This window comes from Somniosus microcephalus, chromosome 23 (genome assembly GCF_052327205.1).
Source record: "Somniosus microcephalus isolate GS21.2 chromosome 23, FLI_Smic_1.0, whole genome shotgun sequence".
Lineage (NCBI taxonomy): Eukaryota > Metazoa > Chordata > Chondrichthyes > Squaliformes > Somniosidae > Somniosus > Somniosus microcephalus.
In genome coordinates, this window is record NC_141009.1 from 9,762,131 (window position 1) to 9,833,804 (window position 71,674).

The following is a 71,674-nucleotide window of genomic DNA, read 5'->3' on the forward strand; positions in this document are numbered from 1 at the left end:
ACTTTGGCACTGACTAATTTTCAGGTCTGCCTACATGTGGGGAAATAAATCAAATCCTACGGGACTGTGTGTGTGTATATATATTTTTTAGAAGTAATAATGTCTCAGCACAGTTATCCAGAAACAACTGCAGTAAATTAGACTGAAACTGGGTTTTTTTTTTAAAGTGATCGAATGATAAATCAGTGGCGTTCAAAACAATGAAACCCAATTCCCCCTTTCTAATCCAAAATAAAATTGTTGTTTTTTTGTCCAACCCAATAAAATTCAAACGATTACAGTAGTTTGGAAAAGTATTTCTGCTCCTGTCCCTTGCTTGCGCTTTGTTAAGAATGAGGGATGATAGAGGGTTGGCAGGAAGTTACAAGACAGTCATTTAAGCAAATGGATCTGATGGTATCGTACACTGGAAAGCTGCTTTTCGTTTTCTCTTCAGCTGCTCACTCCCGTGGTGCTGATCTCCTGTAGCTGCAAGCCACATTAATGTAAGGCTGCCTGCAGTGACACCACAAGCCCCGGCCAGAATGGAGACGATTGGGTGATTTCCCCCAGTCAATCACGCCTGGAGACCGCACTGCTGTAAATGACTGGGATTGATTTTACGCAATTAATTTGTATTATGTAACTCTCCTCAACTCACTGCAATTTGCTGGAGAAATCACCCTGCTTTTACTGGGAGACGTTGCTGCAGTTTCGGTCATGAGTTCTGTTTGCTGTAGTTCGTAAAGATTCTTTTAAAATCGATTCTGTTTGCTGTCAAATAGATTCTGTTTGCTGTAAAATAGACTCTGTTCGCTGTAAAATAGATTCTGTTTGCTGTAAAATAGACTGTTTATTGTAAAATAGACTCTGTTCACTGTAAAATACTCTGTTTGCTGTAAAATAGATTGTTTGCTGTAAAATAGACTCTGTTTGCTGTAAAATAGACTCTGTTTGTTGTAAAATAGACTCTGTTTGTTGTAAAATAGACTCTATTCACTGTAAAATAGACTCTGTTTGCTGTAAAATAGATTCTGTTTGCTGTAAAATAGACTCTGTTTGTTGTAAAATAGACTCTGTTCACTGTAAAATACTCTGTTTGCTGTAAAATAGATTGTTTGCTGTAAAATAGACTCTGTTTGCTGTAAAATAGACTCTGTGTGCTGTAAAATAGACTCTATTCACTGTAAAATAGACTCTGTTTGCTGTAAGTCCTGCCATAAGTCCCATGCCGGCTCCAACTCATTGGCTGACACAGTGCTGTCAATACTCACTGCGTTAACATAAACCGATAGGATTTTGTTTAGACCCACAGCAAGGAAGACTCATCTTTCTCTGTTGCCAGCCTGCGACTGCAACAGTACATTTCAGTGACATCATCGCACACATACTTCCCAAGTACGCTCCAGGTTTAGTGTCAGTGCAGAGCCAATGCGGTGTGAAGGCCGTGTTAAAACACTTAAGTACCATCGGGTCCCCTCTTTGTACCAGTGACCGTATTTGATTAACATTGCGGATGGTGCGTTTTTTGAAATGGGCACAACCGAGCCAAAGAGATGGAGGAGGAGAGTATGGCAGGAAACTGCTCCCTCACATGGTGGCATCAACACACCTTCTGAAAAAGCTATTATGAAGTCTTCGGAAAACTGGTGGCACCTAGCTACTACCTCCTGGTTTGTCTTGTCTTTGTATCTAGTCTTCAATTTTGGTGGTGCCACGCACTCTGGGCCTGTTTTGATGAACCAGTGAAAGTCAAACAAATTCAAACAAGAATCAGCACAAGCACCCCTTTAGGGGCACAAGTATAAGACAGAAACACATGGTCCAATCCCAGTCCTGCCCAGGTGCAAACCGTCCAGTTTGAACTGGTCCCACCTCCCCCAGAACCGGTTCCAATGTCCCAGGAATTTGAATCCCTCCCTCTTGCACCATTCCTCTAGCCACATATTCATCTGAAATATCCTTCTATTTCTACTCTGACTAGCACGTGGCACTGGTAGCAATCCTGAGATTACTACCTTTGAGGTCCTATTTTTTAATTTACCTCCTAACTCCCTATATTCCGCTTTTAGGACCTCATCCCGGTTTTTACCTATATCGTTGGTACCTATATGCACCACGACAACTGGCTGTTCACCCTCCCCTTCCAAAATGCTCTGTAGCCGCTCCGAGACATCCTTGACCCTTGCACCAGGGAGGCAACACACCATCCTGAAGTCTCGTTTGCGGCCGCAGAAACGCCTATCTATTCCCCTTGCAATAGAATCCCCCTCTTTTTCTTCCCGTCCTGTGCAGCAGAACCAACCAAATAAGTCCCAAGAAGAGGAAAGGGAACCCTCCCAAATAAATCATAATGTTGTTATCCGTGTCTATAAGATACTCTGTGGTCGCGAAAGGCATCAAGCATACCGGCAGACACCTCGGGCTGGATTTTGTCATTGGGGCGGGCTGGGGTCGTGTTATCCGCTTTTCGTGTTATCCTCCCGATTCCAAATTGATGTGGGCGATTGATGCGATTTTCACATAATTGGGCAATTGAGTTCCAGCGTGTGGGAACCCATGGCCCAATTAGTTTTTTCAGTCTGAAACTCGCCTCCGATGACGTCATCATTGCTGCTGCATTTAAGGTCTGCAAGAAGCCTTGCTTCTTCTGCAGACTGACAACCTTTTGGCCTTTGCTGTGAGAGGTACTTGGAGGCGATATGAGCAGCGAGAGACCTAAGTCTGCTCCCAGGTTTGATGACGCCGCCCTGCAAGCTTTGGTGGAGGGAGCAAGAGCTAGTAAGGAGGTGCTCTTCCCTTCTTCAGGGAGGAAGAAGCCTCCCCAGCAGACGAAGGCTGTGTGGATCCAGGTGGCCCAGGAGGTCAACTCGTTGGCGATGATCCGCAGAACCTGGCTTCAGTGCAGGAAGAGGTTTCATGACCTTCTGCGCACTGGAAAAGTGAGTATGACTTTGCCATCACCCTCAATCTGATCCCCATTGCCTCTCCTCACCAGCACTCAGCTTTAGCAATCTCTTCCTCCACATCCCACTTGACACTGACATCCCTGCACCCTTACCCATTCCCTCTCTATGGTCACATTTACCTAACTATTCGACTATGCAGTCCTCACACTCCCTATCGCTGTGATGCTATGAAAACAACTTACAAAACACAGGGAGAGCCCTTGGTCTTGCCAACTCACTCCGTCTTTGTCTCCTTCTAAGCATCTATGCTATGGATTCTCTACACTCACTCCTTCATTCTCACTCAAACTCCACTTGTCTCCCTCATTGCAGGAAAAGAGAGCTCACAATAAGAGGGAAAGAGTGAGGACAGGAGGAGGGCCACCCTCAGTAGCCAACCTGACCCCTTGGGAGGAGGCGGTCCTGGAGATTGTGGGACTCAAGGACGATGTGCAAGTGGGGGACGGACAGACGGGCGCATCACAGCAAGCTGGTGACAGAATAGTTTTTCATCTCTCTCATTGACATTGCATGAGTCGCTGATAATGATTCTGTAGCTCTAACAGATGGACTTATGATCATCTGCAATATGCAATGTGCATGTAACCTTGGCCTCACATCTCTGACTCTTTCCTTTACTCCCCCACAGGACCATCGCAAACACCCGTCCCCACTAGCCAGGAGGAACAGCCTGAGCTTCCAGACTCCTCAGAGGAAGCTGCAACCTCTGAGGGCGCAGCGTCAGCAGAATTCAGCCAACCCAGCACCAGCGCAGACACTCACACCTCGGTGGGACCATCGCGAGATAGAGTAGTGTTGTCACCTGGTGTATCACAGCTCACAAGTGAGCATCAGCAGATTGTGGAGACAGGGACAGCAGTGGAGAGTCCTAGTCGGAGGGCGCAGGACTCTCCCAGCTCGGCTCAGCTGCATGTCGACCCTCTGCCTCTGGGTCCATCCAGAAGAACAGTGGTGCTGGAACTCCAGGAACAGGTGCAGGAGTCTCTGGCAGGTTGTGTCTCCAGGGTCGCTGCGAGTGTGGAGTGAATGGAGGAGTCCATCGCGAACATGAACAGAGCCTTTGTGGAGTCATTGGCGCATGAACGCAGCACCACGGAAAGGATAGCAACTTCCATGGAAAGGATGGCTACACTAGACAAGAGGATGAGTGAGTGTTCAGAATAGACTGACATCTCTGGAGGAGCGATGGTCAGCTATTTAACAGACCAGACCTTCATGGAAGTCCTTCTGAGTAGGACTGCCAGTGCAGATACGGGTCCCCATGGCCCCCCTGATGTGCAGCAAGGTGCTCTCAAGCCACTTGCAAGCGCTGAGGTGGACCTGACCCATGAGAGGGATGTTGGTGGCAGAGAACAAGGAAGTGGGGGCTCCTCTCCAAGCGCTCACACTTCCATGCCACTGCCAAGTCCTCGGTCAGAGCCCCACCAGAGTTCCCACCCAACTGAGATCGGCATCTCAACCCCTGCACAGCCGCAGGAGCAGCAGACTGTTGCCGAGCCCTCACAGGTTCGCAACCCCAGAGGACACCCGCCAAAGGTGTCGAGACAGGAGCAGCAAGAAAGTGAGCAAGGGGCCTCCACATCTGCTGAAGCCACAGTGAAAGCACCACGTAGGAGCACGCATAAGAGAAAGATACTACACTAATAGTCACAAGGGTAGTCACTTGGGTGAAATGTTGTGTTTATTTTTAAAATGCCATCAGTTGGTTATTGTAAATAAAAATACTGATGGCAACTGTTGCAGTTGTGGCGTGTGTCATTTCACAAATGGGACTTCCACATTGAGGGCTTAGGATTACTTGCAATTGTCAGTATGGTGGTCAGAATGCTAGGAATCCGCTGGTTCTTGGACATTGGCGATGCTCTGGTAAGAAGCTGCGAGGCAAAAGTGCTTGATTGGCTAGGCTAATCAAATCTGACCAAGATAAGTGCGTTCCTTGCATCCCGGGCAGCAATGTTCTCGTGTACTGCTGCCGCTGGTTGATGGGCCTCTGCAAGATGTTTGTTTTTGCTCTCCTCCTCCTCATCTGAGGAGGATATGTGAGGAGCCACTTGGTCCTCAGGAATCTGCAAGCCACGATGCTGTGCCATGTTGTGAAGTGCACAGCAAACCACGATGATTCTGGAGACCCTGGCTGCTTAGTACTGCAGGTCTCCACCTGATCTAGCCAGGCATCTGAAGCACATCTTCAGCATGCCGATGGTTTGCTCGATTATGGCGCTGGTGGACATGTGGCTGGAGTTGTAGCTCTCCTCAGCTTCGCTGGATGGGCTCCTCAACGGCGTCATTAGCCACGTCTTCAGGGGATAGCCCTTGTCTCCAAGTAGCCATCCGTTAAGTTGGTCTGGCGGACTGAAGAGCGGAGGCACACTAGACTGGCGCAGTATGAAGGAGTCATGGCAACTGCCAGGGTACTTGGCACAAACATGCAAAATTTCCTTCTTGTGGTCACACACCAGCTGCATGTTGAGGGAGTGGAAGCCGTTGCGGTTGACAAAAATACCTGGATTACGATGGGGTACCTTAAGGGCCACATGTGTGCAGTCAACGACGCCCTGCACCCTTGGAAAGCCTGCCAGATTAGCTAATCCAACCGCACGTGCCGTGACACTTGCTTGATCCTTGGAGAAATGGATGTGATTGTGCGCGATGGCAAAGAGGGCATCGGTTACCTGCGTGATGCAAGTGTATGCGGCTGCCTGGGAGATGCCGCTGATGTCTGCTGCTGATCCCTGGAATGAGCATGAAGCAAAAAAGTTGAGTGCGGTGGTGACTTTGACGGCCACTGGTAAGGGGTGTCCACCTATTCCTCTGGGCTCCAGGTCTTGCTGCACCATTGCGCAGATGTCACCCACTACCTCTCGCGAAAGTCGGAGTTGCCTTTGGCACTGCTGCTCACTCATGTTGAGGTAGCTGATCCTCTGCCTGTAGACCCTGTTTGGGGGGTATCTCCTGCGCCGACAGGCTTCTATGGGCTGGCGCCTTCTGGCCTGTGCAGCTTCAGGTGGGTGTGCTGCAGCTTGGCGCGCCTGTTGTTGCTGCTGCTGTTGCTGCTGCTGTTGTTCATGGTTCTGCTGCTGTCTTCGGAGGAAAGGAAATAAATGGTTCCCATGCTTCTGGTAGATGCCTCAGTTGAGGAAGCGCTCAGTCAAGGTGGCGAGAGGGGTTTCCCAGGAGGTCACACTGGAGATGGGAGTCAGGCTCCAAATTTCCACAGCTATGGTTATGCCTTCTAAAAGTTCCCCCAGACCTAAGACAACAAAGTCCTGCCACCTGCAAATGATGACTGATCAAATCTCCTATTTAATGGTGGAGCTGCAGCTGGTAGTCAGCAATCCAATTGTGCTACCGTCGGGTTTCATCGTCGTGTTTCAGAGGAGACGTGAATCACGTGGGAAATGTGTTAAAATCGGAAAGGTCACTCAAAATGGGATTGTGGAGGCAATTCAGTGGCTGTTAAGGGCCTTAAGGTCCTATCCCGCCTCTTGAAGGCGGGATGGAGACAGGATCAGAAACCATGCATTTGGGGAAATTGCTTGGAGGCGGGATGGAAGCGGGATCGGGCCCGTCCGCCACTTTTTGCAATTTTAACACCCCACACGCCTCCATTCCCGCCTCCTCGGGCCTGGCAAAATCCAGCCCCATATGTTCTCTCTCCAAGGCCACCCGGGCATGGAGAATACCGCGGAAAAGAGGCAGGCAGACCAGCCCCTCCTCCTCACCAGGGTCCGCACCCAACCTGGACCTGTAAATCGCCATCTCCGCCAGGCCCAGGACCTTGGATCTTTGTTTCTCAGTAAGAAAAGTTCTACTTTTCCAAAAACGCTGCTGCCCCGTATCCTAACTCGCACCAAGTCCCGTTCACCCATCACCCCCTGTGCTCACTGACCAACAATGGCTCCCGGTCGGGCAACGCCTCAATGTAAAATTCTGATCCTTCTTTTCAAATCCCTCCACGGCCTCGCCCATCCCTCTCTCTGTCACCTACTCCAGCCCCACAACCCTCCGAGATAGCTGCGCTCCACCAACTCTGGCCTCTTGCACATCCTCTGATTTCCTTTGCCCCACCATTGGCGGCCGTGCCTTCAGCTGCCTTGGGCCCTAAGCTCTGGAATTCCCTCCCTAAACCTCCCTGCCTCTCTCTCTCCTGCTTTAAGACGCTCCTGTCCCAAAAATCTCCTTATGTGGCTCAGTGTCAAATTTTGTTTTATAATCGCTCCCGCGAGGCGCCCTGGGACGTTTTACTACGTTAAAGGCGCTGTACAAATGCAAGTTGTTGCTGTTGTTACATTAAGAATCTGGAATATTAAAGGAGGTAGAAAGTGAGCAGGAGAATGGGAGAAGATTTGGTCGCCAGTGTGGAGTTAAACCTCATTAAATATATTCAAGAAGGAGTTGGATATATTTCTTCAGGCTAAAGGGATCAAGGGATTGGGGAGAAAGCAGGGACAGGGTACTGAATTTGGATGATCAGCCATGATTTCATTGAATGGCGGAGCAGGCTCGAGGGGCCGAATGGCCTACTCCTGCTCCTATCTTCTATGTTTCTATGTAAACAACAGTGAAGATTGGATGGGCCAAAAGGCCCATTCCGGTGGTGCGACATCCGATGCGTGAATCTTCGCCATGAACGCTCTACGCAGGCGTGTTGGCCAAAACATCAGGGCCAGGACTTCAAGCAGGATATTAGGAACATTAGGAACAGCCAGGAGGCCATTCAGCCCCTTGAGCCTGTTCTGCCATTCAATTAGATCATGGCTGATCTGTATCTTAACTCCATCTACCCACCTTTGCTCCATATCCCTTAATGCCCTCACCCAACACAAGTCTTTCAAGGTGAACAAGGTAAAATTGACAAATGGAAATCCTGACGAAAGGTCAGCGACCTGAAACGTTAACTCTGTTTCTCTCACTTTCTGTTTTTATTTCAGATTTCCAGCTTCTGCAGTAGTTTGCTTTTGTACAAATCTATCAATCTCAGATTTATAATTTTCAATTGACCCCCTCCCCCCCAGCCTCAACAGCTTTTTTTGGGGGAGAGAGTTCCACTACCCTTTGTGTGAAGAAGTGCTTCCTGACATCACCCCTGAACGGCCTGGCTCTAATTCTAATGTTATGTCCCCCTTGTTCTGGGCTCTCCCGCCAGAGGAAATAGTTTCTCTCTATCTACCCGATCATATCCTTTAATCATCTTAAACACCGCAATTAGATCACCCCTCCCCTTAATCGCCTTTACTCAAGAGAATACAAGCCCAGCCTAGGCAACATGTCTTCATAATTTAGCCCCGGTATCATTGTGGTGAATCTGCACTTTGTTGGGCGCAATGTTGGGCACCCACAGTGCTGTCCATTTGTGGGATGACCGGCTGGACTTTAAATAGATACGGAAAAGCGGATAAGTTAGCTCGCTCTCCCGAGACTCAGGCTAAAATGCAAAAGCAACAAGAGACAAGCTCTGGGGTACGGTGGTATAGTGGTTATATTACTGGACTAATAATTCAGAGGCCTGGACTAATGATCCAGAGACATAAGTTCAAATCCCACAACAGCTGGGGAATATTAATTAAATCAAAAGCTACCATCAGTAATGGTGACCATTTGAGTACAGGAATAAAGATGTCTCACTCCAATTATATAGGGCCTTGGTGAGACCACACCTGGAGTACTGTGTACAATTTTGGTCTCCTTACCTAAGGAAGGATATACTTGCCATAGAGGGAGTGCAACAAAGGTTCACAAGATTGATTCCTGGGATGGCGGGACTGTCGTATGAGAAGAGATTGAGTAAACTAAGCCTGTATTCTCTTGAATTCAGAAGAATGAGAGGGGATCTCATTGAAGCATACAAAATTATTACAGGGCTTGATAGGGTGGATGCTGGGAGAATGTTTCCCTTGGCTGGGGAGTCTAGAACCAGGGGCCACAGCCTCAAGATAAAGGGTAGGCCATTCAGGACTGAGATGAGAAGAAATTTCTTCACACAGAGGGTGGTGAATCTTTGGAATTCTCTACCCCAGATGGCTGTGGAGGCTCAGTCATTGGGTATATTCAAAACAGAAGTCGATAGATTTCTGACTAGTAAGGGCATCAAGGGATATGGCGATAGGGCCGGTGAATGGAGTTGAGGCAGAAGATCAGCCATGATCTCATTGAATGGCGGATGTAACCGGTTTTTGCGGTGCCAATTTCCTGTGGCTCCTGCCGCAATCGCCAATTATTGTAAGTGGTTTCGCCCCACCCGTAGCGAGCACGCAAACCCCCTTACTACAAGTTCTGGACGATAGGGATTATTGAGGACAGATTTGAACACGGACAGTGTTTTCGGGCTCACCCGTACAGTGTTTATTAAGGTTGACAAAAACCACTCCACTCGCATACAGTGCGAGCGGTGTGAACACAACAGTACAGTTTAAAACAGTACAACCCTGACTTGCCCAACAAGCACCTGCTGTGCTGACTTACCACGGCCTAAAAACACCCTCCCATGAACTAAACTATCACAAGGCCCTTCCAACGCTAAACCCCCTCTGGTTTGGTAGGAACATACAGGCACCCCCTCCCACAGCTAAGTGATCTTGTGGGTGTGTAGGCTTGGCAATGCTCACCTAGATTGCCCTTTTGATCTTGCTTGCAGCTTCCTCCCGTACATCTCGGCTACCTGGTTCCGTACCGGCCTTGCGGCGTGTGAGTCCCAGCCTTAGTCGAAGTCCGCCTCGGTTGGAAGAGCAAGGCTCTGCTCCTCTTGACGTTCCGTTGTGTGGAGGGCAGGAGAGAGAGAGAGAGCTATCCAAACTGCTCTCTAATATACCCCTACAATACACAGACCGCTGTCTGTGGTTTTAATGGACACATGGCCTCAGGGAATGGTCGTCAAGCTTCCTTCTCATTTCGATCTTCCAGCCAATTAACTTAATGAGTTCATCTTGACCAGAACAATGAGTCGTCAGCCTTGTTAATCAAGACTTGGGAGTGGGCCTCTCAGACCATTGTTCCCAAGGACAGTTCGTTTCCATGGGAATGAGTCATCTCCAGCTCCAGCTTGAGTGGTTTTCAACTGCTTCCCACCCCCCCAAGCAGCCTGTCCAGTTTTTAATAAGGGTTCATAATCTAAAAATCCATGGAGTCTGCGCCGACTGCTACACGGAGCTGGCTCGAAGAGTCGAATGGCCTACTCCTGCTCCTATTTCTTATATTCTTATTCTTATACCATGAAACTTCCGGATTGTCGTACAAACCTTTTTGGTTTACTGATGCCCTTTAGGGAAGGAAACCTACCATCCTTACCTGGTCTGGCCTATAGCACGGTGGCATAGTGGTTAGCACTGTTGCCTCACAGCGCCAGGGACCCGGGTTCGAATCCGGCCTCGGGCGACTGTCTGTGTGGAGTTTGCACATTCTCCCTGTGTTTGCGTGGGTTTCCTCCGGGTGCTCCGGTTTCCTCCCACAGTCCAAAGATGTGCGGGTTAGGTTGATTGGCTATCATAAATTGACCCTTAGTGTTAGGGGGATTAAATACGTGGGGTTACGGGGATAGGGTGGGATATGTGTTGGTGTAGGGGTTACGGGGATCGGGTGGGATATGTGTCGGTGCAGGCTCGATGGGCCGAAATGGCCTCTATCTGCACTGTGGTGATTCTGTGATATATGACTCCAGACCCCACAGCAATGTGGTTGACTCTTAACTGCCCTCTGAAATGGCTGAGCGAGCCATTTGGTTGTATTCAAGATGGCGGCTCACCACCACCTTCTCGAGGGCAATTAGGGACGGGCAATAAATGCTGGCCTTGCCAGCGACGCCCACATCCCGTAAATGAATACATTTTTTAAAAAGTCATTTAGAAGAAAAATCTATAAATGTAATTGGTGTCTTAAGTTATTCCTAGGCCAAAATGATTTGTTATTACACAGGTCCATTTAGAAACCAGCACCTTCACTGCCTTTGACATTTTGTTTAATGCAAAATTTGCAATACTTAAGCAGCAAATCACCCTGCAAGTGTAGAAATTAAGGGATATTGCACCTCACTGCACTAAATCTCTTGCCCTTCTCCTTGCAATACAACTGTTATCTTTATAATAATGTGCTGGAACTACAGAAGGTGGACAGCAACGGACTGATGGGGTAAAAGCCTACACTTTCTGTAGCTCCAATGGCCCTAAGTTAAAGGAGCTCAGGGAAGTCTCAGTTCAGGCCCAAGTGAGCATTGGGTGACAGGGGCACGGTGGTAGCCGAGCTAATTGTTGGTACTGGATGACCACACCTTGAGTATTGTGTGCAGTTTTGGTCGCCTTATCTGAGGAAGGATGTTCTTGTCATGGAGAGAGTGCAGCGAAGATTCACCAGACTGATACCTGGGATGGCAGGAATGACGTATGAGGAGAGATTGGGTCGATTAGGCTTATATTCGTATTCGAGTTTAGAAGAATGAGAGGGGATCTCATTGAAACTTATAAAATTCTAACAGGACTAGACAGACTAGATGCAGGAAGGATGTTCCCAATGGCGGGGGAGTCCAGAACCAGGGGTCACAGTCTAAGGATAAGGGGTAAGCCATTTAGAACTGAGATGAGGAGGAATTTCTTCACCCAGAGAGTGGTGAACCTGTGGAATTCTCTGCCACACAGGGCAGTTGAGGCCAATTCATTAAATATATTCAAGAAGGAGTTGGATATATTTCTTGAGGCTAAAGGGATCAAGGGATATGGAGAGAAGGCAGGGACAGGGTACTGAGTTTGGATGATCAGCCATGATCTCATTAAATGGCGGAGCAGGCTCGAGGGGCCGAATGGCCTACTCCTGCTCCTATCTTCTATGTTTCTATCCAGAGATCGGGAGTTCAAATCCCAACCACAGCAAGTTGGGAAATTGATATTTGGTAAATCTGTGGGCTGGTGCCAGATAAAATGACCATGAGAAGCTCCTTTAACTTAGGGCTCTTATAGCTACAGAAAGTAAAATCCCAACTGATTCACTGCTGTCCTTCAGGTGGAAGGGAGCCTGCCTACTGGGCCTGGCCCACCCTGCTGACTCCAGTACCACATCACATGGCAGACTCATGATGCCCACAGGGCAGCTAGGGATAAGCAATAAATGTGGCCTCGCCACATCCTGAGAACAAATATATTTTTAGAAACTGCCTCTAATCCACTCAAAGAAATCAGGTTGGTAGTTGCCGGGGGAAAAGGTAATGACAAATTGGCAAAGTAGGAAAGATTGATTTCAAGGTTGGAATTAATGCTCCTTGTTGGGATAACGTAGCGGGAGTATTATTCTGCATCTTGGCCATGGTATATCAGGCCCAGAGAAGCTCAATACTGTATGAAAAGGAGATGTAAAAATATTCCGTCACTCACCTTCACCAAAATATCCCACCCTTCCCTGTCAGGAAGAAGCATATTTTTCACTGTGATGTGTTCATGGAACAGGTGAAAGAATTGAGAGGACTGCAATTTGGTGGAAGTGAATTTTTTCCCCTTTTCAGTCGGAAGTGAAAGCATTAAGATTTTTGTTTCAACCTCCAAGTTCCCCTCCAAGTCACACGCCATCCTGACTTGGAAGTATATCGGCCGTTCCTTCATCGTCGCTGGGTCAAAATCCTGGAACTCGCTCCCTAACAGCACTGCGGGAGCATCTTCACCACATGGGCTGCAGCGGTTCAAGGCGGCGGCTCACCACCACCTTCTCAAGGGGCAATTAGGAATGGGCAATAAATGCCGGCCTTGCCGTCGACGTCCACATCCCAGGAAGGAATAAAAAAAAGAGCGTGTAGAATCTGAAGTTATATGGCAACAGACATCTGATACTATAGTTAATAGTTGTACCTTCTAGCAGAATCAATGTACTTACACACACATATATACACGGCATGGACAGGTGAAAATCTGCAGCAGCGAGTAAAGCAAATCAGAGGTTGGGATGTATTAAAAGGCCAATATTGAGCCAAAATAGTGAGGTAACCCCACCACTTGTAAATCATTTGGAATACTGTGCACAGTTCTGGCAGCAACAGTACAAAAAGGATATTGAGCTATTGAAAGGATACAGAAGAGAGCAACCAGAATGATGGAGGAATAATGAGCGATTTCTCAAATTGGGCATGTTCTCACTGGAAAAGAGAAAGTTGAGAGGTGATCTGATTGCTGTTTTTAGGATTCTAAAGGGACTTGGTAATGTCGACCATGACGAGGTGTTTCACCGTGTTCAGAAGAGTAGAACCAGAGGACACAGCCTGCGTTGAAGGGGTTAAATTCAAAACTAATCTGTGGAAACAATATTTCGGTGAGCGAGTGGTCAATCTACGGAACAGGCTCCCTAGGGAGACGGCGGAAGCAGTTAGTATTGATTCATTCAGATGCAGGTTAGATAGGTTTCTTTCAGAAAATAACATTTTGGGATATAGTGAATGAGTAATCTGAGACATGAGGTGTGGTGAGTATCGCGTGCTCGGGAGGAACAGGTGACTTTGGACCTGTGGTTCACAAAGCTCTCCACCACTGGGGGTTCTCACCTCATGTCTTGGTCTGTTGTAGACCCATTGATAGAGATTGATCGCTGTGATTAGTCAACAACTCCATTATCATTGTGACATGCGACTACCAGGATGGTAGAAGGCGAACTAGACGTGCCCTGGTCTTTTTTCATTTAACTACTCCTATAATCCTAATGTGCAAAGCAATTTAGCGTGGAATCAACTGGTACCCAACAACAACACCCAGGATATTTAATGGCAGCGCCTGTTCAAAAGGTCATTGTTGTACAAAACGAACCAAAGGGTAAGACAGAACTAGTATTTTTTTTAAAAAGGAAGTGTGGTTCAGCTTAAAATTACAATGAGGGAGGGTTTAAATGGAATGGAGCTTCATGTTGGTCATTCAGAAAGCAAGATTTAAAAGAATCCGTGATGCTAACTCGGACAGTGAGTTTCAAGTCTCTGCGGTGCCATCAGAAGGAAGCGCCAAGCAGAAACAAAATGGCCACATCATGTCCCAAATATAGCCCACACACACCTCATCGGAGGTTGAAACAACATCTTAATGCTTTCACTTCTGACTGAAAAAGGGAAAAAAGTTCACTTGCACCAAATTCAAAGCCCCAAAAAAATAAAATCCAACAAACAACTTTTTTCCCCGGCTGCCATTTTAAAAGCGATTCTCCGGCACCGACTCTAAGCTCTCGTGCGAACAAAATGTTAAGCCTGGCGCTTTTTTTTGCGGCGTCCTCGAGGGCGCCATTTGGAGGATCTCGGGCTGCCAGGGGAACCGGCCACGTCGCGTCGTAAATCACAATTTTGAGGTTAACAAGTATGGATTGAAAACGATTAATTTAACCTTGACTGAACGAAGCTCGCTAAATCTGCAGTCCTAATTAATCAAAGCTGCTGCACATACAGAAATACTTTGGCCGACTGTCCGTTCAGGAGCAGTTTCTTAGGCTCCGAGGATGCTGGCTCGAATGCCTGGAATGGGTCCATCAACAACAATATACATAAACAATCACCTGCGTTTACTCATTCAATCTCTTACAATTCAACCACATATCTAGCCATAGAATAACACTGGATTTAAGAAAGGCTTCTCTCACTCGTTATGGTAATATTTTCTCAAACACATTCCCCAACCGACAGCCTTCCCCTTTGCCAGCAAATTGCCCAGCTCAGAACTTAGCAGATATTGTTAGTCGAAATATCAATAAAATAAACCTAACTAACTGCTTGCCGTTTTATTGAATGTATCTACTGTAATCGCATTTCCAGGGCTTCAGCCCAAGTTATTTTTACAGGTAGAAAGGGTTCTTTAATGCCTGAGAGCCGCAATTCAAGCAGGGAAGCAATTGGAAGGGGGGACGGGGGGACGGGGGGACGGGTAGATTATGGAGAGAGTCTCTGGAAAAAAGGAAGAGTTTGAGAGAAATCAAATGGAACAAAGTTGCTTGATTGCATGTTAGTCCCAGAGGAGGGGGAAAAAAAACATCATCTTTTTTTTTCAGTCGCAGAGATTTAACTTTTCACATGTTTTTTTCAGCCAAGTCTTGTTTCCCTGGTCAGTTGTGTCTTGTTGACTTAAGCCATCAGGCTTGTCAGCGTTAATTCTCTCTTCCCGTGAAGAATTCGGTGGGGAAAGTGATGTCGCTACAGACTCAAGGGCTTCTGCTTGAAAACCTGATTCCACCCCCACCCACCCAACCAACATTATGATTTTTTTTTTAACAACTTCAATACGAGAAGTGATGCTGACTGGGATTCTGTACAGGAAGTAGGAGTCCCTCATTACATAAGTTAACTAGCCTTCTTACAGGCAAAACCAAGTCAAACCGCCTAAATAAATTAGCACCGAGCACAGTGCAACAAGAAACAGCTGAGAAACATTCACAGGAGGGAAGACTGAGTAATATAATGACTTCACCACTGGGATTTCACTCCGAAACTGTAGGAAGAGTTTCACACAAGCAAGATATGTGATGAATACAAATATGAGTCTGTTTGAATTTTTTTTTTTAATGTGGAACTCTTTCAGGTCTTCCGATTGTCCTACTTTCTACTGGTTTTTATGAATACTATCTTGATTTATCTTGTCTTTTATATTCTTTTTACACCTTGCCCAATGGACTTTGGGCCTAAACGCATGTCAGGAGGTCATGGGTTGCAGTCCCACTCCACTGACTTGAGCACACAATCCAGGACGACACTCCCAGTGCCAGTGCTGAGGGAGTGCTGCACTGTCGGAGGCGCCGTCTTTTGGATGAGACGTTAAACCGAGGGCCCAGTCTGCCCTCGCAGGTGGACGCGAGAGATCCCACGGCCACGATTTTGAAGAAGAGCCGGAGGAGTTATTTATCCCTCAGCCAGCATCACTGAAACAGATGATCTGGTCATTATCTCATCGCTGCCTGCGGGAGCTTGCTGTGCGCAAATTGGCTTCCTCCATTACAACAGTGACCGCACTTCAAAAAAAAAGTGCTTCGTTGGCTGTAAAGCGCATTGGGAAAGTCTTGAGGTCGTGAAAGGCGCTGTAGAAATGCATTGAGGTTTCAAAGCCCTCCTTGAAAAAGCCTCCTTGACCCTCAAAGCCTCCTTGAAAAAGTGTAACATCCCCATCGACACCTGGGAATCCCTGGCCCAAGACCGCACAAAGTGGAGGAGAAGCATCCGGGAAGGCGCCGAACACCTCGAGTCTCTTCGCCGGGTGCAAGCGGAAGCCAAGTGCAAGGAGCGCACGTGAACCCAAGCACCCCACCCACCCGCCCCTTCAACCACCGTCTGCCCCACCTGTGACAGAGACTCTAGGTCCCGCATTGGACTCATCAGTCACCTGCGAACTCATTTTTAATGTGGAAGCAAGTCATCCTCGTTCCGAGGGACTGCCTAAGAAGAAGAAGGGAAATGCAAGGTTTTCTTTCTAGTCACTGTCGAATTAGGAACAGTTTTATGCTGTGGATCTGCAGGTGACAAGGCCTCTTTCATTTACTTATATTCAAGCTAAGATTCCACACATCAGGTGACCCGATTCAGCAAAGAGGACAAGGGAGTGAATTGAAAGGTTTCTGCTCCTACTGCACTAGCTGGGTGTAGTATTCAGTCGCTCTTGGTCTTGCTGCATGCTTCGCTTTTACTTCAAGCCTCCTGTCTCTTGGACTTGTTGCTGCAATGCATTCGGAGCCGCTCCACAGTTCTGTATTATGATAGTAATTTGGGAGACCAAGAGATTATCACTCAGCTATAACGAAATAACGTACTTCCCTTTCTGCATCTCAAGAATATAAGAGCATCGCTGTAAAAGGATTCGCCTAGAAAGCAAAGTGGCCAGTGTGTGTTATAGTGCCCTCAGTGTGTAATGCCAGGAGCAATATTTTCACACCTAGCGTTGGAAAATTACACCCATTTTGTTACTGCATCCTCTGTCTCTTTTTAGCTACTAGGACTTGAACACAGGGTTACTTACACTCAGCCTAGTGAATGTTTACATTAATTCCATCCCGTTATGGTGACTCGGGAGTTTTCTTTTTATTTGTTCACGGGATGTGGGCATCGCTGGCAAGGCCGGCATTTATTGCCCATCCCTAATTGCCCTTGAGAAGGTGGTGGTGAGCTGCCTTCTTGAACCGCTGCAGTCCGTGTGGTGAAGGTGCTCCCACAGTGCTGTTAGGGAGGGAGTTCCAGGATTTTGACCCAGCGACGATGAAGGAACGGCGATATACTTCCAGGACAGGATGGTGTGCGAACTGGAGGGGAATTGGAGGTGGTGGTGTTCCCATGCGTCTGCTGCCCTTGTCCTTCTAGGCGGTAGAGGATGCAGGTTCAGTCACATGCTATAGCTGCTGACACAGCACAGGCCCAGGCTTACAGCTGCTGCACCACAGGGCCCTTGGAGCTCCTGCACCACAGGGCCCTTGGAGCTCCTGCACCACAGGCCCAGGCTTACAGCTCCTGCACCACAGGGCCCTTGTAGCTCCAGCACCACAGGACCCTTGGAGCTGCTGCACCACAGGGCCCTTGGAGCTCCTGCACCACAGGGCCCTTGGAGCTCCTGCACCACAGGGCCCATAGAGCTGCTGCACCACAGTTTGTACCTGCTGCTGTAATGGATGGCTCCAACTTAAAAAAAAATGAAAATAAAGTAAATTACTTTTTTTTTAATATACTATCTATTGTAGTTGGCTCCGTATGCATCCTGCGGTTGCACTTGATGTGCCCAACATCTGTAATAGGTAATTGCATAGAATTAGAATCTAGATCACAATTCTCCATCCATTAGTGTAAACATTTTGTAATAATTAGAAGTTAACTTCCTTAAAGGGGAAGGAATGTCCATGATTAAAGTGCTCATGTCTTTTATAAAAGCAAATCACGTACTTACGAAAAACATTCTTTAATGGTTAAAAAGTCAGTTTTACAACATACACGAAGACCATTGAGTTGGGTCAGCCAGTGGCTCAGTGGGCAGCACCCTCGCCTCTGAGTCAGAAGGTTGTGGGTTTGAATCCCAGTCCAGAGACTTCAGCACAAAAATCCAGGCTGACACTCCCAGTGCAGTGCTGAGGGAGCGCTGCACTGTCGGAGGTGCTGTCTTTCAGATGAGACGTTAAGCCAAGGCCCCTTCTGCCCTCTCAGGTGGACTTAAAAGATCCCACGGCACTATTTCAAAGAAGAGCAGGGGATTTATCCCCGGTGTCCTGGGCCAATATTTATCCCTCAATCAACATAACTGAAACAGATGATCTGGTCATTAACACATTACTGTTTGTGGGAGCTTGCTGTGCGCAAATTGGCTGCCGTGTTTCCTACATTACAACAGTGACTACACTTCAAAAGTACATCATTGGCTGTAAAGCGTTTTGGGATGTCCTGAGGTCGTGAAAGGTGCTGTAGAAATGCAAGTCTTTCTTTTTTCTTTACAGAGCTCCCTCCCTTGCTATGACACTCTGTGACATCATCAACAGGGTGCTCCCCGCCTTCTGAGAGCAGCGTCAGTGAAAACGCCAGGACTGCGGCTTCGGAGACTCCGGACCCCAGGAAACCCCTCAACGTAGCTTATCCTCTATTTTATTTAATTTAATAAGTTTCACCTGCTTGACAAATAAATTTTACTTCAGATTGAAAGAAAGACTTGCATTTATATAGCGCCTTTCACGACTTTGGGACATGCCAAAGCACTTTACGGCCAATGAAGTACTTTTGAACTGTAGTCACTGTTGTAATGTAGGAAACACGGCACAGTAGGAAATTTGCGCACAGCAAGGTCCCACAAGCAGTAACATGATAATGATCAAATAATCTGTTTTAGTGATATTGATTGAGGGATAAATATTGGCCAGGACTCTGGGGATACCTCCCCTGCTCCTCTTCGAAATAATGTCATAGGGCCTTTTATATCCACTTGAGAAAGCAGATGTTTAACATTTCATCAGAAAGACGGCACCTCTGGCAGTGCAGCACTCCCTCAGTACTGCACCAGAGTGCCAACCCATATTTTTGTGCTCAAGTCTCTGGCGTGGGAATTGAAACCCACAAGCTTCTGCCTTCTGAAGGTGAGAGTGCTACCCACTGAGCCACGGCTGACGCCGATTGCTACAGCTCTTGCTTTTTGTACACACGTGGCCGGCTTCCACACTTTAGGAAGGCGGTCAAGGCCTTGGAGAGGATGCAGAGAAGATTTACTAGACTGGTGCCAGGGTTGAAAGACTTCAGTTATTTGGAGAGATTGGGGTTGTTCTCTTTAGAGCAGAGAAGGTTAAAGGGAGATTTGATAGAAGTGGTCAAAATCTTGAATGGTTTTGATAGAGTAAACAAGGAGAAACTGCTTCCAGTGCCAGAAGGGTCGGTAACCAGAGGACACAGATTTAAGGTAATTGGCAAAAGAACCAGAGGCGACATGAGGGAAACAAATTTTATGCAGCAAATTGTTATGATTTGGAATGCACTGCCTGAAGGGCTGGTGGAAGCAGATTCGATAATAACTTTCAAAAGGGAATTGGATATCTACTTGAAGGAGAGAAATTTGCAGGGCTATGGGAAAAGAGCAGGAGGGAGTGGGACTAATTGGATAGCTCTTTCAAAGAGGCAGCACAGGCTCTCCAATTTTCACACACTCTCAAACCCTTTTCTCAATCCTCCCTCTCTCCCACTCCCTCAGTCTCCCTTCCTATCTGTTTCCCTCAAAGAAGCTTTGTTTGCTTTCAAAATGTAACTTAAAAAAAAATCAAATTAGAATGAGGAAAGAATCTATCTGCCTCTATTTGTATCTTTCGGTCTGACTCTCTCCCTCCATCTCATTAGTGTTAAAAATTAGAACCTGTATTTCACATATGTGAAGCGCCTTGGGTCGTTTTACTACGTTAAAGGAGCTATATAAATGCAAGTTGTTGTATGTAAGCCATGAGCGTTGACCTTTTCTAAGCGTCAACAAAAGCAGGTTGCAATGATCAGCTAGCTTCAAAATTCAATTGGGGTTTTCTTTTAAACTGAACATTAGTATGAACAAATACACTCTCTTGGCCTCTCTCTCTCCCCTCTCACTCCATTCTCTCTCTCCCCTCTCTCACTTCCTCTCTCTCTACCCTCTCTCTCTCCCCTCTCACTCCATTCTCTCTCTCCCTCTCTCTCCTCACTTCCTCTCTCTCTACCCTCTCTCCCCTGTCACTCCATTCTCTCTCTCCCGCTCTCTCTCCCTCTCTCCTCTCTCACTTCCTCTCGCTCTATCCTCTCTCTCCCCTCTCACTCCATTCTCTCTCCCTCTCTCTCCCCTCTCTCACTTCCTCTCTCTCGACCCTCTCTACCCTTTCACTCCACTCTCCCTCTCCTCCTCTCTCTTTCCCCCTCATTCCATTTGCTCTCACCCCCTCTCTCTCTCTCCCCCCATTCTCTCTCCTCTCTCTCTCCCCTCTCTCCCCCTCCGCCGGTGTGTAATTAATACACTGTGCTTTTCTCACTCTCACACACGCATGCCTTGACGCAACTCCTGTGAAAAAAATCCACTCAATTTAAATCTCACCTCAAATCAAAACTTGTAAAATCTTCCCGTTTAAAAAAAAAGTATTTGAAGATGAGCTGCTGTTGAAGAAGCTGAAGAATGATATTGGAACAGTACAGCTAACTGCACGGTATTGATGCAGCCCAGGAGATCGATATCCCACTCCTGCTCAGAGTGAACAATCCAACAACTCACCGAGTCACGTTTCGGGCCAAAGATATCCAACCCCAGCCCAAGCTATTGGGAGAGGCTGAAGCCTTTAAGTGAAAAAATTATTGGGGTGGAAATTGGTCTTGGACGGTGGCACAAAACGGGCGGTGTCAGATCGGCCGCCCGCTGTACACAGCGCCCGCCCGATATTCCATTGCTTTGACCGCCATGGAACGGAATATCAGGCGGTGCTTGGAACAGGCGGCCGATCCGACACAGCCCGTTTTGCGTGACGGCCCGAGACCAATTTCTAGCCCAAAGATGCGTCAATAGATAAATGTAATCATGTTTCTGTGAAATATATCATTTTAGATTTTTTTTTAAAACTGTTTAAACTCTTTATTTTGGACATTAGCCTCTGGCGGTGGGGGTGGGGAGGGAGAAAGGGGTCTAATAAAAAAGTTTTCAGGAAGCATTTCGAGAGAACTGGGGGCAGATTACACAGGCAGAGCGGTGAGTTTATTTACATAGACATTTTCCATCACAGATGCGGACTTTGAAATTTATAGCGGGAAAAAAAAACTGAGGCAAAAATAGTGAGAAAATCCTGACAAGGAGATGTGAAGTGTCACAGGCTGAAAGTGCTCAGAGTTTCAGAGAGGGATAGTTTCACAGAAGCATCTGCCAATGCATAGAAGATAGGCGCAGGAGTAGGCCATTCGGCCCCTCGAGCCTGCTCCGCCATTCAATGAGATCATGGCTGATCATCCAAATTCTATTATATTTTCATATTTTTTATCCACACTTGGTTTGTGCCTTTTCCTTTTCTCTCTCTCTCCCACAAGGCAGCTGTCTCTCACTCTGCCAGCGCATTTCACACTTCATCTAGAGCCATTGTTTGTTTCTTTACCTGTCCGATTACCATCTCGTCTCACCTTGAATATCTCTTAATGTCTCTTCTTTCATCCCCGCCCCCATTTCCCAGCCCCCAAACTGCCTTTTAATCTGTTTCATTTCCTACCTTTTTTTCTCAGGTTTCGACCTGAAACGTTGACTCTATTTCTCTCTCCACGGATGTTGCCTGGCCTGCTGAGTTTTTCCAGCGTCTTCTGTTGTTATTTCGGGTTTCCAGCATCCGCAGTATTTTGCTATCGTATCCAAATTCAGTACCCTGTCCCTGCTTTCTCCCCATATCCCTTGATCCCTTTAGCCTTAAGAAATATATCTAACTCCTTCTTGAATATATTTAATGAATTGGCCTCAACTGCCTTCTGTGGTAGAACAGTAACAGTGCCAGGCACTAAGAGCTTTGCTCCGACCTACCTCATTCCCCCCCACCGCCCGCCCCCCCCCCCACCCCCCCTCTCCCCAACCGCACCACTCAGTACAGATGAAAAATAGCAGGTCCTCGGGGCTTTACAAAACCAGCTGTGTTTCCCAGAGCGGATCAGCAACAATTCCAGGTACTTAGAGCTTTACCAGATCAGCGTTATCCCTTTAGTTAAGATTAGCAACAATGCCAAGCATTTTCAGCTCTGTCAGACCAGCCTAATCCCCCAGCCTGCAGAGCCACAATGTTATCAGCTATTTCATGATTTACTGGATCAGCCTCGTTCCCCAGAGCAGGTTAAAAGGGACCCCAGGTCCCCAGACCTTTATCAAACCAGTCTTATTTTCCAGTGCATGTTAGAATCAATACCAAACACTTACTCCTTTACTGGCAACTACAGCCTTGTTATCATGCCATTTATTACATATTGTGCATTTATTTTAGTGCTTTTTTTTTTAGCCTTGATGTGTGTATTAGTGCTGGAACCTTTCCAAATTAAAACTTTCAGATGAGACGTTAAACCGAGGCCTCGTCTGCTCTCTCAGGTGGACGTAAAAGATCCCTCGGCCACTATTTCAAAGAAAAGCAGGAGACTTATCCCACGGTGTCTGAGCAACATTTGTCCCTCAACCAACATCACTTAAAACAGATTATCTGGACATTATCTCATTATTGTTTGTGAGAGCTTGCTGTGCACAAATTGGCTGCCGTGTTTCCTACATTACAACAGTGATGAGGGAAAAAAAGTATTTTGTTGGCTGTGGAGTACTGAGGGAGTGCTGCACTATCGGAGGTGCCGTCTTTCGGATGAGACGTTAAACTGAGGCCCCGTCTGCTCTCTCAGGTGGACGTAAAAGATCCCACAGCCACTATTTCGAAGAAGAGCAGGGGAGTTCTCCCCGGTGTCCTGGGCCAATATTTATCCCTCAATCAACATAACAAAAAAACAGATTATCTGGTCATTATCACATTGCTGTTTGTGGGAGCTTGCTGTGCGCAAATTGTCTGTCGCGTTTCCTACATTACAACAGTGACTACACTTCAAAAAGTACTTCACTGGCTGTGAAGCGCTTTGGGATGTCCGGTGGTCATGAAAGGCGCTATAGAAATGCAAGTGTTTCTTTCTAAAGCGCTTTGGGACATCCTGAGGTTATATAAATGCAAGTCTTACGAGTTTACTGGACCTTTTATGACTTCATGTTATTATTTATACAGTATGAGGACAGCAATGTGCAAAACGCTTACCTCTCTAGGACCACGTTATCGGACAAAGTGTAGATTCAAAACTATAATACTGTGGCAATAATATTATGAGAAATTTATAGGGTCACTGAGGAAATACAAATCAGTGGTACAAATACAAAGCCTACATTTCGTTGTACTGCACTTGTGCACTAACAAGGACAATAAAGTTGATTATGATTATGATTATGATTTAAAGTAAAGGGTCTGAGGCCCTCTAGTGACACTACATGAGAAAGCAACCAGTGCCTGCAAAACGACTTTCGCTTCAAAGGGGCTGCGTAGAAATGTGGAACTCAGTAAGAAAGGGCGTCAGTAAATCTTTTCACCAGCAAACCCACTCAGGGTTACGGAAAGCCTTGATGACGGTGCCACTTTCACATTTCCATTCCCGCACAAGAGCAAATTGTCTACCCTCTGTGTCTGCAAGGGGCATCATGACAGATGGCAGGGTCGCTAATCTCATTTGTCAAAAGGACTTCATTGTCTTGATAACAGAACAGAATGCGCCAGCGCTCCTTAACTGCTTCAATCCTCTGCGTTTCCAGACCGCTCCAAGTTATTACCTCATAATGCTCTGTTTAATGAAACAAGAGGAAAAAGTACCCCCACTTTTTCTTCCAAGTAGGTCCTTTTGCCAGGAACTCAATAGCAAACAATGCAGACCTATTGAACTGTTCCTCTTTTGTGGCTTCTATTGAAGGACTGACAATGAAAAACTACAGAAAACCGGTGTCTTAAAGAGCAATGATTTCAGGGCAGATTGTGCCTATTCTCTCTCTCTGGCTGTCACTCCCTGTCACACTCGGGTCTTCAGAAGCATGAATGAGAGGGCTGCGTGGATAAGGAGAGGGCTGCACTGCTTCCTGCAGTGGAGTCTGGAAAAATCTAAGGTAAGACCCTCGAAGAATCGTTTTCTTCTCCCAGTTTCAGGGGGAGAAAATAACGTTTTCCTGCCCCGTAAAATCAGTGACTGAGTGAGAAGTAGGAACATTACATAGGATTACATAGGATATACCCGAGTGAATCCTTTTAACATTTTAAATACTCGATCAGATCACCCCTCGACCTTCCACACTGAAGGGAATACAAGCCAAGTTTATGTAAAGTGTCCTCAGAATTTTAACCCTCTAAACTCCAGTATCGTTCTGGTACTTTTGGTCACCTGTCCTTATGCGGCTCGGTGTCAAATTTTGTCTGAAAACGCTCTTGTGAAGCGCCTGGAAACATTTTTTTACTACGTTAAAGTCACTATATAAATGCAAGTTGTTGTTGTTGTAGTAAAGAGGTAAAGAACATAAGAAATAGGAGCAGGAATAAGCCACTAGGCCCCTCGAGCCGGCTCCGCCATTCAATAAGATCATGACTGATCTTGGGCTCAAAGCCACTTCCCCACCCACTCCCCATAACCCTTCACTCCCTTATCTTGCAAAAATCTGTCTATCTCCACCTTAAATGTATTCAATGACCGAGCCTCCATGGCTCTCTGGGGCAGAGAATTCCACAGATTTATGACCCTCTGAGAGAAGAAATTCCTCCTCATCTCAGTTCTAAAAGGCGACCCTTTATTCTGAAACTGTGCCCCCGAGTTCTAGATTTCCCCACAAGGAGAAACATCCTCTCTGCATTTACCCTGTCGAGCCCCCTCACTATCTTATATGTTTCAATAAGATCACCTTTCATTCTTCTAAACTCTGGAGAATATAGGCCAAGTCTACTCAATCTCTCCTCATAGGACAATACCCCCATCCCAGGAATCAGTCTGGTGAACCTTCGTTGCACTCCCTCTATGGCAAGTATATCCTTCCTTAGGTAAGGAGACCAAAACTGTCCACAATACTCCAGGTGTGGGCTCACCAGGGCCCTATATAATTGCAGTAAGACGTCTTTACTCTTATACTCAAATCCTCTTGTAATAAATGCTAACATACCATTTGCTTTCCTAATTGCTTGCTGTACCTGCAGGTTAACTTTCAGTGATTCGTGTACAAGGACACCCAGGTCCCTCTGAACACCAACATTTCCCAATCTCTCACCATTTAAAAAATACACTGCTTTTCTATTTTTCCTACCAAAATGGATAACTTCACATTTCTTCACACATTATATTCCATTTGCCATGTTCTTGCCCACCCACTTAGCCTGTCTATATCCCCTTGAAGCCTCTTTGCATCCTCCTCACAACTTAAATTCCCACCTAGCTTTGTATCATCAGCAAACTTGGATATATTACATTTGGTCCCCTCATCCAAATCATTGATATAGATTGTGAATAGTGAGTATCTTTCTGGGGTGGGGGGGGAAATGAGGTGGTCGGGATGAGGGGGTTCGGGGGGATGAGGGGGTGGGGGGCAGGAATGATGGGGTGGGGTGGATGAGGGGATAGGGAGGAAATGATGGGGGTCATGGGGGAAATGAGGGGGTGGGGGAAATGAGGGGGTTGGGGGCAATGAGGGGGTGGGGGAAATGAGGGGGTGGGGGAAATGAGGGGGGAATGATGGGGTGGGGGGAAATGAGGGGGGAATGATGGGGTGGGGGAAATGAGGGGGTCGGGGGGAAATGAGGGGGTCGGGGGGGAATGAGAGGGTGGGGGAAATGAGGGGGTGGGGGAATGAGGGGGGAAATGAGGGGGTGGGGGAAATGAGGGGGTCGGGGGGGAAATGAGGGGGTCGGGGGGAGTGGACCCGTTTCTCTGCCCTCTCCCTGTGTGGGTTCGTGAGCGGGAGGAGGGCACCATCCGACTAACCCGACCAGGAAGTGAATTCAAACTTCGTTTTCTGTTTCACTTTCGTTCTGTGTCTGAACCGGTTTTACATGAGGACACCGGGCTCCCGTAAGTAAGTTGTGTTTGTTGAAGAAACGATGAGTTTTGATTTACTGAGCGGGTTGGGAGTCGCGGCGTCAGAAGTTTTGGAGACTCTTTTGAGAAAGTGTTAAACTTTCTCTCACTTTCCGCTTCGAATGCTTGAACATCAACATTGCTGAGTGAATCCCTGTGGAGTGGGTCTGACTGCAGGCCAGAGAAACACGAGGAGATGAGCGCTGGCTGTCTTGAAGATGTATTCTTAATTCATGAGCAAATATAACTTGGGCCTTTTTAAAGAAATATATATTTAATTTGTTAATTGTCTCAGTGAGTGCTAGCTGTGGCTGAGTGGGTAGCACCCTCTGCCTCTGAGTTAGAAGGTTGTGGGTTCATAGTCCCACCCTAGGGACTTGAGCACAAAAAATCCAAGCTGACACTCCAGTGCAGTGCTGAGGGAGTGCTGCACTGTCGGAGGTGCTGTCTTTCGGATGAGACTTTAAACCGAGGCCCCGTCTGCTTTCTCAGTTGGATTTAAAAGATCCTGTGGCACTATTTCGAAGAAGAGTTCTCCCTGGGGCCAATATTTATCCCTCAACCAACATTACTAAAAAAACATTATCTGGTCATTATCACATTGCTGTTTGTGGGAGCTTGCTGTGCGCAAATTGGCTGCCACGTTTCTCACATTACAATAGTGACTACACTTCAAAAAGTACTTCATTGGCTGTAAAGCACTTTGAGAAGTCCAGTGGTCGTGAAAGGCGCTATAGAAATGCAAGTCTTTCTTTGGGTTTGCTAACAGTTGTCACCTTTTGAGATCGATAATTGCGCCTTTTGAAAGACTTTCTGTGGTGCCTTTCAGGATGTCCTGAAGCGCTTTACAACAACCACACCTTGTATTTATATAGTGCCTTTAACGTAGTAAAACGTCCCAAGAAGCTTCACAGGAGTATTATAAGACAAAAAATTTGACACCCAGCCACATAAGGAGATATTAGGGCAGGCTTGGTCAGAGAGGTAGGTTTTAAGGAGCATCTTAAAGGAGGAAAGAGAAGTGGAGAGGTTTGTGGAGGGAATTCCGGAGCTTAGGGCCGAGGCAGCTGAAGGCACGGCCGCCAATGGTGGAGAGATTAAAATCGGGGATGCTCAAGAGGGCAGAATTAGAGAAGCGCAGAGATCTCGGGGGCTGGGGGAGTTTGTGGAGCTGGAGGAGATTACAGAGTTAGGGAGGGACGAGGCCATGGAGGGATTTGAAAACAAGGATGAGAATTTTGAAATCGAGGTGTTGCTTAACCGGGAGCCAGTGTAGGTCAGTGAGCACAGGGGAGATGGGTGAACGGGACTTGGTGCGAGTTAGGACACAGGCAGCCAGGTGTGCGTTGGAATAGTCAAGTCTAGAGGTAACAAAGGCATGGATGAGGGTTTCAGCAGCAGATGAGCTGAGGCAGGGGCGGAGACGAGTGATGCTACGGAGGTGGAAATAGGCGGTCTTAGTTATGCTGCAGATGTGTGGTCGGAAGCTCATTTCAGGGTCAAATATGACACCAAGGTTGCGAACAGTGTGGTTCAGCCTCAGACAGATGCTAGGGAGAGGGATGGAGTCGGTGGCTAGGGAACGGAGTTTGTGGCGGGGACCGAAGACAATGGCTTTGGTTTTCCCAATATTTAATTGGCGAAAATTTCTGCTCATCCAGAACTGGATGTCGGACAATTTAGAGACAGTGGCGGGGTCGAGAGAAGTGGTGGTGAGGTAGAGCTGGGTGTCATCAGCGTACATGTGGAAACTGACGCTGTGTTTTTGGATGATGTCGCCAAGGGGCAACATGTAGATGAGAAATAGGAGGGGGCCAAGGATAGATCCTTGGGGGACCCCAGTGGTAACGATGTGGGAGTGGGAAGAGAAGCTGTTGCTGGTGATTCTCTGGCCACATTAGAAAGATAAGAATGGAACCAGGCGAGTGCAGTCCCACCCAGCTGGACGATGATGGAGATGCGTTGGAGAAGGATGGAGTGGTCAACCGTGTCAAAGGATGCAGACAAGTCGAAAAGGACAAGGAGGGATAGTTTACCTTTGTCACAGTCACAAAGGATGTCATTTGTGACATTGATGAAAGCCGTTTCGGTAGTGTGGCAAGGGCGGAAACCGGATTGGAGGGATTCAAACATGGAGTTCCGGGAAAGATGGGTACGGATTTGGGAGGTAACAACAGGTTCAAGGATTTTGGAGAGGAAAAGGAGGTTGGAGATGGGGCGGTAGTTTGCAAGGATGGAGGGGTCAAGGGTTGTTTTTTTGAGGAGAGGGGTGATGACGACAGCTTTGAAGGAGAGGGGGACAGTACCTAAGGAGAGCGAACCAGTAGTTGGGTGGCCAGCAGTTTAGTGGGAATAGGGTCAAGGGAGCAGGAAGTTGGTCTCATGGACAAGATGAGTGTGGAGAATTCAAGAGGGGAAATCGGAGAGAAACTGGAGAAAGATGCGAGTTCAGGGCTAGGGCAGGGTGGAACCTTAAAGGTAGTTTGGCCCAGTGGGCTAGGGGATGGAAGGGAAGTGGCAGAGGCAGCTGATTGGATGGTCTCCGTCTTAGAGACAAAGAAGTCCATGAGCTCCTTGCACTTGTTGTTGGAGGTGAGGGTGGAGGAGACAGGGGAGAGGGGTTTAAGAAGACGGTTAGCAGTAGAGAATAGTAGCCAGGGGTTATCTTTGCATTCCAGAATGATTCTGGAATAGTGAGCAGTTAAATTATGAGGCCAGGCATCTCTTCTCAGTGTTAAAATTATGCTGAGATTGTGTTGAGACTACAAGATGTTGCGATTCCACAGAAGTAAATGGAAAAACTGAGTTCTGTTTTGAAAACTGGACTTTCTATTCCGAAACTGGACTAGTGGCAGCTAGACGAAGCAATGGTATTTTGCAGGGGATCCCCTGCGAATATTACCCCCCACCCCCCCAGTTTGTTTGGTCCATGGAAATGGATGAACAGCTTGGAATATTTCAACAAAAAAAGGAATCTTCACTGATTGGGGGTACGTGCTCGCCCGAACACTGCCGTTCCCCATTAACGAATGAGAAGGCTTTTGGGCTTATGCAAAAAAAGAAAAAGAAAGACTTGCGTTTCTACAGCGTGTTTCACACTCTCAGGACGTCCCAAGGCGCTTTTCAGCCAACGAAATACTTTTGAAGTGTAGTCACTGTTGTAATGTGGGAAACGCAGCAGCCAATTTGAGCACAGCAAGCTCCCACAAACAGCAACGTGATAATGACCAGAGAATCTGTTTTAGTGATGTTGATTGATTATAGGATAACTATTGGCCCAGGACACCGGGGAGAACTCCCCTGCTCTTCTTCGAAATAGTGCCATGGGATCTTTTACATCCACCCGAGCGAGCAGCCGGGGCCTCGATTTAACGTCTCATCCGAAAGACGGCACTTCCGGCAGTGCAGCGTTTCCTCAGCACTGCACTGGAGTGTCAGCCTAGATATTTGTGCTCAAGTCTCTGGAGTGGGACTTGAACCCACAACCTTGTGTCTCAGGCGAGAGAGAGAGCGCTGACCCACTGAGCCACTGGCTGACACACTTGGAGAGTTTAGCACTTGGCTTTGCCCGACAGCAAAAACATTCCGGATGTTAAAAGCTATGGTATGTTTAGCAAATTCATCTGAACGGGTACTTAATTTTTCAAAATGTTTCATTTGTTTTTCAGTCATTCACATTAATAGAACTTACCCGAAGCAGACCTACCAGACATGGCAAATCCGAGTGGTGGATTTCTTTTGGCAATATGCTTTGCTGTGCTGATGGCATTCGTGGGAATTAACAACAATTGGTTCTTCAGCAGTGAGTGCTGTGATGATAATTGGATATCACTGGATGTAAAAGGTCAAGCTTTAATAGTTAAATACTTATCATTTAAACTGCTTTCTAACTGTATGTTTTACTTTGGGATTGTTGGGCTCGTGCTGTTAATTGCTGCTATTGAACTGACGATGGCTGTGGAAGATGTGAGCCGTGCCTTCGTTACCTCCAGACTCGACTATTCCAACACTCTCCTGGCCGGCCTCCCGTCTTCCACCCTCCAGAAACATGAGCTCATCCAAAACTCTGCTGCCCCGTGTCCTAACTCGCACCGAGTCCCGTTCACCCTGTGCTCACTGACCTACATTCCCAGTCTGGCAACGCCTTGATTTTAAAATTCTCATTTCTCCGTCGGCCCTCCCTATCGCTGTAGCCTCTACCAGCCCTACAACCCTCCGAGATCTCGGCGTTCCTCCAATTCTGGCCTCTTGCGCATCCCCGATTTTAAGCGCTCCATTCCATCGGCGGCCGTGCCTTCAGCTGCCTGGGCCCCAAGCTCTGGAATTCCCTCCCTAAACCTCTCCGCCTCTCCAACTCTCTCTCTCATCCTTTAAGACGCTCCTTGAAACTTACCTCTGACCAAGCTTTTGGTCACCTCCTAATATCTCCTTATGTGGCTCGGTGTCAAATTTTGTTTCATAACACTCCTGTGAAGTGGGACGTTAAAGATGCTGTATAAATGCAAGTTGTTGTTTTTATGTGTGCAGACCTGTTTATTCTGACATGTAAAGTCTGACCGACATTCACCTTTCACCATTGTTACTTCAGGCACAACTGACTAAAAGTCAAGTTTCAAGAAAATACTTGCGAACCAAAGGATGTCAAAAGTCCCATTGATTCCTGTGCCTGACTGTACTTTGTGCAATGCGAGTGTATTCTTCACCGAAAATGCTGGAAATACTCAGCGGGTCAGGCAGCATCTGTGGAGAGAGAAACAGAGTTAATGTTTCAGGTCAATGACCCTTCATCAGAACTGGAAAAAGCTGGCGATGGAACAGGTTTTTAAGCAAGTGTTGGGGCAGGGAAAGGGGGAGGGGAGGAAAGAACAAAAGGGAAGGTCTGTGATAGGATGGAAGACAGGAGAGATTAAGAGACATTAAGAGAGATTAAGAGATGGTGCAAGGCAAAAGGAGATGGTAATGGGGGACAAGTTAAGAAACAAAAGATGACTAGATGAAATGTAAATGGCAATGGCAGAATGATTGACAGCTGCCATGTGAGAGAGAAAAAAAAATGAGAAAAAAGATAGGGGCTGAGGTTATAGCCTGAAATTGTTGAACTCTATGTTGAGTCCAGAAGGCTGTAAAGTGCCTAATCGAAAGATGAGGTGCTGTTCCTCGAGCTTGTGTTGAGCTTCATTGGAACAGTGTAAGAGGCCGAGGATGGAGAGGTCAGAGTGGGAGTGGAGCGGAGAATTAAAGTGACAGGCAACCGGAAGCTTGAGTATTTCCAGCATTTTCTGTTTTTATTTCAGATTTCCAGCATCCGCAGTGTTTTGCTTTTGTGTTGTGTATACTTGCTGTAGCTCCAGTGAGAATATCGCCAAGCTGCTACTCTAAGGACAAGTGACGATGTTTCACTATCGATTGGAACGTTACTGAACTTTATTTCTCAATATACTATTGTTAGTTGCTAGATTATTACGATTTTTGGAAACGAGTAACCTTTAATTTAAAAAAAAATGATTGGAATCTTGACATAATTCTATTCAGCAAAAAAAAAGTGCGGAAGGTTACACAGAAAAAATCCGCTATCTATAGTCGTGTTGATAGATATCTTGTAATATTTTAATTTGAGGCACTATTATCCTAATGGATTGCCATGGGTTTCCCATGCCTGTTTCTAGTGCTCACAGTAGCAGTCCCAATGACCCAACCCCCAGTAAAGTTGTCACATTTGCTCTCCAAGGACTCAATGAGAACATAAGAGCTAGGAGCAGGAGTCGGCCCTACGGCCCCTCGAGCCTGCTCCGCCATTCAGTGAGATCATGGCTGACCTTCAACCTCAACTCCACTTTCCCCGCCCAATCCCTATATCCCTTGATTCCCTTAACGTCCAAAAATCTATCTCTCTCAGTCTTGAATATACTCAAAGGCTCAGCATCCACAGCAATCTGGGGCAGAGATTCACAACCCTCTGAGTGAAGAAATTCCTCCTCATCTCAGTCCTAAATGGCCGACCCCTTCTTAGGCAGTCCCTCGGAACCGAGGATGACTTGCTTCCACATTAAAAATGAGTTCTCAGGTGACTGATAAGTCCAATGCGGGACCGACAGTCTCTGTCACAGGTGGGGCAGACGGTGGTTGAAGGGGCGGGTGGGTGGGGTGCTTGGGTTGACGTGCGCTCCTTGCGCTGCCTGCGCTTGGCTTCCGCTTGCTCCCGGCGAAGAGACTCGAGGTGTTCGGTGCCTTCCCGGATGCTTCTCCTCCACTTTGTGCTGCCAGCCTGCATTAGTGTATAACATTATGTAGATAGAGTGGATAGGAAGGACCTATTTCCTTTAGCAGAGAGGTCAACAACCAGGGGGCACAGATTAGAGGGGAGTTGAGGAGAACTTTTTTCACCCAGAGGGTGGTGGGGGTCTGGAACTCACTGCCTGAAAGGGTGGTAGAGGCAGAAACCCTCATCACATTTAAAAAGTACTTGGATACGTATTTGAAGTGCCGTAACCTACAGGGCTACGGACCAAGAGCTGGACAGTGGGATTAGGCTGGATCGCTCTTTTTCAGTCAGCACAGACACGATGGGCCGAATGGCCTGCTTCTGTGCTGTAAATTTCTATGATTCTGTGTATTGAGTATTGCCCCTGTGTATGTGCAGTAACATGACTTTTCTTTGCTGATTATTAACATAGGGTTACAGAACGATCTCGCCTACAAACTGTTTGGACAGCACATTGCAAGTGAAGTGATCCCCAAAGCTGTCAAAGGTTCTTTAAGTACGCCTGTTCCCAAGAAACCCCTCACCATGTCTCTACACGGTCACAGTGGCACTGGCAAAAACTTCGTCAGTCAACTGATAGCAGCGAACCTTTATAAAAATGGGATGAACAGCCAGTACGTTCATGTATTTGTGTCTACCCTCCATTTCCCTCATCCTCAACTCATTGACCAGTATCAGGTAATCACTGTTGTTATTATTATGGTTAGTACGACCTTCAATGTAACGATAGATTTATGGTATCAATAATCCACAAATACATCACAATGCAAAGCCCATGGAAATCCTGATTTGTGTGTTTTTTAATGCTGTGCGATTCTTCAACTGAAGTTTGTGGTAATTTTTTTTTGCTCCCTCATTTGTCATGGGTCTTCTAGAACATGTACTAGTAATTGAAGGTTATCACCATTCCTTCATCATTGCTGGGTCAAAGTCCTGGAACTGTGTCAGCTGTGGCTCAGTGGGCAACACACTCGCCTCTGAGTCATTGAAGGTTGTGGGTTTAAATCCCACTCCAGGGACTTGAGCACATAAAGCTCGGCAGATATTCCCAGTGCAGTGCTGAGGGAGCACTGCACTGTCGGAGGTGCTGTCTCTCGGATGAGACGTTAAACCAAAGCCCCGTTTGCTCTCTAAGGTGGATGTAAAAGATCCTGTGGCACTATTTCAAAGAAGAGCAGGGGTGTTATCCTTGGTCAATAGTTATTCCTCAATCAACATAATGAAAACAGATTATCTGGTCATTATCATATTGCTGTTTGTGGGAGCTTGCTGTGTGCAAATTAGCTGCCGCATTTCCCACATTACAACAGTGACCAAACTTCAAAAAGTACCCTTCATTGGCTGTAAAGCACTTTGAGACGTCCGGTGGTCGTGAAAGGTGCTGTATAAATGCCAAGTCTTTCTTTCTTTCCCTACTCAACAGCACTGTGGGAGCACCTTCACCACACGGACTGGAGAGGTTCAGGAAGAAGGCCCACCACCACCTTCTCAAGGGCAACTAGGGATGGGCAATAAATGCCGGCCATGCCAGCAGCACCAACATCCCAAGAATGAATTTTGAAAAACCCTAATTCATAGACAGCATCCAAGTTCCTCCAAGATTGGACCTTAAACTATGCTCCCATCTCAAATGGAAGCCCAACGATATTAGCCAGAGCGGCACCACCGTTTTATTTTCACTTTTTTTGCCAATACATTGTGCCAAGTTTCATGGTTTGTTAGCCATAACTCCCTGTGACCTGCATTTCCAGGAGATCAAGGGTCATGCAGATGCTGGATTTTTTGCCACAGGGAGTGGCGGAGAAGGAGGGGGTGGGGAAACGGAGGTTGACATTTCCTGGGACTTGGGGCTGGCTAGATACCAGAGCAGAATTGGTAAATCGCTGTGAGTAGGTCACCTAACTCCCTCTGGGTCAATGTAAGAAGTCACACAACACCAGGTTATAGTCCAACAGCTTTATTTGAAATCACAAGCTTTCGGAGCGCTGCTCCTTCTTCAGGTGAAGTGGAGAAATGCATAAAGACACAGCTTATATAGTCAGAGAATCATGTCAGCAGCAGCAACCAAGCCTCCCCCGGTACCACGGTTGAAACCACAGGGAAATCCATCGTCAACCTGTCCGACCACACCCTTCAACCAGACGAAATTGAAGTTCTCAGCCGAGGGCTCAATTTCTGCCCCACCACCAAAATGGACCCCATCGGTCTCGCGGCAGACACAGAGGAATTCATCAGGAGAATGAGGCTCCGGGAACTCTTCCACAAATCCCAAGATGTCAGCAGCGAACCCAATGAGACAATCAATGATCCGGAACAGCAGACAGAGGGATCCGCAGTGCAGCAACCGAAGAAGAAAGAGTCAAATTGGACCCCTCCGGAGGGTCGCTGCCCTAAGCTTGACATGTATGCTCAAGCTGTCAGGAGATGCATCAACGCCAGATTCATCAGCCGCACTCACAAGACAGTCCAGAATGTCACCCGAGCACAACGCAACGCCATCCACGCTCTCAAGACCAACCGCAACATCGTCATCAAACCAGTAGACAAAGGAGGTGCCATCGTCATACAGAACAGAACTGACTATTGCAAAGAAGTATACCGACAACTGGACAACCAGGAACACTACAGACAGTTACCCGCAGATCCGACCAAAGAACACACCCGCCAACTCAACAGACTGATCAAAACCTTCGATCCAGACCTTCAAAGCATCCTACACGCTCTCATCCCACGTACTCCCCGCGTGGGAGACTTCTACTGCCTCCCAAAGATACACAAAGCCAACACACCTGGACGTCCTATCGCATCAGGTAGCGGAACCCTGTGTGAGAACCTCTCTGGATATGTCGAGGGCATCCTGAAACCCATCGTACAGGGAACCCCCAGCTTCTGTCGCGACACTACAGACTTCTTACAGAAGCTCAGCACCCACGGACCAGTTGAACCAGGAACACTCCTCGCCACGATGGACGTCTCGGCACTCTACACCAGTATCCCCCACGATGACGGCATCGCTGCGACAGCCTCAGTACTCAACACCAACAACAGCCAATCTCCAGATGCCATCCTACAACTCATCCGCTTCATCCTTGACCACAATGTCTTCACCTTCGACAACCAGTTCTTTACCCAAACACACGGAACAGCCATGGGGACCAAATTCGCACCCCAATACGCAAACATCTTCATGCACAAGTTCGAGCAAGACTTCTTCGCTGCACAGGATCTCCAACCAACGCTATACACCAGATACATCGACGACATTTTCTTCCTATGGACCCACGGCGAAGAATCACTGAAAAGACTACACGATAACATGAACAAGTTCCATCCCACCATCAAACTCACCATGGACTACTCCTCAGAATCAGTCTCATTCCTGGACACACGAATCTCCATCAAAGACGGACACCTCAGCACTTCACTCTACCGCAAGCCCACGGACAACCTCACGATGCTTCACTTCTCCAGCTTCCACCCTAACCACGTTAAAGAAGCCATCCCCTATGGACAAGCCCTGCGAATACACAGGATCTGCTCAGACGAGGAGGAACGCGATGGACACCTACAGACACTGAAAGACACCCTTGTAAGAATGGGATATGACGCTCGACTCGTCGATCAACAGTTCCGACGGGCCACAGCAAAAAATCGCATAGACCTCCTCAGAAGACAAACACGGGACACAACCAACAGAGTACCCTTCGTCGTCCAGTACTTCCCCGGAGCGGAGAAACTACGCCATGTTCTTCGCAGCCTTCAACATGTCATCGATGACGACGAACACCTCGCTAAGGCCATCCCCACGCCTCCACTACTTGCTTTCAAACAGTCGCCTAACCTCAAACAGACCATCGTTCGCAGCAAATTACCCAGCTTTCAGGAGAACAGCGACCACGACACCACACAACCCTGCCACAGCAACCTCTGCAAGACATGCCAGATCATCAACACAGATACCATCATCACACGTGAGGACACCACCCACCAGGTACATGGTACATACTCGTGTGACTCGGCCAACGTTGTCTACCTCATACGTTGCAGGAAAGGATGCCCCGGAGCATGGTACATCGGCGAGACCATGCAGAGACTGCGACAACGGATGAACGGACACCGCGCAACAATCACCAGGCAGGAGTGTTCCCTCCCAGTCGGGGAACACTTCAGCAGTCAAGGACATTCAGCCTCCGATCTTCGGGTAAGCATTCTCCAAGGTGGCCTTCGAGACACACGACAACGCAAAATCGTCGAGCAGAAACTGATAGCCAAGTTCCGCACTCATGAGGACGGCCTCAACCGAGATCTTGGGTTCATGTCACGCTACATGTAACCCCACCTGATGCAGGGTCATCCAGACTCGAGTCGACATTGGCTTGTTCTCTCTACACAGATGCGGCCGGACCTGCTGTGATTTCCAGCCAAAAAAAATGTTTTTTGTCTTTTTTTGTTTTTCATACAGACCCCAGCATCTGCAATATTTGACCCCTTGTGACCCCACCTCATTGTTCTTTGATGTAATGTTTCCCTGACTGACCTGTTTGGACACCATTCACACCTTTGACTGCTGTGATTATCTCTCTGCCGAGGTGCGATAAATGGCAGTTGGAAAGGTTACCTGTAAACATCTGACATGATTCTCTGACTATATAAGCTGTGTCTTTATGCATTTCTCCACTTCACCTGAAGAAGGAGCAGCGCTCCGAAAGCTTGTGATTTCAAATAAAGCTGTTGGACTATAACCTGGTGTTGTGTGACTTCTTACATTTGTCCACCCCAGTCCAACTCCGGCATCTCCACACCCCTCTGGGTCAGTACATGATCCAAATCAAAGGATGGAACACTTAACTTATTGCTGTGAAGTCTTAGCTGGCTGCCATGTGACAGCAGATGTGATATGTTCTACCAATTACTTGTAAATTATATTGGGATCAAATGATTTTTGCATTTTGTTCTCTTTCATAACATAAGAAATAGGAGCAGTAATAGGCCATTTGGCCCCTCGAGCCTGCTCCGCCATTCAGTAAGATCATGGCTGATCTTCTGTCTCAGCTCCACTTTCCCGCCCGATCCCCATATTCCTTGATTCCCTTAGTATCCAAAAATCTGTCGATCTCTGTCTTTAATACACTCAACGACTGAGCCTCCACAGCCCTCTGGGGTAGAGAATTCCAAAGATTCACCACCCTGAGTGAAGAAATTCCTCCTCATCTCAGTCCTAAATGGCTGATCCCTTATCCTGAGACTGTGAACCCTGGTTCTAGACTCCCCAGCCAGGGGAAACATCCTCCCTGCATCTACCCTGTCAAGCCCTGTAAGAATTTTACACGTTTCAATTAGATCACCTCTCATTCTTCTAAACTCCAGAGGGTATAGGCCCAATCTACTCAATTTCATGTGATTTCTGTCTAAATCACAGGAAGGTGATTAATATTGGTCATTTTAATTTATTTTTCCAAGAAACTAAAGATGTCAAATAAGTGAAGTAAAATAAAAAAATGTTGAGATGAAACAAGTCCGCTATTGTATGACTTCATTTTATATTTCTGCAGAATGATTTGCAGACTTGGATTCGTGGAAATGTTACAATATGTCCCAGGTCAATGTTTATATTTGACGAAATGGACAAAATGCACCCAGGTCTTATCAATGCTATCAAACCTTTCTTGGACTACACCAGTGAGGTTGACAGAGTGGATTATCGAAAAGCAATCTTCATCTTCTTGAGGTAAGTATGCACCAAAGTAACAATCAGGTTAGGGACGGCAAAAAAATTGGGCCGGGTTCCCGCTTGTGATCATTAATTCAATAACCCTGGTGAAGAGTAATGATAATTCTATGTATCAGACACAATGGGGGCCAATTCTAACCTAACCCTCCCGTCGGGAAACGCATGGGATCGGGTGCAGCGCTGGTTTCACACCCCGCCCCTGGTTTTAGTGTAAAACCACCGCTCCACCCGATCCCATGGGATTCCCGCCTCGCGAGTTAGATTCAAATTACCCCCCATTGTGGCAGGCTCCAGGAGGAGATTAAATGTAAAAGTTCTCCTATGAAGTAGAAGAAGTCTCTAATGACTTTAGAAGTACCTCTTCCTGCCATAGTGTTACATTGAGTTACATCAAGTCTACGGCACAGAAACAGGCCATTTGGCCCAACTGGTCTAAACCAGCGATTTGTGCTCCACACGAGCCTCCTCCCACCCCTCTTCATCTAACCCCATCAACATATCCTTCTATTCCTTTCTCCCTCGTGTGCTTATCGAGCTTCCCCTTAAATACAGCCATGTTATTCGCCTCAACCACTCCCTGTGGTAGCGAGTTCCACATTCTAAGTGTAATGTATTGTCACATGATTTAGTCTGAGCATGCTCAGTTTGCTCTGGCTTAGTAAACAAGCACAGACGGGCAAAACATCGCAAAAATTCAGTTTAGGTGTCAAATTCACCTTCAACTTGTCCACTCGAATGTTGAACACTGCGCCCTTCCATGATCCCTAAAAGTGGCTTTGGGATCCCATTCCCGTTGGCAAAATGTAATATATGTGGGTAGGACAAAGACACAATGAGTTGCTAGTCAATGTGCTTGCTTTACTAGGCCAGAGCAAACTGAGCATGCTCAGACTAAACCGTGTGCCAATACATCACACTAACCACTCTCTGGGCAAGGAAGTTTCTCCTGAATTCCCTATTGGAGTGATGTCTCTCTTTACACTTGCACTTGTTGACCTTGCTGAGGATGCCGAGTGACTGTTTTCCGATTCTGTTTTCCCCCCTCTAACAGCAATACCGGTGGAGACAAGATCAGTGAAATTACCTTAGGCATTTTGATGCGTGGAAAGGAAAGGGAGAGCATTGAGCTGAATCAGCTGGAGGAAGAACTCTCCCTAACGGTCTTCAACAATAACAACAGTAAGTGTGCGTCACTTAGGAGTGGGGACTAAAACTGTGCACCAAAATTCTTAGTTGACAAAACGTATTCTGTCTGTGACCCAGTTGTTATTTCACATTCCCTCACACTGCAGACCCTGTTCCTGACTGAAACATTGTCATAGTCATAACAGCACAGAAGGAGGCCATTCAGCCCATTGAGTCCATGCCAGCTCTCTGTAGAACAATCCAGTCAGTCCCATTCCCCCGCTCTATCCTCGTAACCCTGCAAGTTTATTTCCCTCAAGTGCCTATCCAGTCTCCCCTTGAAAACATTGAGTGTCTCCGCTTCCACCACTTCCGTCGGCAGCGAGTTCCAGGTCATCACCACTCGCTGCGTGAAAAAGTTTTCCCTCACATCCCCCCTGTATCTCTTGCCCAAAACCTTAAATCTGTGTCCCCTAGTCCTTGTACCATCAACTAGTGGGAACAGCCTTTCCCTGTCTAGCCTATACAAACCCGTCATAATCTAGTACACCTCTATCAAATCACCCCTCAACCTCCTTTGCTCTAATGAAAACAAATCCAGTTTCTCCAACCTGTCCTTGTAGCTAAGATTCCCCCATCCCCGGAACCATTCTGGTAAATCTCCTCTGCACCCTCTCAAGGGCCTTCACATCCTTCCTAAAGTGTGGTGACCAGAACTGGACGCAATACTCTTCTAAATCTTCTACATAGTTTTTGTTTCTCTGTATGTTACGAATTGAAAGGCACACTCAAAGACAAGGCCCAAAAATGGCCTTGTCCTCGAATACTGGTTTAAAAAAAAAAAGCTCAAGGGGTTAGAAGTTTGTCTTCTCACTTCTATGACCTAGGTTCAAATTCAACCCAGACAGATAGGGTGAGCGTTCCCATCTCCACTGATGCTCGGTCCCAGCCTCCGCCTCCCAGCATCCTTTGCTTCTGCATTAAAAGCTCTGACAAAACCTCCTTCAGTAAAGCAATGGAGGGCGCTGGTGGGCTGACCCAAAAATGCCACCCCTCGGCCAAAAGCAGCTCTGAGAAACGCCAGCCGTGAGATGGTCTTTTTTTTTGTGCTTTGCTTGTAAAATTTATAAAAGATGCATTTTTTTTTTGAACCGGTACTCAGGAATGGATTGTAACGTGAAGCATAAATCAACTGTTGAGTCATAAAGGTACAGATTCGATCCTCGCTGGCCCAGCAAATTCACCCAATGACCAGCTGGACTGTACAGATCAGATCGAAGCTCGGCTTCACTCTCCAGTTAGCTTATATCGGCCAAGGTTGCGTTGGGCTACAGCTCGAAGGACAGCACCTCATCTTCCGATTAGGCACTCTACAGCCCTCTGGACTCAACATTGAGTTCAACAATTCCAGACCATAACCTCGGCCCCTATCACATATATATATTTTCTTTTTTTATCCACACTTTTTGTTTGGCCTCCCCTTTTTTTCTTCCCTCCCACATGGCAGCTGTCCTTCATTCTGCCAGCGCAATTCACACCCCATCTAGAGCCATCCTTTGTTCCTTAACCTGTCCTATTACCACCTCCTCTCACCTTGAATATCTCTCAATGTCTCTTTATCTCTCCTGCTTTCTATCCTATCACTGACCTTCCCTTTTGTTCTTTCATCCCCTCCCCCTTTTCCCAGCCCCTAAACTTGCTTTGCATTTCCTGCTTTTTTCCAGTTCTGACGAAAGGTCTTAAACATAGAAACATAGAAGATAGGAGCAGGAGTAGGCCATTCGGCCCCTCGAGCCTACTCCGCCATTCAATGAGATCATGGCTGATCATCCAAATTCAGTACCCTGTCCCTGCCTTCTTCCCATATCCCTTGATCCCTTTAGCCTTAAGAAATATATCCAACTCCTTCTTGAATATATTTAATGAATTGGCCTCAACTGCCTTGTGTGGTAGAGAATTCCACAGGTTCACCACTCTCTGGGTGAAGAAATTCCTCCTCATCTCAGTCCTAAATGGCTTACCCCTTATCCTTAGACTGTGAGCCCTGGTTCTGGACTCCCCCGCCATCGGGAATATCCTTCCTGCATCTAGTCTGTCTAGTCCTGTTAGAATTTTATAAGTTTCAATGATCTTCGACCTGAAACGTTGACTCTGTTTCTCTCTCCGTGGATGCTTGCCGGGCCTGCTGAGTTTTTCCAGCGTTTTCTGTTGTTATTTCAGATTTCCAGCATCCGCAGTATTTTGCTATTGTAAGGTTGCGTTGGGGTTGGGGCGGCGGGGGTGGGGGGACCTCTGCAACTGGCCTCAGTACAAGGGAAGGGGGTAAATCTGTTGAGCTTTCGTTGGGGTTGGGGCTGGGAGGCAACCACTACAACTGGCCAAAGCACCAGGGAATCAGTTGAGCTTCTTGTTGCTGGTCATGATCAAGTGACCCCTGCTGAAAATGCTCATGTGTAGATATCTGGCGAGGGTGGGATCGGGCCGCTGACACTCACTGCCGAGGGTCACATGTTCATTGACCTTTTGGGGAATGCGGCGGAGAGCAACTAGCATCAGAGTCAATGCCTACAGGAGAGGAGGCGGGGTGGGGGGGGAAATTGGCACAGGAAGGAGGATACAAAAAAAATGTTCTCGCTCTGAGAATCATAAAGATGAGCAGTGTCATGAATCTTACCATTCATGTAGGAATGACTCATGAGATAACACTGGGCAGCCAGCTGGTGGCGCCATCCAAGGAAAGTATAAATACTCGGGCGTGGGCCCAGCTTGCTCAGGATGTTCCTGTAACCAGGAACTAGTGATGTAACTAGAATCTCACGGTTGTGAAACAGTTGATTAAAGCCTTGTTTTATACTCAAACCAAGCGCTTAGTAGTTTTCTTACGTCAAGCAGAATGATTTATTTTGTTGGTTGTATTAATGTTATTTTTTTTTCACATTTCTCTTACAGGTGGGTTCTGGCAGACTAGCCTCATCCAAACCAACTTGATTGATCATTTTATTCCCTTCCTACCCCTGGAGTTTAAACATGTTGTGTCATGCGTGAGAGCTGAACTTGCATCCAGAGGTGTGAAGTATAATGAGAGCATTGTCACCACAATAGCAAGCACAATGGTCTACCACCCGAAAGAGGAAAAGATATTGTCACTGAAAGGTTGCAAGACTGTGGTTTCCAAAGTGAACCTGTATTTCTAAGTCGGACAGCTTACAGGAGAAAAGTTTCACGTACCTCAGAATGCCTGGGACTGATTGACGAGGCACTAACCTACTTCAGGCTCTGTTGAGTGAATCCCAAAGATTCGATTATTACCTTGGAAAATCACGCCAAACAAATTGAGTTATTGCCAAACGCCTTTACGCTGTGTCTTGTGTGTGTTAAAGAATTAATGATCGTGATGTCTTATCAAGACATAATCTGCAATTGACCGTTAGAAAATATCCAAACGATATCCGGGAGTGATGGCAAGTAATTTCAGTCGTAAAGTTAAATTATGCCATGAAATGTGAGTGAAAGGTTCCAGGTGGCTTATACCCATTTTCTCATCCCTTGAAGCAATACTGTGAATGCAGTTTTATTCCAGTTTCCGTGTGTTCTATTTGCTGGCACCTGGAGTCATGGTGACCATCAGTTGACAATGGATTCTGTGCAACTGGTGTACGATGACACGCACAATGAAGGATGAATGATTTTGACATAATCACTGCAAATTTATTGATTAATAACCCACGGTTGATTACTGAGAAACAGCACAGTCCAAAATATATCGTGGGTAAATTATTCTGTTTTTTTAAACGTGCAGAGCAGAAGTGTTGGACCTTTGTGCTAAAGTTTCAAACTGATGCCCGTTTCCTTAACCTGATCAAAAATACTGTGAAAGCAAGTATCCAACTGAATTAGCTTGCCGCAGATAACAGTTCTAGAAGTGGAGGTGCCCGTGGCAGGTCGGAAAGTTAAGAATGCAGCATGTTAATGATGTCAACTGGCCGTGACACACTCTGGGGGGAGAAGCCTCCTTGCATAAAGGGTTGTAGAAATCTGGAATGCACTCCCCCAGTATGGCCATAGATGCAAAGTCAATTGAGGTGATTAAAGAGCAAATAGATACTTACCTGGGAGGTAGGTGTACTCGGGGAGAGATGCAGAACACGTAGCAAATTGGGATGAAAAAGAACACAAATGGTGGAGCAGGTTCAATGGGCCAAAAACCTACTCCTCTACCTCTGAATTTGACCTTTCGATTTGTGCACATGAAAAAAAAAACTCAGCTTCTGGGAGGAGTAATTCAGACCGAGTAATTCTTGTCTGTCTGTCATCACTGACTTTCAGCTTATGACCAAAAGAGGTCAAGCTGCTTGGTCCGCCTGGTCCAGAGAGATTCCTCTCTGGGCTAGTTAGGAACGAGCAGTGATTTAATTGTCCGCTTGGCTCAGTCGGTAGCACTCTCTCCTCTGAGTCGGATAAGTTGTGGGTTCCAAGCCGCACGTCAGAGTCTTGAGCGCGCCATTCAGGCTGAGGCTTCAGAGACTCGAGCGTGCCATCCAGGCTGAGGCTTCAGAGACTCGAGCGCGCCATCCAGGCTGAGGCTTCAGAGACTTGAGCGCACCACCCAGGCTGAGGCTTCTTCAGAGACTTGAGCGCGCCATCCAGGCTGAGGCTTCAGAGACTTGAGCGCGCCACCCAGGCTGAGGCTTCTTCAGAGACTTGAGCGTGCCATCCAGGCTGAGGCTTCAGAGACTCGAGCGCGCCATCCAGGCTGAGGCTTCAGAGACTCGAGCGCGCCATCCAGGCTGAGGCTTCAGAGACTTGAGCGCACCACCCAGGCTGAGGCTTCTTCAGAGACTTGAGCATGCCATCCAGGCTGAGGCTTCAGAGACTCGAGCGTGCCATCCAGGCTGAGGCTTCTTCAGAGTCTTGAGCGCGCCACCCAGGCTGAGGCTTCAGAGATTCGAGCGCACCACCCAGGCTGAGGCTTCAGTGCAGTGCTGAGGGGGCGCCGCACTGTGGGAGGTGCCATCTTTCGGATGAGACGTTAAACCGAGACCATGTCTGCCTTTTCAGGTGGGCATAAAAGATCCCGTGGCACTATTTGAAGAAGAGCAGGGGTGTCCTCCAGTGGTCTGCCCAATATTTATCCCTCAACTAACACCACTAAAAACAGATGATCTGGTTATTTATCTCAATACTGTTTGTGGTACCTTGTTTGAGATGCAATTAAAATCTTAAGTACATTACTGCTGCCAAAAATACATTTTTTACTGTCTTCAATTTGTTTAATAGATTTTTATTCATGTTTATGTATGTAGATGAAAAATAAAAATATGACGGTAACTTTTAATATAGAAAGCTATGCTCGTGTACAATAGACTAAGGCTGCAGTCCTTGTCTAGGTAGCAGAAATTCGGGTTCTAGACACAGAGTCAAGCACTTTCAAGATTATTTAGAGTTATATGAAGAGTTAAATGAGGGATAGAAGTGACATGCAGGGAAGTCATGTTAAACTTGTAGAGAACCTTGGTTAGACCACACTTTTATCAGCCGTGGCTCAGTGGGCAGCACTCTTGCTTCTGAGTCAGAAGGTTGTGGGTTCAAACCCCACTCCAGACACTTGAGCACAAAAATCTAGGCTGACACTCCCAGTGCAGTGCTGAGGGAGTGCTGCACTGTCAGAGGTGCCGTCTTTCGGATGAGATGTTAAACCGAGGCCCCGTCTGCTCTTTCAGGTGGACATAAAAGATCCCACAGCACTATTCCGAAGAAGAGCAAGGGGAGTTCTCCCCGGTGTCCTGGGCCAATATTTATCCCTCAATCAACATCACTAAAAACAGATTATCTGGTCATGATCACATTGCTGTTTGTGGGAGCTTGCTGTGCACAAATTGGCTGCTGCATTTCCTACACTTCAAAAGTGTAACGCGCTTTGGGACGTCCTAAGGTCGTGAAAGACGCTATATAAATGCAAGGTCCTTTTTTATAATGGATTGCTACCTGATTCTCCACTTCCCCCCTCTCCCACCCACCCCCTTTCTTCTGCCTCCTGGAATTCTCTTTCAAAATCACTTTTTCCTGATACCAGTTCCTTAAAACCAATATCTCCGTTCGCACTTTATGTCTCTTCCTCTTCCTGCTCAGTGTCTACCTCACCACCTTCTGAAGCACGTGTGACATTCTGCTAGGAGCTGAGCGCTATGTAAGTGTGAATTGCATGTTTCAAGACCACTAATTATATTTTTGCGACTGTAATTACTGCTATTGGATGTGGACATGTGCCTTTTTCTAAAAATTTGATCTTTGAATATGGGCGTCGCTGGCAAGGCCAAACTTAATTGTCCATCCCCAGTTTCCCTGAGAAGGTGGTGGTGAACCTACTTGAACCGTTGTAGTTCGATAGCAAAATACTGCAGATGCTGGAAATCCGTTCAGTCCGTAAGGGGACCCCGAGCTTCCGGTCGCCTGTCATTTTAATTCACCGCCCCATTCCCACTCGGACCTCACTGTACTCGGCCTCTTGCATTGTTCCACATAAGCTCAGCGTAAGCTCGAGGAACAGCACCTCATCTTCCGATTAGGCACTTTACAGCCTTCCGGACTCAATATCGAGTTCAACAATTTCAGATCATAACCTCGGCCCCTATTACATTTTCACTTATTTTTTATCCACACCTTTGTGTTGGTTTCCCCCCCCCCCCCCCTTTCCTTTTTTTTCTCTCTCCCACATGGCAGCTGTGCCCCATTCTGCCAGCGCATTTCACACCTAATCTAGAGCCGTCTTTTGTCTCCACTAGTCCTATCACCATCTCGTCTCATTTTGAATACCTCTTAATGTCTCTTCTCTTTCGTTCTCTCCCAGCCTGGCCTCTTAATCTATTTCATTCCCTGTGCCTCTTTAGTCTTGATAAAAGGCTTTGACCCGAAATGTTGACTCTATTTCTCTCCACGGATGTTGCCTGGCCTGCTGAGTTTTTCCAGCATTTTCTGTTGTTATTTTGAACCGTTGTAGTTCTTGTGCTGACTGTTCTTCATGCAGCAATTGCCAATTAAAAGTCAGCCACGTGCCCCCTTTTTAAAGGGGCACAAACAATAAAGACTGTAACTTAAAACAAGTGAAAAAGAACCTTAACAAATCAAATTAAAATTCAATTTCCCGTGGAGATGATGCACTCCAGTCCCTCCGGTGCCTCGTTCTTGTGCTGATGGTGCTCTTACAATGGTGTGAAGTAGAGAATTCCTGGATATTGACCCAGCCCTGATGAAGGAGCGGTGATATATATTCAAGTCAGGATGGTGTGTGACTTGGAGGGGAACTTGGAGGTGGTGGCGTTCCCGTGCGCCTGCTGCCCTTGTCCTTCTAGGAAGTAGAGGTCGCGGGTTTGGGAGGTGCTGCCGAAGAAGCCCTGGCGAGTTGCTGCAGTGCATCTTGTAGACGGTGCACACTGCAGCCACGGTATGGCAGTGGTGGAGGGAGTGAATGTTTAAGCTAGTGGAGGAAGTGCCGATCATGTGGACTGCTTTGTCCTGGATGGCGTTGAGCGTCTTTAGTGTTGTTGCAGCTGCACCGATCCAGTAGCAGTGCCGATGTTGCAGGATTGGCCTGGAGTCTCCAGGAATTGAAGATTAATCTCCTGGACATCTGTGACCTCGACTGCCTAAAATGACAAGAACAGGGGGAGCACGAGAACACCACCACCTCTAAGTCACACAGCATCCTGGGAGAAAAACCATCGAGGCATGAAAATAAATCTTTTTTTGTCATTTGCTTTGAACACTTGCTTAATGGTTATTACATAGGATTACACGGGATATACGGCACAGAAACAGGCCCTTCGGCCCAACCAGCCCATGCCGGTGTTTCTGCTCCACTCGAGCCTCCTCCCATCTTTCCTCATCTAAATCTATCGGCATAACCCTCTATTCCCTTCTCCCTCATATGCTTGTCTAGCCTCCCCTTAAATGCATCTATACTATTGGCTTCAACCACTCCCTGTGGTAGTGAGTTCCACATTCTCACTACTCTCTGGATAAAGAAGTTTCTTCTGAATTCCCTATTGGATTTCTTGGTGACTATCTTATATTGATGGCCTCTAGTTATGCTCTTCCCCACAAGTGGAAACATTCTCTCTGTATCCACTCTATCAAAACCTTTCATAATTTAAAAAACCTCTATTAGGTCACCCGTCAGCCTTTTTTCAAGCGAAAAGAGATCCCGCCTGTTCATCCTTTTCCTGATATGTATACCCTCGCATTTCTGGTATCACCCTTGTAAATCTTCTCTGTACCCTCTCCAGTGCCTCTATATCCTTTTTATAATATGGCGACCAGAACTGCATGCAGTACTCCAAGTGTGGTCTAACCAAGGTTCAATACAGGTTTAGCATAACTTCCCTACTTTTCAGTTCTATCCCTCTAGAAATAAACCCTAGTGCTTGGTTTGCTTTTTTTGTGGCCTTGCTAACCTGTGTCGCAACTTTTAGTGATTTGTGTATTTGTACTCCGAGATCCCTTTGTTCCTCCACCCCACCTAGACTCACAACCTCCAAGTGATAAGTGACCTTCCTATTCTTCCTACCAAGTGTAACACCTCACATTTATCTATGTTGAATTTCATTTGCCAATTATAAGCCCATTCTGCAAGTTTATTAATGTCCTCCTGTAATTTGTCGCAGTCCTCCTCAGTATTGACTATCCCCCCTAATTTGGTGTCATCCGCAAATTTAGAAATTGTGTTTTTGATTCCAAAGTCTAAATCGTTAATGTAAATTGTGAACAGCAGTGGTCCCAGCACTGATCCTTGTGGAACACCACTACCCACCTTCTGCTGATAGCTGTGAATAGCTACCCTTTACTTCCACTCTCTGCTTTCTGTCCTGAAGCCAGCCAGCAATCCATTCTGCTACTTGTCCCCTGACTCCGCATTCTCTGACCTTGTTCATCAGTCTATTATGGGGTACATTATCGAAAATATTGGCGACGGGGGAAACAGGTTGGCCTGAGAGTCAAGAATCATCCAATCCGGTAAGGAGGAGTCTGTTTGATTCCCAATTGGCCATGGGAAGGCATTGCCCCGCGTGGATAGACGCGTTAGCGACCAATGGCGAGAGCACTGGGGGGGGTGGGGTGCAAGGAAGGCATCTGAGAACAGTAGCATAGTGGTAAGGTTACTGGACTAGTAGTCCAGAGGCCTGGACTAATGATCTGGAGATGTGAGTTCAAATCCCACCACAGCAGCTGGGGAATTTAAGTTCAGTTAATTAAATAAATCTGGAATAAAAAGTAATGGTGACCATGAAACTACCGAATTATCGTAATAACCCATCTGGTTCACTCAAGTCCTTTACGAAAGGAAATCTGCTGTCTTTACCTGGTCTGGCCTATATGTGGCTCCAAACCCACAGCAATGTGGTTGACTCTTAACTGCCTTCTGAAATGGCCGAGCAAGTCACTCCATTGTACCAAACTGCTACAACATGGCACACAAACTCCAGTGGTTGAAGAAGGTGGCTCACCTTGACCACTGTAATGTATATATACCTCAAGGGAGAGAACTACTTTTTACAGCTCCTGTATACTGTAGTACCGGCAGTGACCACACCTGTATATAAACCCTGAGTAGTGATCTGTACAGTTAGTTCTAGAGTAACCCTCATTCAGTAAACACCTGTTGATCGTTCCCTGCAGTCTGTTGTCTGATTATTGAAGGACACAACATTAAGATACACGGATATAACATTGGCGACGATGCAGATTCGAACCTACCTGCAACTCTGCATCACCTCCCAGGGATTCGCTCCTGGAGAACAGTGGAAGAAGGTCGAGTCCAGAAGCATGGGCGTCGACCACGGGCAACCGCCCAGTCATCCAGCGGAGATTTGAGCATCGCAGGGGAGGCTGTCGAGAGCCATGCTTGGCTTTCCAGTCACGGTGGTCCAGTGAAACGGGCTGGCAACAGGTACTGCGCAAACCCTTCCCAGACAGCGGCGGCTAGAGCCGACCGAGCGGCACAGAAAAAGGCCGAGCAGCATCGACGGGGGAGAGAGGGCAGAGCGCACAGGGCGCAGCCGGTGTTCAGGACCGAGCGGCGTCAACAGGGAGAGAGACGAGAGAGAGCAGAGCGCAGCCGGTGTTCAAGGGCCGAGCAGCGTCAACGGGGCAGAGAGGCGCGCAGGAAAACGCAAGGTGCTGCCATTGCCACGAGGACCGCAGAGAGCGGCATTGGCAGCAGCGCAGGAGCAGCGCACGAAACCCACAGGGCGTCACCATTTGCCACGAGGACCGCCGAGAGCGGCGTTGGCAGCAGCGCGGGAGACGCCATTTTAAGCCGCAGCGGGGAAGAAAGGAAAGCGCGGGAGACGCCATTTTAAGCTGCAGCGGGGAAGAAAGGAAAGCGCGGGAGACGCCATTTTAAGCCAGTCTAACCACACCCAAAAATGCCGAAGAGTGGCAGTATCACAGCGTTCGACAATGAAGTCGAAGATTGGACGACATATGTCGAACGCATAGAAGTATACTGCAAGGCGAATGAAGTGCCAGATGACAAGAAAGCGCTGGTATTGTTGAATTCAATGGGTGCAAAAACGTATGGCTTACTACGAAACCTAGTAACCCCAGAGAAGCCAGTAGAAAAGGATTTTGAAAACATAGTGTCAATCCTACAGGACCACTTAAACACCACACCGCTGCTGATAGCAGAAAGATTTAAGTTTCACAAAAGGAACTAGCATAAAGATGAAAGTAATGCTGAGTATTTAACGGAACTGCGCAAGCTATCGAAACACTGCCAGTTTGGAACGGGACTAGCAGATACTTTAAGGGACAAGTTTGTGTGTGGGCTTCAAAGTGAAGGAACCCAAAAACGGCTTCTATCAGAAAAGGATCTTACGCTGGACAAGGCTTTCAGCATTGCAGTATCACACGAAGCAGCAGCACGGGGCGCTGCAGAGATACAAAGGAGACCGCAAGAATATGGCACAAATGAATTGTCATACGGAACAGTGAAGTGCTATCGCTGCGGCAGAACAACACACGACCATAATGATTGCTGGTTCAAGGACAAAGTGTGCAGACAGTGTGGAAAAGTAGGACACATAGCAAGAGTCTGCAGGTCGGGAAAGAAAACCAGCAGCAAGAAATCTCCACAGGAGAAGTACAAGAAGGTACATAAGGTGACGGAGAGTAGTTCAGACGAACAGAAAAGTGATACAGACTCCGGAAGCATGGAGCTGGGTTGTCTGAAACTACATAATGTGATCAAAACGGAGAATCACCAAACTATCTGGGTCACACTCAAGATAGCAGGAGTCCAAGTGAAAATGGAATTGGACACAGGATCAGCCCTAACAGTCATAAACCGAAGGGACTACAAGCAGCTATTCTCACTTATACCCTTGAGAGATACAAAGATTGTCTTGAAGACGTACACGGGGCAAAAAGTCTACCCCAAAGGAAAAATAAGGGTGAACGTTATATATAACAGCAAGGAAACACCAAAAATGGACCTATATGTAATGCCAGATGAAGGACCACCACTACTAGGACGTGAATGGATCCAGAAGATACAGCTAGATTGGCATTCCATACAAGCACTGACTGTAGATGCCAAAAAGGATGACGACGTCACACCTGGACGACTGTCAAAAATGCTAACTGACGCACAAGAAGTGTTCCAGCAGGGACTCGGAACACTAAAAGGCAATCAAAATAGAGGAAAATGCAAGCCCAAAGTTTTTTAAGGCCAGACCGGTACCTTATGCGATCCGCCCAGCCGTCGAAGCAGAGCTGGAAGGTTTGGAACGTTCAGGAGTACTGTCCAAAGTGGACTGGAGCGAGTGGGCTACACCCATCGTTCCTGTAATGAAGAGGTCGTTGAGTAATACGCCTGGGGAACCAAAGAAGGTTTGCATCTGTGGGGACTTTAAGGTGACAGTGAACCCAGTCCTTCACACTGTACAATATCCGCTTCCGCAGATTGAAGATATTTTTGCCTCGCTATCTGGAGGGAAACGCTTCACTAAGATTGATCTGGCCCAGGCGTACCTGCAAATGGAGGTAGAAGAAGCCTCAAAACAGTACCTCACGATCAACACTCATAAAGGTCTCTACCAATACAACCGGCTGGTGTTCGGGGTAGCATCAGCTCCGGCTATTTGGCAAAGGGCAATGGAACAAGTCCTGCAAGGGATTCCAGGGACCCAGTGTTATTTGGACGAGATCCTGGTCACGGGCAAAAATGACAGTGATCACCTCGCCAACCTGGAGCAGGTGCTCACGAGATTGAAGGAATATGGGCTCCGAGCTAATCGCCACAAATGCGAGTTTTTCCAGAAGCAGATCTCGTATTGTGGCCACATTATTGATAAAGAGGGGTTACATAAGTCCCCTGAAAAGATTGAGGCAGTAGTCAAGGCTCCAGCACCGGAAAATGTGTCACAACTGAGGTCGTTCCTCGGGCTGGTGAACTACTACCATAAGTTCTTGCCGAATTTGTCTACCGTACTACACCCACTGAACACCCTACTGCAAACGGGGGTACCATGGAAGTGGAGTGACGAATGTAAACGAGCTTTCCAGAAGAGCAAAGCATTGATCACATCAAAAGAGGTGTTGGCTCATTTCAACCCAGCACTACCAATTCGGTTGGCGTGTGATGCATCACCCTATGGCATTGGAGCGGTGCTGTCGCACAAATTCCCGGACGGCTCGGAGAGGCCAGTAGCCTTTGCGTCTCGGTCACTAACCTCAGCCGAGCGTAACTACGCCCAGATTGACAGGGAGGCCCTCAGCCTAGTGTGGGGAGTGAAAAAGTTCAATCACTATCTGCACGGGCAGAAGTTCACCTTGCTGACTGACCACCAACCACTTGTCTCCATCTTTAATCCAAAGAAGGGCGTTCCGGTGATGACTGCGCAACGGCTACAAAGATGGTCCCTTTTTCTAGGGGCGCACCAATATGAAATCGAGTATAAGGGCACGAAACAGCATGAAAACGCTGATGGGCTATCATGCCTGCCACTGCCTACTGCGGAGGAAGCACCAGCAGTGGATCCTGTCGAAATATTTAATTCAACTATAATTGAATGCTTGCCAGTAACTAACGCTGGTATAGAGAAGGAGACCCGAAATGACCTGACACTGTCTCGGGTATATGATTTGACGGTGAAGGGATGGCCAGCACACGGTGACTCACTGTTGCCAGCATTCTCATCCAGAAGAGAACAGCTGTCAGTATGCCAGGGGACCTTGATGTGTGGATCCCGAGTGGTAATTCCACTCAAGTTAAGGGAGAGAGTGCTCAATGAGCTTCACGAAGGTCATCTGGGAGGGGTGAAAATGAAAAGCCTTGCTAGGGCCTATGTGTGGTGGCCGGGGATCGATCAGCAAATCGAGGACCTGACAAAGAGCTGCTCAGGGTGCCAGAAGGTCCAAAATGCACCACCACATGCCCCTCTACACCCATGGGAGTGGCCCTCATCTCCATGGCAACGGGTGCATATTGATTTTGCTGGTCCATTCATGGACTCAATGTTTTTAATAGCCGTGGATGCGCACTCGAAATGGCCTGAGGTGATCAAAATGTCCTCCGCCACCACGGAGAAAACTATTGCAGTCCTACGGACCATTTTTGCCAGGAACGGCTTGCCAGAGCAGATTTGCTCTGATAACGGACCACAGTTTGTGTCCGAAGAGTTTCAAAGATTTATGAAAAGGAATGGGGTAAGTCATTACACATCCGCCCCGTATCATCCAGCCACAAATGGATTGGCTGAGAGGTTCGTACAAACCTTTAAAAAAGCAGTAAAGGCCATGTGCGATGACGACATTCCACTGCAGCATAGGTGGACAATTTCCTGTTAGCCTACAGAAATGCGACAAATGCAGTCACCAACCAGGCCCCGGCCATGATGTTCTTTAACCGAAGGTTGAGATCTCGTCTGGATTTGCTCAGACCAAATGTACGAAGAGATGTTGAGAGTAAGCAATTCCAGCACATCAATGAGAAGCCGACAAGGAGCTTCAATATAGGGCAACCAGTCTTGGCCCGCAACTACCGAACAGAGAAATGGCAACCAGGAACGATATGCGCACGGCAGGGGCCACTAATGTACACAGTGGATGTTGGGGAGAACATTGTGAGACGCCATGCTGACCAGATCCTAGAGTCACAGGAACGAGTCAACCCCATGTCTCGGCCATACGTACCTGGTGAGGAACCCGACGTACAGGTCGCACCTACCTCAGAAACAATAGCATTGGAAGCTGATGAATCAACTGACGACAGGGTGCTAGAATCGCCTCCGCACCAAGAGCGAGACACTCGGGAAAGGCGTTATCCAGAAAGAATCAGGAAGCCTCCCCAGAGACTGAATATATGAATGGACTATTTACATATAACATTGTATATTAAAAATGTTAATTGTTAAATGAGTATTATGGTACTGTTAATCTAAAAGGGGAAGAATTGTAATGTATGTAATGTATATATATATACCTTAAGGGAGAGAACTACTTTTTACAGCTCCTGTATACTGTAGTACCGGCAGTGACCACACCTGTATATAAACCCTGAGTAGTGATCTGTACAGTTAGTTCTAGAGTAACCCTCATTCAGTAAACACCTGTTGATCATTCCCTGCAGTCTGTTGTCTGATTATTGAAGGACACAACATTAAGATACACGGATATAACAACCACCACCTTGTCAACAACAACAACTTATATTTGTACAGCACCTTTAATGTAGTAAAACGTCCCAAGGTACTTCACAGGAGTATTATGAGACAAAAAATTTGACACCAAGCCGCATCAGGAGAAATTAGGGCAGGTGACGAATAGCTAGATTTTAAGGAGCGTCTTAAAGGAGGAAAGAGAAGTGGAAAGGTTTCAGCAGGGAATTCCAGAGCTTAGGCCCTGGCAGCTGAAGGCACGGTGGTGGAGCGATCATAATCAGGAATGCTCAAGGGGATAATTAGGGATGGACAATAAATGCTGACCTTGCCAGCAACGCCCAAATCCCAGGAGTACAAAAACAACTTGTCTTTAAGAAAGAAAGACTTGCATTTATATAGTGTCTTTCACGACCACCGGACATGTCAAAGTGTTTTACAACCAATGAAGTACTTTTGAAGGGACGACCAGAGGTCGTCCTATCCTCTGTCGTCGAATTACAGTATGCAGATGACGCTTGCGTCTGCGCACACTCGGAGGTCGAACTCCAAACCATCATTAACACCTTCACCGAAGCGTATGAGAGCATGGGCCTTACACTAAACATCCGTAAGACAAAGGTCCTCTATCAACCTGCCCCCGCCACACAGTACTGCCCCCCAATTATCAAAATCCATGACAAGGCCTTGGACAATGTGGACCACTTTCCATACCTTGGGAGCCTACTGTCAACAAGGGCAGACGTCGATGACGAAGTCCAACACCGCCTTCAGTGTGCCAGTGCAGCCTTCGGTCGCCTGAGGAAGAGAATGTTTGAAGACCAGGACCTCAAATCCAGCACTAAGCTCATGGTCTACAGGGCAGCAGTGATACCCACCCTGCTGTATGCCTCAGAGACATGGACCATGTACAGCAGGCACCTCAAAGCACTGGAGAGGTACCACCAACGCTGCCTCCGCAAGATCCTGCAAATCCATTGGCAGGATTGGCGCACCAATGTCAGTGTTCTCGCTCAGGCCAACATCCCCAGCATCAAAGCTTTGACCACGCTCGATCAGATCCGATGGACGGGTCACATCGTCCGCATGCCCGATACAAGACTCCAGTGCAGTGCTGAGGGAGTGCTGCACTGTCGGAGGTGCCGTCTTTGGGATGAGACGTTAAACCGAGGCCCCGTCTGCCCTCTCAGGCGGATGTAAAAGATCCCGTGGCCCTATCCCAGGGTCAGGACCAGGTACAGGGTCAAGGGTCAGGAGCGTGGGAGTTCTCCCCGGTGTCCTGGGGCCAATATTTATCTCTCAATCAACATCACTAAAAACAGATTATCTAGTCATTATCACATTGCTGTTTGTGGGAGCTTGCTGTGTGCAATTGGCTGCCGCGTTTCCCAAATTACAACGGTGACCACACTTCGAAAAGTACTTCATTGGCTGTAAAGCGCTTTGAGACGTCCTGAGGCTATATAAATGCAACTCTTTCTTTCCAGCCAGGCATGGACAGGTACATGGAGAAGCTCCCTCTCCAGCATGAGCGGCCGGCCCCGCCCCTTAATTGTATATGCAGATTTTTAAATGCTGACCCCGCCCCCTTGGTGCGTCCGGCCGCTGCAGGCCAATGAGCGGGGCCGCTGGCGGCGGGGTGGAGGGTGAGGGTGAGGGTGGGGTCCGGCTGGTGGATGGAGATTGTCCGCCGCCTCCTGCTCGGCCTGGCCCTGCTCTTCGGGCCGGGCCCGCTGCCGGCGGCGGCGCTGGAGCCCTTCAGCACTTTCTCCGCTGCTGTAGCAGCGGCCGGAGCGGCCTATTATTATTTCAACTGTCGTTTCCAGGAATGCTGCACCAAGGACTGGATATCGCTGAATGTGACAGGTACAAGGCAGGAGTCAGGACTACGTACAGGGCAGGCGTCAGGGACCAGGGGCAGGGGTCGGGGACCGGGCGCAGGGACCGGGGGCAGGGGTCGGGGACCGGGGGCAGGGGCAGGGGTCGGGGACCGGGCACAGGGGCAGGGAGCAGGCACAGGGACCAGGGGCAGATGTCAGGGACCAGGGGCAGGGGTCAGGGACCAGGTACAGGATCACTTGTCTGGGTCAGGACAAGATACGGTTCAGGGTCAGAGTTAGGTTCAAGGGCTGGGTCCGGGTAGGCTGCACACAGCTGTAAGCTCCGCCCTGGCTTTGTTCAGGAGTGTTGTCCGTATTTAATATTCCATAAGACTGGCTGTTTTTTGGTGGGTTTCAGTTCAGTCATCCTTGGAAAATCCCCATGTAATGTTTTCAGATAACATTTGTAAAAGGTACATTTCAAACCAAAAGTTTTTTAAACTTTATTTTTCAATCCTTTCTTCCCATTTTCTCTTCTATTTATAGTACACTCTTTTTTTTCCACTAATACTTATACTGCACACATTTTAATTTTTCTTATATTTAAAGTTTGTGATCTTGCTGATTTTTTTTTTGCTGACCTTTTCCCACCTGCAACCCCCCCACCCCCAACAAACATTCTGTCCCTCATTTACTTTCAAACTGGACCAAGTTGTCGGCACCTGAAGTGAGAGTGGATTCACTGCAAGCATTTAAAAGGGAGCTGGATGAGGTCCAGAGAGTGTCCGCTGTAACTGCATATAGAAACATAGAAGATAGGAGCAGGAGTAGGCCATTCGGTCTCTCGAGCCTGCTCTGCCATTCAATGCGATCATGGCTGATCATCCAAAATCAGTACCCTGTCCCTGCTTTCTCCCCATATCCCTTGATCCCCTTAGCCTTAAGAAATATATCTAACTCCTTCTTGAATATATTTAATGAATTGGCCTCTACTGCCTTCTGTAGTAGAGAATTCCACAGGTTCACCACTCTGGGTGAAGAAATTCCTCCTCCTTTCTGTCCTAAATGGCCTACCCCTTATCCTCAGACTCTGACCCCTGGTTCTGGACTCCCCGACCATCGGGAACATCCTTCCTACATCTAGTCTGTCCAGTCCTGTCAGAATTTTATAAGTTTCAATGAGATCCCCTCTCATTCTTCTAAACTCCAGCGAGTACAAGCCCCAATCGTCCCAATCTCTCCTCATACGTCATTCCTGCCATCCCAGGTATCAGCCTGGTGAATCTTCACTGAACTCCTTCAATGGCAAGAACATCCTTCCTCAGATAAGGTGACCAAAACTGCACACAATATTCAAGATGTGGTCTCACCAAGGCCCTGTACAACTGCAGCAAGACATCCTTGTTCCTGTACTCAAACCCTCTCGCTACGAAGGCCAACATACCATTTGCCTTCTTAACCGCCTGCTGCACCTGCATGCTTACCTTCAGCGACTGGTGTACAAGGACACCCAGGTCTCGTTGCACTTCCCCTTCTCCCAATCTATTGCTATTCAGATAATAATCTGCGTTCCTGTTTTTGACACCAAAGTGGATAATCTCACATTTATCCACATTATATTGCATCTGCCATGTTTCTGCCCATCACCCAACCTGTCCAAATCATACTGGAGTTTCTCGGCATGCTCCTCACAGCACACACGCCCACCCAGCTTTGTGTCGTCTGCAAATTTGGAGATATTACATCTAGTTCCCATGTCTAGATCATTAATATATATTGTGAATAGCTGGGGTCCAAGGACCGATCCCTGCGGTACCCCATTAGTCACTGCCTGCCAGTCGGAAAAAGACCCATTTATTCCAACTCTTTGCTTTCTGTCTGCCAACCAGTTCTCTATCCAAGTCAATACCTTGTATTGGGGGATGTGTCACCCAGTCCCCGAGGTCTCCTCGAACTTGTTTGAACACCTTTTGGGGTCAGAGAAGAATTTCCCAATGTATTTTTCCTAAATGATCTAAAAGTTTTTTTTTTTTTGTTTCTCCCAGGAGATTGCTGGTCTGGTGGGGGATGGGGAATGATGGCATGTAGAAGTTACACACTGACAGTATAGGACAGGCTTGATGGATCAGCTGCTCTTTATCTGATCTGTGTCGTATATGCAAAGCACCTTGAGCACTTAACAAGGTGCAGCCGAAAAAATGAGATGATCAGAACTGTGTGCCCCCTTCAAGGAAGTGGGGGGGGGGGGGGTGGAGAAATAAACATTTCTTGTGCAGCTGTTTTGTTTATTCATTCATGGGACATGAGTGTCATGGGCAAGGCCAGCATTTATTACCCATCCCTCATTGCCCTTGAGAAGGTGTTTTGCTTCCGTGTTGTGCGAGTGTATACTTGCTGTAGCTCCAGTGAGAATATCACTAAGCTGCTACTCTAAGGACAAGTGACGATGTTTCACTATCGATTGGAATGTTACTGAACTTTATTTCTCAATTACTATTGTTAGTTGCTAGATTATTACGATTTTTGGAAACGAGTAACCTTTAATTAAAAAAAAAATGATTGGAATCTTGACAATTCTATTCAGCAAAAAAAAAGTGTGGAAGGTTACACAGAAAAAATCCGCTATCTATAGTCGTGTTGATAGATATCTTGTAATATTTTAATTTGAGGCACTATTATCCTAATGGATTGCCATGGGTTTCCCATGCCTGTTTCTAGTGCTCACAGCAGCAGTCCCAATGACCCAACCCCCAGTAAAGTTGTCACATTTGCTCTCCAAGGACTCAATGAGAACATAAGAGCTAGGAGCAGGAGTCGGCCCTACGGCCCCTCGAGCCTGCTCCGCCATTCAGTGAGATCATGGCTGACCTTCAACCTCAACTCCACTTTCCCCGCCCAATCCCCAAATCCCTCGATTCCCCTAGAGTCCAACAAATCTATCTCTCTCAGCCTTGAATATACTCAATGACTCAGCCTCCACAGCCCTCTGGGGTAGAGAATTCCAAAGATTCACCACCCTCTGAGTGAAGAAATTCCTCCTCATCTCAGTCTTAAATGGCCGACCCCTTCTTAGGCAGTCCCTCTGAACCGAGGATGACTTGCTTCCACATTAAAAATGAGTTTGCAGGGTGACTGAGTCCAATGCGGGACTTGCAGTCTCTGTCACAGGTGGGGCAGACGGTGGTTGAAGGGGGCGGGCGGGTGGGGTGCTTGGGTTGACGTGCGCTGCTTGCGCTTGGCTTCCGCTTGCTCCCGGCGAAGAGACTTGAGGTGTTCGGCGCTTTCCCAGATGCTTCTCCTCCACTTTGTGCGGTCTTGGGCCAGGGATTCCCAGGTGTCGGTGGGGATGTTACACTTTTTCATGGAGGCTTTGAGGGTGTCCTTGAAGCGTTTCCTCTGCCAACCTGGGGCTCTCTTGCCGTGCCGGAGCTCCGAGTAGAGCGCTTGTTTTGGGAGTCTCGTATTGGGCAAGCGAACAATCTGACCCGTCCATCGGAGCTGATTGAGCGTGGTCAAAGCTTCGATGCTGGGGATGTTGGCCTGAGCAAGAACACTGACGTTGGTGCGCCTATCCTGCCAATGGATTTGCAGGATCTTGTGGAGGCAGCGTTGGTGGTACCTCTCCAGTGCTTTGAGGTGCCTGCTGTACATGGTCCATGTCTGAGGCATACAGCAGGGCAGGTATCACTGCTGCTCTGTAGACTGTGGTAAACCACTTTTATCGTTCACTATCGTTACACTATGGTTATCACTGTTTATATCGTTACACTATGGTTATCACTGTTTACACTGTTGTATCACTACACGAGGTCACCTCTTGCCACGCTGTTATACCTGGGCTGACCACAGCTGACTCCGCCCATGGCTCCGCCTGCTTGCCCAGGTATAAAGGTGGTCGACTGGCTGGTATTCCTCCTTGTTGGATCCGATCACCCACGAGGGTGGGCTCTGTTATTTAGCCAATAAAAACCTATAGTTACTAACTTAACTCATCGCTTTTCATGAACTGAATTGATAGGTATATCAATTTTATTGGCTAAATTTTGAAATGTCTACAACGGAGCAGCCAAACGACCAGTCAGACGTACAGCCTCAGCCAAACGGCCATCTACAACAGCCCCAGCAGCCGGCCTGGCTACGAGCCCTCCGGCCGCCGTACCTGGATCTAAACCCACAGGCTGCGAATTCAGCCCTCGACTTCGAACACTGGCTGAGCTGCTTCGAAGCCTACCTGGGAGAATCCAGCGTGCCTCCGGCATCCAAACTAAGAGTTCTGACCGCTCAGGTGAGCCCTAAAGTATTTGCACTCATCCGGGACATTGCCACATACGAGGACGCCCTCAACCTGCTAAAAGAACAGTATCGGAGCCCTGTAAACTCAATGTACGCCAGGCATCTCCTAAGATCCCGCTCGCAACAGCCAGGAGAGTCGGTTGATGATTTCTTACGGGCGCTGCAAATACTCGGCAGGGACTGTGACTTTAAAGCCGTAACAGCTGCAGAACATACAGATGGAAACATCCGAGATGCCTTCGTGAAAGGCCTTCGGTCAGACTACTCACGGCAAAGACTGCTGGAATCAAAGGACCTCGACCTGAAAACAGCTGCTATCCTCGCTCGCTCCTTGGAAGTGGCCCATCGGGACCTCGAGGCGTACTCCAGGTACTGTGCTGCGCGACCCTGGGACTCGGGCCCGACCCTGGCCGCAATACCCCTTGCACCGCCGCCTCTGGGACCTACCACAGCGTCGGTGTCCCGGAACCGATCGGGACCGCCACCCCCGGTACCGGCTGCGACATCGGAGCCCCGCGATCGGGCCGCCGGCTGCTTCTTCTGTGGCCAGGCGAAACACCCGAGGACGCGCTGCCCTGCAAGAAACGCGACCTGCTCCGACTGCCACAAGAAAGGCCACTTCGCGAAGGCCTGCAGGGGGAAAGCCACAGACGCCAGCAGTGCCTCATGCGAGTTGTGGGGGCGGCCATCTTTGATCAAGGCCACCGACGCCGGCAGTGTCTCATGTGAGTTGTGGGGGCGGCCATCTTCTCCGCCATTTTATTCAACGTCGTGGGCGCCGCCATTTTGTTCACCACACTCGACCGCCACCTTGTCTCCAGACCTGACCGCCTCACCCGCAGACTACAGCAGCTCGCTCAGCCATACACTAGCCTCCGTCACACTTGACCGAGCTCGCCCGCATCACTTGTCCAAGTCCATGATGGACATCAAAGTAAATGGCCACGCCACGACCTGCCTGTTCGACAGCGGAAGCACAGAGTTTCATCCATCCAGACACCGTGAGCCACTACTCCCTCACTGTCCGGCCAACGCGCAATCGGATCTCGATGGCGTCGAGGTCCCATTCTACAGACATCAGCGGCTACTGTGTTGTGACCCTGTCGGTTAGGGGCACGGAGTATAAAAATTTTAAACTTCTCGTCCTGCCCCAGCTCTGCGCTGCCGTCCTACTAGGGCTGGATTTCCAATCCCACCTTCAAAGTGTCACTTTGGCATACGGTGGACCCCTCCCCCCACTCAGTCTACAACCAGCAGCTTTTAAACCGCCCACCGCGTACCACCTGCGGCCTATCCACCCTCAAGGTCCCGCCCCCCCTCCCTGTTCGCTAACCTCACCCGCGACTGTAAACCCGTCGCTACCAAGAGCAGGCGGTACAGCGCCGGGGACAGAGCTTTTATTAGCTCCGAAGTGCAGCGACTCCTGAAGGAGGGCATCATCGAGAGAAGCAACAGCCCCTGGCGTGCCCAGGTCGTAGTCGTTAAGACCGGCGATAAACACCGCCTGGTCATCGACTACAGCCAAACCATAAACCGGTACACCCAGCTGGACGCATACCCCCTTCCCCGCATATCTGATATGGTCAATCAGATTGCACAGTACCGGGTATTCTCCACCATCGACCTTAAGTCGGCCTATCACCAACTCCCTATCCGCTCTGAGGACCGCCAGTATACCGCCTTCGAGGCGAATGGCCGCCTCTACCACTTCCTTAGGGTTCCCTTCGGCGTCACCAACGGGGTTTCGGTCTTCCAAAGGGAGATGGACCGGATGGTTGACCAGAACGGGCTGCATGCCACGTTCCCTTATCTAGATAACGTCACCATCTGCGGCCGCGACCGGCAGGACCATGATGTTAATCTGGAGAGATTCCTCCGTACGGCCCAACGGCTGAACCTCACCTACAATAAGGAGAAATGTGTGTTTAACACCTCGCGCCTTGCCATCCTCGGCTGCGTAGTAGAGAATGGAGTCATCGGCCCCGACCCCGAAAGAATGCGCCCCCTCATGGAGCTTCCCCTCCCCCACTGTCCAAAGGCGCTGAAGAGAACCCTGGGGCTCTTCGCCTACTATGCCCAATGGGTGCCCAATTATGCGGACAAAGCCAGACCCCTCGAAGTCCACCTCCTTCCCCCTGACGGCAGAAGCATGCGCAGCCTTCTCCCGCATAAAGGGAGACATTGCTAAGGCCACAATGCACGCGGTGGATGAGTCTATCCCTTTCCAAGTGGAGAGCGATGCATCCGACTTCGCCCTAACTGCAACCCTTAACCAGGCGGGGAGACCTGTGGCCTTCTTCTCAAGGACCCTCCAGGGCCCTGAGATCCGACACTCTTCGGTCGAGAAGGAGGCCCAGGCGATCGTGGAGGCAGTACCTGGCAGGCAAATGATTTACCCTCCTCGCCGACCAGCGCTCAGTCGCTTTTATGTTTAATAAGCTGAGGGGCAAAATCAAGAACGACAAGATCTTGAGGTGGAGAATCGAGCTCTCCACCTACGATTATGATATCTTGTACCGGCCTGGTAAACTGAACGAACCCCCAGATGCTCTATCACGAAGTACATGCGCCAACGCGCAAATTGATAGACTGCAGACCCTCCACAACGACCTCTGCCACCCCGGGGTCACCAGACTTTACCACTTCTTTAAGGCCCGCAACCTGCCCTACTCCATCGAGGAGGTCAGGACCATGACCAGGAACTGCCAAACCTGCGCCGAATGCAAACCGCATTTCTTTAGGCCGGACAGAGCAAGCCTGATCAAGGCCACCCGCCCCTTCGAGCGCTTGAGCATCGATTTTAAGGGGCCCCTCCCGTCCTCTGACCGTAATGTGTACTTCCTCAACATTATTGATGAGTACTCCCGTTTCCCCTTTGCCTTCCCCTGCCCAGACATGACCAGTACCACGGTCATCAAATGCCTGAACGACCTCTTCGCCTTGTTCGGGTTCCCGAACTATATACATAGCGACCGGGGCTCATCCTTCATGAGCGAGGAACTTCGCCAGTTCCTACTAGCGAGAGGTATTGCTGCAAGCAGGACCACCAGCTACAACCCCCGAGGGAACGGCCAGGTGGAAAGAGAGAACGCGACTGTCTGGAAGGCCGTTCTCTTGGCCTTAAAGTCTAAGGGCCTCCCAACCTCTCGCTGGCAGGAAGTCCTCCCGGCAGCGCTGCATCCCATCCGGTCACTGCTTTGCACTGCCATTAACGCCACCCCCCCCCCCCCCCCCCCATGAACGAATGTTTGTTTTCCCCAGGAAGTCGACTACGGGAACCTCGCTACCAACATGGCTGACTTCTCCGGGGCCCGTCTTGCTGCGAAAGCACGTGAGGGCCCATAAAACGGACCCCCTGGTAGAGAGGGTGGACCTCCTGCACGCCAACCCCCAGTACGCCTATGTGGCATACCCAGACGGGCGGGAGGACACAGTCTCCTTACGAGACCTCGCACCCTTGGGCACCCCTGAGACACCACCGTTACCCCCCCAAATCCAGCCCAGGTAGACGGCATGCCGGAACCCCACGAGCCTTCGCCGACCACGCAGACACCAGCATTAACATCGGATACTGCACCGCCGCTGCTGCGCCGATCAGAAAGGCTTACGAGGCCTCCGGACAGACTTGCATACCTGAACTGGTAGTACACTTCACCCCGCCGGACTCAAATTTAAACAAGGGGTGAATGTGGTAAACCACTTTTATCGTTCACTATCGTTACACTATGGTTATCACTGTTTACACTGTTGTATCACTACACAAGGTCACCTCTTGCCACGCTGTTATACCTGGGCTGACCACAGCTGACTCCGCCCATGGCTCCGCCTGCTTGCCCAGGTATAAAGGTGGTCAGCTGGTTGGTATTCCTCCTTGTTGGATCCGATCACCCACGAGGGTGGGCTCTTTTATTTAGCCAATAAAAACCTATAGTTACTAACTTAACTCGTCGCTTTTCATGAACTGAATTGATAGGTATATCAATAACGATTACATGGTCCATGTCTCTGAGGCATACAGCAGGGCAGGTATCACTGCTGCTCTGTAGACCATGAGCTTAGTGCCGGGTTTGAGGTCCTGGTCTTCAAACACACTCTTCCTCAGGCGACCGAAGGCTGCTCTAGCGCACTGAAGGCGGTGTTGGACTTCGTCATCAACGTCTGCCCTTGTTGAGAGTAGGCTCCCGAGGTATGGAAAGTGGGCCACGTTGTCCAAGGGCCGACCCCTTATAGAAACATAGAAGATAGGAGTAGGCCATTTGGCCCTTCGATCCTGAGACTATGCCCCCTAGTTCTAGACTCTCCAGCCAGGGGAAACATCCTCTCAGCATCTACCCTGTCAAGCCCCCTTCAGAATCTTATATGTTTCAATGATGTTTCACTCAGGTTGTGACATAAACAGGCCCGAGCATTTGTGCCCTTTCGTCAGATAACATTTTATTTTTCCAGCTCTTGAGTTTTGTAAAGTTTGCCACCCCGTCCGCCAAGTACCTTTTGCTGCACTTATGTTTCAGTGTGCTTGCTATTACTTGTAGCTGTTGATGTAGTCAGGCTACAGGCTGACCACTTGATTGGCAAATTGGTTAAAAAAAAAAGCATCTTGCTTTGTTGCACTTCATGGTAAACCGTAGAATAACGGACTCAATTGATTAATGATCGCCGCAGACATTCCCCATCACGGTGAAGACCCCTTCATGGTAAACATGGGCACTGGGTTCAATTTTTAATGTCCTGAATCTGATACACACTAATGCAGGTTGGCAGCATTAGGCTAACATTATGTAGATAGAGTGGATAGGAAAGACCTATTTCCTTTTAGCAGAGAGGTCAACAACCAGGGGGCATAGATTGAAAGTAATTGGTGGAAGGATTAGAGGGGAGTTGAGGAGAACTTTATTCACCCAGAGGGCGGTGGGGGTCTGGAACTCACTGCCTGAAAGGGTGGTAGAGGCAGAAACCCTCATCGCATTTAAAAAGTACTTGGATACGTATTTGAAGTGCCGTGGGCTACGGACCAAGAGCTGGACAGTGGGATTAGGCTGGATCGCTCTTTTTCAGTCAGCACACACGATGGGCCGAATGGCCTCCTGTGCTGTAAATTTCTATGATTCTATGTATTGAGTATTGCCCCTGTGTATGTGCAGTAACATGACTTTTCTTTGCTGATTATTAACATAGGGTTACAGAACGATCTCGCCTACAAACTGTTTGGACAGCACATTGCAAGTGAAGTGATCCTCAAAGCTGTCAAAGGTTCTTTAAGTACGCCTGTTCCCAAGAAACCCCTCACCATGTCTCTACACGGTCACAGTGGCACCGGCAAAAACTTCGTCAGTCAACTGATAGCAGCGAACCTTTATAAAAATGGGATGAACAGCCAGTACGTTCATGTATTTGTGTCTACCCTCCATTTCCCTCATCCTCAACTCATTGACCAGTATCAGGTAATCACTGTTGTTATTATTATGGTTAGTACGACCTTCAATGTAACGATAGATTTATGGTATCAATAATCCACAAATACATCACAATGCAAAGCCCATGGAAATCCTGATTTGTGTGTTTTTTAATGCTGTGCGATTCTTCAACTGAAGTTTGTGGTAATTTTCTTTTGCTCCCTCATTTGTCATGGGTCTTCTAGAACATGTACTGGTAATTGAAGGTTATCACCATTCCTTCATCATTGCTGGGTCAAAGTCCTGGAACTGTGTCAGCTGTGGCTCAGTGGGTAACACACTCGCCTCTGAGTCATTGAAGGTTGTGGGTTCAAATCCCACTCCAGGGACTTGAGCACATAAAGCTAGGCAGATATTCCCAGTGCAGTGCTGAGAGAGCGCTGCACTGTCGGAGGTGCTGTCTCTCGGATGAGACGTTAAACCAAAGCCCCGTTTGCTCTCAGGTGGATGTAAAAGATCCTGTGGCACTATTTCAATGGAAGAGCAGGGGAGTTATCCCTGGTGTCCTGGTCAATAGTTATTCCTCAATCAACATAACAAAAACAGATTATCTGGTCATTATCATATTGCTCTTTGTGGGAACTTGCTGTGCAAATTAGCTGCCGCATTTCCCACATTACAACAGTGACTACACTTCAAAAAGTACCCTTCATTGGCTATAGAGCACTTTGAGACGTCCGGTGGTCGTGAAAGGTGCTATAGAAATGCAAGTCTTTCTTTCCCTACTCAACAACACTGGGAGCACCTTCACCACACGGACTGGAGAGGTTCAGGAAGAAGGCCCACCACCACCTTCTCAAGGGCAACTAGGGATGGGCAATAAATGCCGGCCATGCCAGCGGCACCAACATCCCAAGAATGAATTTTGAAAAACCCTAATTCATAGACAGCATCCAAGTTCCTCCAAGATTAGACCTTAAACTATGCTCCCATCTCAAATGGAAGCCCAACGATATTAGCTAGAGCGGCACCACAGTTTTATTTTCACTTTTTTTTTGCCAATACATTGTGCCAAGTTTCATGGTTTGTTAGCCATAACTCCCTGTGACCTGCATTTCCAGGAGATCAAGGGTCATGCAGATGCTGGATTTTTTGCCACAGGGAGTGGCGGAGGAGGAGGGGGTGGGGAAACGGAGGTTGACATTTCCTGGGACTTGGGGCTGGCTAGATACCAGAGCAGAATTGGTAAATCGCTGTGAGTAGGTCACCTAACTCCCTCTGGGTCAGTACATGATCCAAATCAAAGGATGGAACACTTAACTTATTGCTGTGAAGTCTTAGCTGGCTGCCATGTGACAGCAGATGTGATATGTTCTACCAATTACTTGTAAATTATATTGGGATCAAATGATTTTTGCATTTTGTTCTCTTACATAAGAAATAGGAGCAGTAATAGGCCATTTGGCCCCTCGAGCCTGCTCCGCCATTCAGTAAGATCATGGCTGATCTTCTGTCTCAGCTCCACTTTCCCGCCCGATCCCCATATTCCTTGATTCCCTTAGTATCCAAAAATCTGTCGATCTCTGTCTTTAATACACTCAACGACTGAGCCTCCACAGCCCTCTGGGGTAGAGAATTCCAAAGATTCACCACCCTGAGTGAAGAAATTCCTCCTCATCTCAGTCCTAAATGGCTGATCCCTTATCCTGAGACTGTGAACCCTGGTTCTAGACTCCCCAGCCAGGGGAAACATCCTCCCTGCATCTACCCTGTCAAGCCCTGTAAGAATTTTACACGTTTCAATTAGATCACCTCTCATTCTTCTAAACTCCAGAGGGTATAGGCCCAATCTACTCAATTTCATGTGATTTCTGTCTAAATCACAGGAAGGTGATTAATATTGGTCATTTTAATTTATTTTTCCAAGAAACTAAAGATGTCAAATAAGTGAAGTAAAATTTAAAAAAAAATGTTGATGAAACAAGTCTGCTATTGTATGACTTCATTTTATATTTCTGCAGAATGATTTGCAGACTTGGATTCGTGGAAATGTTACAATATGTCCCAGGTCAATGTTTATATTTGACGAAATGGACAAAATGCACCCAGGTCTTATCAATGCTATCAAACCTTTCTTGGACTACACCAGTGAGGTTGACAGAGTGGATTATCGAAAAGCAATCTTCATCTTCTTGAGGTAAGTATGCACCAAAGTAACAATCAGGTTAGGGACGGCAAAAAAATTGGGCCGGGTTCCCGCTTGTGATCATTAATTCAATAACCCTGGTGAAGAGTAATGATAATTCTATGTATCAGACACAATGGGGGCCAATTCTAACCTAACCCTCCCGTCGGGAAACCCATGGGATCGGGTGCAGCGCTGGTTTCACACCCCGCCCCTGGTTTTAGTGTAAAACCACCGCTCCACCCGATCCCATGGGATTCCCGCCTCGCGAGTTAGGTTCAAATTACCCCCCATTGTGGCAGGCTCCAGGAGGAGATTAAATGTAAAAGTTCTCCTATGAAGTAGAAGAAGTCTCTAATGACTTTAGAAGTACCTCTTCCTGCCATAGTGTTACATTGAGTTACATCAAGTCTACGGCACAGAAACAGGCCATTCGGCCCAACTGGTCTAAACCAGCGATTTGTGCTCCACACGAGCCTCCTCCCACCCCTCTTCATCTAACCCCATCAACATATCCTTCTATTCCTTTCTCCCTCATGTGCTTATTGAGCTTCCCCTTCAATACAGCCATGTTATTCGCCTCAACCACTCCCTGTGGTAGCGAGTTCCACATTCTAAGTGTAATGTATTGTCACATGATTTAGTCTGAGCAAGCTCAGTTTGCTCTGGCCTAGTAAACAAGCGCAGACGGGCAAAACATCGCAAAAATTCAGTTTAGGTGTCAAATTCACCTTAAACTTGTCCACTCGAATGTTGAACACTGCGCCCTTCCATGATCCCTAAAAGTGGCTTTGGGATCCCATTCCCGTTGGCAAAATGTAATATATGTGGGTAGGACAAAGACACAATGAGTTGCTAGTCAATGTGCTTGCTTTACTAGGCCAGAGCAAACTGAGCATGCTCAGACTAAACCGTGTGCCAATACATCACACTAACCACTCTCTGGGCAAGGAAGTTTCTCCTGAATTCCCTATTGGAGTGATGTCTCTCTTTACACTTGCACTTGTTGACCTTGCTGAGGATGCCGAGTGACTGTTTTCCGATTCTGTTTTCCCCCCTCTAACAGCAATACCGGTGGAGACAAGATCAGTGAAATTACCTTAGGCATTTTGATGCGTGGAAAGGAAAGGGAGAGCATTGAGCTGAATCAGCTGGAGGAAGAACTCTCCCTAACGGTCTTCAACAATAACAACAGTAAGTGTGCGTCACTTAGGAGTGGGGACTAAAACTGTGCACCAAAATTCTTAGTTGACAAAACGTATTCTGTCTGTGACCCAGTTGTTATTTCACATTCCCTCACACTGCAGACCCTGTTCCTGACTGAAACATTATGTCATAGTCATAACAGCACAGAAGGAGGCCATTCAGCCCATTGAGTCCATGCCAGCTCTCTGTAGAACAATCCAGTCAGTCCCATTCCCCCGCTCTATCCTCGTAACCCTGCAAGTTTATTTCCCTCAAGTGCCGATCCAGTCTCCCCTTGAAAACATTGAGTGTCTCCGCTTCCACCACTTCCGTCGGCAGCGAGTTCCAGGTCATCACCACTCGCTGCGTGAAAAAGTTTTCCCTCACATCCCCCCTGTATCTCTTGCCCAAAACCTTAAATCTGTGTCCCCTAGTCCTTGTACCATCAACTAGTGGGAACAGCCTTTCCCTGTCTAGCCTATCTAAACCCGTCATAATCTAGTACACCTCTATCAAATCACCCCTCAACCTCCTTTGCTCTAATGAAAACAAATCCAGTTTCTCCAACCTGTCCTTGTAGCTAAGATTCCCCCATCCCCGGAACCATTCTGGTAAATCTCCTCTGCACCCTCTCAAGGGCCTTCACATCCTTCCTAAAGTGTGGTGACCAGAATGGGACGCAATACTCTTCTAAATCTTCTACATAGTTTTTGTTTCTCTGTATGTTACGAATTGAAAGGCACACTCAAAGACAAGGCCCAAAAATGGCCTTGTCCTCAAATACTGGTTTAAAAAAAAAGCTCAAGGGGTTAGAAGTTTGTCTTCTCACTTCTATGACCTAGGTTCAAATTCAACCCAGACAGATAGGGTGAGCGTTCCCATCTCCACTGATGCTCGGTCCCAGCCTCCGCCTCCCAGCATCCTTTGTTTCTGCATTAAAAGCTCTGACAAAACCTCCTTCAGTAAAGCAATGGAGGGCGCTGGTGGGCTGACCCAAAAATGCCACCCCTCGGCCAAAAGCAGCTCTGAGAAACGCCAGCCGTGAGATGGTCTTTTTTTTTGTGCTTTGCTTGTAAAATTTATAAAAGATGCATTTTTTTTTTGAACCGGTACTCAGGAATGTATTGTAACGTGAAGCATAAATCAACTGTTGAGTCATAAAGGTACAGATTCGATCCTCGCTGGCCCAGCAAATTCACCCAATGACCAGCTGGACTGTACAGATCAGATCGAAGCTCGGCTTCACTCTCCAGTTAGCTTATATCAGCCAAGGTTGCGTTGGGCTACAGCTCGAAGGACAGCACCTCATCTTCCGATTAGGCACTCTACAGCCCTCTGGACTCAACATTGAGTTCAACAATTCCAGACCATAACCTCGGCCCCTATCACATATATATATTTTCTTTTTTTATCCACACTTTTTGTTTGGCCTCCCCTTTTTTTCTTCCCTCCCACATGGCAGCTGTCCTTCATTCTGCCAGCGCAATTCACACCCCATCTAGAGCCATCCTTTGTTCCTTAACCTGTCCTATTACCACCTCCTCTCACCTTGAATATCTCTCAATGTCTCTTTATCTCTCCTGCTTTCTATCCTATCACTGACCTTCCCTTTTGTTCTTTCATCCCCTCCCCCTTTTCCCAGCCCCTAAACTTGCTTTGCATTTCCTGCTTTTTTCCAGTTCTGACGAAAGGTCTTAAACATAGAAACATAGAAGACAGGAGCAGGAGTAGGCCATTCGGCCCCTCGAGCCTACTCCGCCATTCAATGAGATCATGGCTGATCATCCAAATTCAGTACCCTGTCCCTGCCTTCTTCCCATATCCCTTGATCCCTTTAGCCTTAAGAAATATATCCAACTCCTTCTTGAATATATTTAATGAATTGGCCTCAACTGCCTTGTGTGGTAGAGAATTCCACAGGTTCACCACTCTCTGGGTGAAGAAATTCCTCCTCATCTCAGTCCTAAATGGCTTACCCCTTATCCTTAGACTGTGAGCCCTGGTTCTGGACTCCCCCGCCATCGGGAATATCCTTCCTGCATCTAGTCTGTCTAGTCCTGTTAGAATTTTATAAGTTTCAATGATCTTCGACCTGAAACGTTGACTCTGTTTCTCTCTCCGTGGATGCTTGCCGGGCCTGCTGAGTTTTTCCAGCGTTTTCTGTTGTTATTTCAGATTTCCAGCATCCGCAGTATTTTGCTATTGTAAGGTTGCGTTGGGGTTGGGGCGGCGGGGGTGGGGGGACCTCTGCAACTGGCCTCAGTACAAGGGAAGGGGGTAAATCTGTTGAGCTTTCGTTGGGGTTGGGGCTGGGAGGCAACCACTACAACTGGCCAAAGCACCAGGGAATCAGTTGAGCTTCTTGTTGCTGGTCATGATCAAGTGACCCCTGCTGAAAATGCTCATGTGTAGATATCTGGCGAGGGTGGGATCGGGCCGCTGACACTCACTGCCGAGGGTCACATGTTCATTGACCTTTTGGGGAATGCGGCGGAGAGCAACTAGCATCAGAGTCAATGCCTACAGGAGAGGAGGCGGGGTGGGGGGGGAAATTGGCACAGGAAGGAGGATACAAAAAAAATGTTCTCGCTCTGAGAATCATAAAGATGAGCAGTGTCATGAATCTTACCATTCATGTAGGAATGACTCATGAGATAACACTGGGCGGCCAGCTGGTGGCGCCATCCAAGGAAAGTATAAATACTCGGGCGTGGGCCCAGCTTGCTCAGGATGTTCCTGTAACCAGGAACTAGTGATGTAACTAGAATCTCACGGTTGTGAAACAGTTGATTAAAGCCTTGTTTTATACTCAAACCAAGCGCTTAGTAGTTTTCTTACGTCAAGCAGAATGATTTATTTTGTTGGTTGTATTAATGTTATTTTTTTTTCACATTTCTCTTACAGGTGGGTTCTGGCAGACTAGCCTCATCCAAACCAACTTGATTGATCATTTTATTCCCTTCCTACCCCTGGAGTTTAAACATGTTGTGTCATGCGTGAGAGCTGAACTTGCATCCAGAGGTGTGAAGTATAATGAGAGCATTGTCACCAC

The 71,674-nt window shown here is 47.7% G+C and overlaps 2 protein-coding genes across 5 annotated transcripts in view; both read left to right on the forward strand.

Moving 5' to 3' along the window:
• Positions 1 to 25,886: 25,886 nt before the first annotated feature.
• Positions 25,887 to 44,435, forward strand: LOC147101632 (torsin-1A-like). 4 transcript variants are annotated; one of them, XM_085965353.1, is made up of 6 exons: positions 25,887 to 25,968; positions 29,643 to 29,818; positions 32,649 to 32,914; positions 37,789 to 37,964; positions 39,019 to 39,146; positions 42,042 to 44,435. In XM_085965353.1, exons 2-6 carry the CDS (start codon positions 29,686 to 29,688, stop codon positions 42,284 to 42,286), a joined length of 948 nt encoding a protein of 315 aa, XP_085821479.1. In that variant the 5' UTR covers positions 25,887 to 25,968; positions 29,643 to 29,685; the 3' UTR covers positions 42,287 to 44,435. The 4 variants fall into 4 exon arrangements, with proteins under 4 accessions (XP_085821479.1, XP_085821478.1, XP_085821481.1 ...); XM_085965352.1 differs by having other exon boundaries at positions 25,893 to 25,972; XM_085965355.1 differs by having other exon boundaries at positions 25,894 to 25,972; positions 29,643 to 29,776.
• A 10,945-nt stretch (positions 44,436 to 55,380) lies between these two features.
• LOC147101633 (torsin-1A-like) overlaps positions 55,381 to 71,674 on the forward strand; it is an 18,574-nt gene continuing 2,280 nt past the window's right edge. Inside the window, exons 1-5 of the mRNA XM_085965356.1 lie at positions 55,381 to 55,612; positions 65,035 to 65,300; positions 67,274 to 67,449; positions 68,504 to 68,631; positions 71,527 to 71,674. The exon at positions 71,527 to 71,674 is cut by the window's right edge and continues 2,280 nt beyond it. Of these exons, the coding sequence (XP_085821482.1) occupies positions 55,423 to 55,612; positions 65,035 to 65,300; positions 67,274 to 67,449; positions 68,504 to 68,631; positions 71,527 to 71,674 (908 nt within the window). The 5' untranslated portion in view covers positions 55,381 to 55,422. The remainder of the gene's footprint in view (positions 55,613 to 65,034; positions 65,301 to 67,273; positions 67,450 to 68,503; positions 68,632 to 71,526) is intronic.

Coding starts and splice junctions, on each gene's coding strand:
- LOC147101632 (XM_085965353.1), top strand. CDS start 29,686: ATGGCAAATCCGAGTGGTGGATTTCTTTTGGCAATATGCTTTGCTGTG. Junction 29,819..32,648: donor GATATCACTGGATGTAAAAG/GTCAAGCTTTAA, acceptor TTATTAACATAG/GGTTACAGAACGATCTCGCC. Junction 39,147..42,041: donor GGTCTTCAACAATAACAACA/GTAAGTGTGCGT, acceptor TTTCTCTTACAG/GTGGGTTCTGGCAGACTAGC.